This window comes from Mustelus asterias, chromosome 5 (assembly GCF_964213995.1).
Source record: "Mustelus asterias chromosome 5, sMusAst1.hap1.1, whole genome shotgun sequence".
Taxonomy (NCBI): Eukaryota; Metazoa; Chordata; class Chondrichthyes; order Carcharhiniformes; family Triakidae; genus Mustelus; species Mustelus asterias.
Genome location: NC_135805.1, coordinates 51,520,919 through 51,593,007, shown reverse-complemented (window position 1 = coordinate 51,593,007; position 72,089 = coordinate 51,520,919). Strand labels below are relative to the sequence as shown.

At 43.5% G+C, this 72,089-nt stretch overlaps 1 protein-coding gene across 2 annotated transcripts; it reads left to right on the top strand.

Annotated features, from left to right (window-relative positions):
- Positions 1–19,565: 19,565 nt before the first annotated feature.
- Positions 19,566–71,557, top strand: LOC144493529 (interferon gamma receptor 1-like). 2 transcript variants are annotated; one of them, XM_078212581.1, is made up of 8 exons: positions 19,566–19,864; positions 45,713–45,839; positions 45,926–46,104; positions 49,195–49,349; positions 50,620–50,776; positions 59,181–59,471; positions 65,856–65,968; positions 68,113–71,557. In XM_078212581.1, exons 1-8 carry the CDS (start codon positions 19,774–19,776, stop codon positions 68,533–68,535), a joined length of 1,536 nt encoding a protein of 511 aa, XP_078068707.1. In that variant the 5' UTR covers positions 19,566–19,773; the 3' UTR covers positions 68,536–71,557. The 2 variants fall into 2 exon arrangements, with proteins under 2 accessions (XP_078068707.1, XP_078068708.1); XM_078212582.1 differs by lacking the exon at positions 59,181–59,471.
- The last annotated feature ends 532 nt before the right edge of the window (positions 71,558–72,089 follow it).

Here is a 72,089-nt window from a genome sequence, read left to right as displayed (position 1 = left end):
ATGTGATGGGGGTTGTAATTAGGTCAGGAGCTGAGTGATCCTGCCAGATTCCAAACTGAGAGTCCGTGAGCAGGTTATTGCTGAGTAAGTGCCAATTGATAGCATTGTTGATGATCCCTTCCATCACTTTACTGATGATCAAGTAGAATATTAGAGTAGACGGATGAGATGGTAATTGGTTGGGTTGGATATGTCCTGTTTGTTGTGCACAGGACATACCTGGGCAATTTTCCACATTGCCAGCTGGATGCCAGTGTTGTAGCTGTACTAGAACAGTGTGGCTCGGGGTACAGCAGGTTCTGGAACACAAGTCTTCAGTACTATTGCTGGAATATTGTCAGGGCCCATACCCTTTCCAGTATCCAGTGCCGTCAGCGATTTCCTGATATCAATGGAGTGAATTGAATTGGCTGAAGACTGGCATCTGTGATGCTGGGCACCTCCAGAAGAGGCCAAGATAGATCATCCACTGGACACTTCTGGCTGAAGATTGTTGCAAATGCTTCAGCCCTGATGTGCAAGGCACCTGCATCATTGAGGATGGGGATATTTGTGGAGCCTACTCCTCCAGTGAGTTGTTTAATTGTCCACCACCAATCATGGCTGGATCTGGCAGGACAGCAGAGCTTAGATCTGATCCATTGGTTGAGGAATTGCTTCGCTCTATTACTTGCTGCTTATACTGTTTGGAAACCAAATGGTCCTGTGTTATAGCTTCATCAGGTTGACACATCATTTTTAGGTATGCCTGGTGTTGCTCCTGGCATGCCATATGGCACTGTTCATTCAGTGCAGATGCTGGCGTTGGACTGGGGTAAACACAGTAAGAAGTCTCACAACACCAGGTTAAAGTCCAACAGATTTATTTGGTAGCAAGAGCCACTAGCTTTCGGAGCGCTGCTCTTTCATCAGGTGACTCACCTGATGAAGGAGCAGCGCTCCGAAAGCTAGTGGCTCTTGCTACCAAATCAGTCTGTTGGACTTTAACCTGGTGTTGTGAGACTTCTTACACTGTTCATTAAACCAGGGTTGATTGCCTGGCCTGGTGGTAATCGTAGAGAAGGGGATGTGCTGGGCCATGAGCTTACAGATTGTGGTTGAATACAATTCTGCTGCTGTTGATGGCTTATAGCACCTCTCATGGTTGTTTGGAGTTGCTAGATCTGGTCAAAGTCTATACCATTTAGCATGGTGGCAGTGCCACACAACACAATGGGTGATATCCTCAATGTGAAGAGGGCTTCGTCCGTACAAGGACTGAGCAGAGGTCACACCTATCGATACTGTATGGACGGGTGCATCTGTGGCAGACAGGTTGGTGAGAATGAGGTCAAGTATGTTTTTCCCTCTTTTGGTTCCCACACCATCTACTGTAATCCCAGTCTAGCAGCTATTTCTTTTAGGACTTGGCCCCCACCCAGAGTATATTATACGCCTTGCCACCCTCAGTGCTTCCTCCAAGTGGCGTTCAACATGGAGGAGTACTAATTCATCAGCTGGGGGGAGATGATACATGGCAAGCAGCAGGAGGTTTCCTTGCTTCATGGGTTCCAGCGTTGATGTTGAGGACTCCCAGGGCAATTCCCTCCTGATTGTATACTACCTCTGCTGGATCTGTCCTGCCATTCTGCTACTTCCTATCACTAGCAGATGTGATAATGACTCAGTATTATATTTGATTCCTTCCAGGCTTTCCCCTTAAAAATATGGTTAGAGAATAGAGATGGGAGTGGGGAAGTGGCCAGTCAAATATTTCTAGGCTCATGTCCCGATTGGCACATGTTGCACAATCAGATTCACCTCTGTGCCAGTAATATGCATCTTTCTGTCTGCTTTTGTTTTACATCTTGGCTTTAAAGATTTTAATCTGCTGACCTAAACTAAGAAATGGCTTGTTTCTTATTGTAATGGAAAGGGTAATTTTGTGCCCGCTGAAATGCGAAATTGTAATGATTGTTCATCCGTAGAAGTTGTAAATAGTTTACTAAACTTGAAAATATTGGGATATGAGAAATGCTGAGAAAAGGCATTAGCCTCCAGGTGCTCCGATTTCCTCCCACAGTCCAAAGATGTGCGGGTTAGGTTGATTGGCCATGCTAAAATTGCCCCTTAGTGTCCTGAGATGCGTAGGTTAGAGGAATTAGCTGGTAAATGTGTAGGGATATGGGGGTAGGGCCTGGGTGGGATTGTGGTTGGTGCAGACTCGATGGGCCGAATGGCCTCTTTCTGTACTGTAGAGTTTCTATGGTTTTCTATGGTTTTTCTATGGTTTTCTATGGTTTTAAAAGGCTATTCACCAAAACCCCAACCATTCCAGCAAAATGTATATAATTTGGTCTATTTGGGTTCCTCCGGGTGCTCCGGTTTCCTCTCTCAGTCTGAAAGGCGTGCTGGTTAGGTGCATTGGCCATGCTAAATTCTCCCTCAGTGTACCCGAACAGACGCTGGAGTGTGGTGACTAGGGAATTTTCACAGTAACTTCATTGCAGTATTAATGAAAGCCTACTTGTGACACTGATAAATAAATGAAACATTGTAGATTCTGTTCAATTTGTTTAATCTCCTACCAAAGAAGATTAACTTTCGGTAAAACTTCCAAAATAAGTGAGGTTGTAAGTGATGGGGTTGCAGTATAAATTTTATAGGCAGTCCTCAGACCTATGTACCCTCTCCACATCCTTCTGGTAGTATGGCAACCAGAATTGAACACTATATTCCAAGTGCAGCCTAACTAAAGTCCTATAAAACTGAAACATGACTTGCCAATTTTTAAACTCGATGCCCTGGCCGATGAAGGCAAGCATGCCGTATGCCTTCTTGGGAACCTATTCTTTATGGTTTTATATGAACGAGCTGGCATGGCATCGTAAAGTCAAAACAGATGTCGTAAAGTTGAAATTGGGTATCAATTTATAAACATTGAGAAGTGTAATTCGTTGTAACTGGAATAGCATAAAGTTGAGGAGTGCCTGTACTCTGAATTTTGAAAACTCCAGGATGAACCGCAATGAGTTTTTTCAGTTCTGTCATTCTCTCAGTTTTTAAAAATAAAACAATGTTCACTGAATTCCCCTTCTGATTCTAATGGTTCAGAGTAAACACACCAAAGGGGTGATTTTCACTTTGGGTGATAGTGTGAAACATTGAAGTGAAAGGAGATTTGAAGAAACTTGGGAGATCAGTTGAATTGATATCACCCGATTTAAACTACCAGCCAAAGACAAAATTATCTGCTAGCCTTCATTAATTTAACTTAACAAGTAATGCTGTTTAATTTGAAATAGATAACCACACATTAGTCCAGAAAATATGGGTTGAGAATGTGATTTTGCTGTCCATTGTACTAAGATTGCTGGAGTTGCGGTTCATGATGAAGATTGTCAGAGAATAGAGTTGGAACCATTATTCATGTAAATTGAGGTTGTGTCTTTATATGCTCTGTTTGTGAACAGAATTCCCACTCACCTGAAGAAGGGGCTTGCAGCTCCGAAAGCTTGTGTGGCTTTTGTGTGGCTTTTGCTACCAAATAAACCTGTTGGACTTTAACCTGGTGTTGTTAAACTTCTTACTGTGTTTACCCCAGTCCAACGCCGGCATCTCCACATCAGAACTATCAGGAGCATAGACACACAGAGAGATCTGGGAGTACAGGTCCACAGATCCTTAAAAGTGGCAGCACAGGTGGAAAAGGTGGTGAAGAAAGCATATGGCATGCTTGCCTTCATTGGCTGGGGCATCGAGTATAAAAGTTGACAAATTATGCTACAGTTACATAAAACGTTGGTTAGGCCACATTTGGAATACTGTGTCCAATTCTGGTCACCACACTACCAGAAGGACATGGTGGCTTTGGAGGGAATACAGAAAAGGTTTACCAGGATGTTGCCTGGTCTGGAGGGTATTAGTTAAGAGGAGGGATTGAATAAACTGGGATTGTTCTCCCTGGAAAGACAGAGACTGAGGGGCGACCTGATAGAAGTTTATGAAATTATGAGGGCATAGTTAAGGTGAACAGTTGGAAACTTTTTCCCAGGGCAGAAATGACAATCACAAAGCGGCGCAAGTTCATGGTAAGGGAGGAAATGTTCAGTAGAGATGTGCGGGGGAAGTTTTTTTACACGGAGGCTGGTGGGGCCTGGAATACACTGCCAAGTGAGGTGGTTGAGGCAGATATGTTAGTGACGTTTAAGACTTATCTGGATAGGCACATGAACAGGCGGGGAATAGAAGGATTCAGGCAGTTGGTCTACGTAGAATGTGATCAGCGCAGTCTTGGTGGGCCGGAGGGCCTGTTCCTGTGCTGTGTTGTTCTTTGTTGTTCATGTTCATTGACTGTTGACTCTCTGTATATATTCAGCCTCTGATCTTCGGGTAAGCGTTCTTCAAGACACAGTGCAGAATCGGCAAGCAGAAACTGATAGCCAAGTTCCGCACACATGAGGACAGCCTCAATCAGGATCTTGGGTTCATGCCGCACTACCAGTAACCCCCACAATTTGCCTGGGCTTGCAAAATCTCACTTACTGTCCTGGCTTGAGACAATTCACACCTTTTTAATCCGTACTTAACCCTCTCTCCACTCATATTGTCTGCACCTGTAAAGACTTGATTACCTGTTAAGATTCACATTCCAACCATTATCTTGTAATTGAGTCTGTGTCTATATGTGCCTATTTGTGAACCCAACTCCCACTCACTTGATGAAGGAGAAGAGCTCCGAAAGCTCATGCTACCAAATAAACCTGTTGGACTTTAATTTGGTGCTGTGAGACTTCTTACTGTGTCTACCCCAGTCCGACGCCGGCATCTCCACATCTCTATATATATATATGGGTCTGAGGTTTTCTCAGTGCTTCTTTCACCTAGCATTTTCCTATGTGTTCTCAAAGACTACTCTCACACTCAAATGTAGTAACCTCCTGTGAAGCATATTCATTAAGATGCAGGTTTGACGTAAATGAGGAACCATCCCCAGAATGCAGGTGGAGCAGCTGTGCAATACTCTGACAACATCAATAAAACTTACCCTCGCTAACACAGTCAAATGTCCCAAGGTGCTTCACTGGATTGTTATGAAACAAAATTTGCCACAGTTGGAACACGCAAGCAGGTTTAAGAGAGACTATCTTGTTGATTCAATAAATAAAGGTTAACATCTCTGAAGAGCCTTCTCTTACTTCTTTAACAGCTTTGTCCTCCTACAAAGATAACCTAAATGAATCCTTTTGGTCCAATTGCTTAACATGGAAAAAGTAGTAATCCTATATAGTTCTTCCATTTTCATTGACGTTGAGGAGGTAGTGGCATTGTAGTAATATAACTCGGTTAGTAAACCAGCGGCCCAGCCTAATCCTGTGGACACCGGTTCAAATCCCATCTCGGCAGCTGATGCAACTTAAATCACTTAATAAATCTGGAATTAAAAAGTCAATCTCACTAATGGTGATCCTAAAATAATTGTTGGAAAAACCCATCTGCTTCATTTATGTCCTTTGTCCACTCATTAAAACCCATTTGCAGCTTTTTAACTGTTCATGGGATGGAAGTGTGTGAGAAAATGCTGCTGGCCGACAGTATGCCAAGATCCATGAGGAAAGGCATCATTACCCTCATCTACAAGCAGAACCTCTCCGACCCATTTCACTGCTGAGTAGACTATAACATTCTTAGCCAAGGTCATCACCATTGGGTCAAATCTTCTCTGGAGTCAGTGGTCTATCCTGGCCAGGAAGATCTCTGATATCCTTGTGCTAGTCAGGGGTACAGTTTGCAGGATAGTGGAGTGGGCACTTGCCTCATCAGCCTGAACCAGGAGAAGGCCTTTGGCAAGATGGTACTTGCAAATCGAGAGCCCCCCGATTATTCAGAAGCATGCCAAGATAAAGCAGAAAGAGAAAGATTGCTGGCAAAGCCAGCATTTGCTGCCCATTACTAATGCTTCTTGACTAGGAGGGGGTGAGCTGTCTTCTTGAACCGTTGCAGTCCATGTGGTAAAGGTACATTCACAGTGTTGTTAGGAAGTGAGTTCCTGGATTTTGACCCTAGCAACAGTGAATGAATGCCAATATAATGCCCAGTCAGGATGACTTGTGACTTGGAGAGAACTTGCAGGTGGTGATGTTCTCATGCATCTGCTACTCTTGTCCTAGGTGATAGAGGTCGTGGATTCTCGAAGGAGCCTTTACAAGTTGCTGTTGTGCATTTTCTAGATGGTAGATACTGTTGCTACTCTATGCCAGGAGTGGAGGGAATGAATGCTTAATATGATGGATGAAGTACCCATCAAGTGGCTACTTTATGCTGGGTGCTGGCACTGTCATCCTGCATGATGTCAAGCTTGTTGAGTGTTGTGAGAGCATATTCAATCCAGGCAAAGTGGAAGTTATTCCATAAGATTCTTGACTTCAGCCTTGTAGATGGTGGATAGGCTTTGGGGAGCCAGGAATTGACTTAGTTGCCAAATAATTCCCAGTCTCAGAACTGGTCCTGTTGCCAGATTATTTAAATGGCTGATCCACTTCAGTTTCTGGTCAATGGGAACACCCAGCATGTTGATAATGGGGGATTGAATTATGGTAATGCTATTGAATGTCAAGGGTAGATGGTTAGATTCTCTCTTTTTAGAGATGATCATTGCCTGGCACGAACATTACTTGCAACCTATCGGCAAAAGCCTAAATGTTGTCTAGGTCTTTCTGCACGTGGACACAGACTGCTTCAGTATCTGACGAGTTGCAAATGGTACTAAACATTGTACAGGCAATGTCCTCACTTCTGATTTTATGATAGAAGAAGTTATTAATGTCAGTATCAGCAAGTGCATGCTTTGGCAATTACATTGTTAAGTTAATTCCTTATTAAAGACAAGTGATGAGAATTGGTTCAACCTCCAAAAGACTATAAATACACACAGCTGGAATAGGGGAACCATAAGGAGTTTGTATCTCTAGTGAGCTATATGTAGAATACATTTGTTGAAGGTAAAATATAAACTGCTTTATTATTTCACCATCATATACAAGCATTGGTGTTAATAATTGATGAAGCAGCTGAGGATGGTTGGGCCTAGGAAATCCTTCTCACAGTTTACTTTTCCTCCTAAATGTATTTAATTAGCAAACTTTGATACATTATACTCAGTCCACTCATCTAAGCCATTGACATAGATTGTACATAGCTGAGGCCCATGCACCAATCCTTGCAATTCCCCACTAGTAACAGCTTGTCAACCCGAAAGTGACTAATTTATTCATATTCATATGCTGTGTTTTCTGTCCGTTAACAAATGCTGAAACCATGCTAATATATTTCCTCCAATCCCACAAATTCTAATTTTGGAAGAATCTCTATATGGCACTTTATCCAATGCTTTTTTTGAAAATTTAAATACATCCAGTGGTCCTACTGCTAGTTACACTCTGAAAAGATTCCTAACAGGTTTGTCAAGCATAATTTACCTTTCATTATCCATGGTATATATTAGGTATAATAATGAATGTATAGAAAAGGAAGCAGTCTAAGGGAGATTGCTTTAGCATTATCAAGCTTCTCTTTGACGACAATAAAACATTTTTCAGCCTCTTCTCCTCACCATGCCTAGATAGTAATGTTGCTTCCACCAGATGTTGGATAATAATGTTGCTTCCACCAGATGTTGGTTAATTGTGTTGCAGTAAAGATTCTCATTCTTTCAACTTTGCTGGAAAATCTGAACTTCCCATGATATATTTTTAAAGGAAAAAAAAGCAAATACATTTTAACACTAATAGCTGGGAACACTCAGCAGACCAACAGCGTCTGCAGGGAGAGAAACACAGTTAATGTTTCAATCATCTGACCTTTCTTCAGAAATGGATGACACTGAGTCCACTGCACAGAAACTAACCTGTTGGCCCTATTGGTTTATGTGAGTATATAAATGTAAAAGTTTATAAGCACATACAGAGCCAGGGAAACAGGGAGAAGGGGGGGAGAGAAGAGAACAAAAAGGAGAAATGGAGGGTACTTTCTGTGGAGAACGTCACATCAGAAATCTTGTCTGTTCTGCTTTCCTTGCCCCCAGTGTTCAGTATCTCTGTGTAATGCCCACATACATTAATGCCAGGATGAGATGATTTTGAAATCATCTGAAGACAGCTGATCTTTTAGCGTTATGGAAAAGTGCCATGTGAAAAATTCCTGCTTCTCTCAGTGAGACAAGAACATCTGAAATGGCGGTTCCCTCACAACCCCAGAGTTTGGGGTGGTGTCAAAGCCACGGCAGCCAAGATTCAACCCCACCATATTCCCAACCGAGGGAAAACAGGACCCTGGGTGTCTGAATTTAGAATCTGTAAAAAATAGGGTTGTCACCAAGGATTTTGTGCCCAAAATGACAAATCTAATTTGCCCTTCACAGGTGCAAACTGACCTCATGTTTGCTCCATATCTTAAACCAAACGTTTGGCCGCCTGCCTTAAATAGCACTTTTTGTGCATTATGTCCAGTTTTACTTCATAAGCTGCTGTGAAATGCCTCGGGATGTTGGATTACACATTAAACGGGCTATCTAAAGACAAACTGTTGTTGTATTGGCTATTTCATAAAGGTTTTAAAGTTTTAACCTCGAATCTAGAGAGGGTCTAAACTGCTGGTTAGGCAGAGGGGCAAAGAAGGTTCTGAAGAGTGTAACGGGGTGGCACGTGTAAGGAAAATTGTACTGGATATTGTATGAGTTTAGTATGAAATTCAGATTCACTTGTAAGGGAAATTGTACTGGATATTGTATGAGTTTAGTATGGAATTCAGATTCATAGGTTTTAGTGAAATAATAAAGCAGATTTAGATAAGTAGTGAAAATGGATATGTAACCTAAAGTAACTTTGTGTGACCTAATATAATCAAGTGTAGTCGATATGATTAAAGCGGAGGAACTAGAGGAACTAGAGAAGTAATATAGCAATCACTAATTAAGGAAAGCAAACAATAGCCACTTAAGAAAACAAGGAAGACTGCTCGGTGGTTCAACTTAATAGTGGACCATAAACCAGCAGAGAGAATGTTTTCTCTTCTAAACACATTAGTGGACCATAAATTAGCAGAGAGAATGTCTTTTCTTCTAAACGCATTCGGCCTTAGCCTGCAAAACCACGATTATTATACAAACAGAAAAGTTCAGATAAGAGCAAGAGTTATAACCACCATGGTTTAAGAGACAAAGAGATATAACAGGGAGCGACCAATTGCAAAGAAAACAGATAAAGGGTCAACTAAAAATAATGGTGGCCAAAGAAAGATAGGGCTGTAGGGTAAGATAACAACCAAGGACAGGCTGTAAAAGGGAGAGGAGGATCTTGAGATATGAGGCTGAAATGTACATAAAAGAGTGTAAGCCCAAGGGCTCTTTGGATTGATCCGGAGATCCCGACTTTATCGCTTGTACTGAGAAATAAAGTCTATTGCTTGGAAGATCGCTGCTCAGACTCTCTGTTTTAAACCGATGTGAACGAATTGTCGTCCTGGGGAACCACGACAAAATTGGCGCAGCGAGCAGGGTTGGTGAGAGATCGCCCAGAAAAGCATCTGGAAGGAGTGGCGGAGACGGTGGTCCAACCGGAACCGAGAAGTCCCCAGCCGGCCTTCTGTCAACAAGGTAAGCAGACTTGCATGCATGTAAATCCTTGTTGTCAGAAAGGGGTTTTCTCGAGGCCCGGTGCGCCCGGCTCTCTGCTGGTCCTGGATCTCCCCAACCCAAAAAGATATCCTGCACAGGTAAAACCAAATTGTGTAAAATTTTTTGAGAGACTGAGTCTGATCTGAAGAGCAGAATTTTTGCATGCAAAAGCGCGCTGCGAATACTGTATTGTCTGTGAATGGGTAAAAAGTGAGACGGGAAAAAGGCTGAAAGCTAAAGTAATGCAATTAGGTTAAGTCGAGCGGTTTGGAGCGGGTTTTTCAGGTCACGACTTGCCCAGAAGAGAGTAAGTGTGGGAAAACCTGCCAGTCCAAACCTACCCAGGACCTCGGGTAAGGGACGTCAACCGAGAGGGAGAGAGATCAGTGAGAGATCGCTCTCTGACCTAATACAGTAGTCAAAAGCACAGGAGTGGATTTTAAGCACAGGAAAGGGGAGTAGCAGCTAGAATAGAGGAAGTAAAAGACCAATTTGAACAAACTGGTCTGAGGTAACAGCGTGGAGAACAGAAATAAGAGGAGAGTCGGAACATAGGTAGGGTAATAACTAACAACTTGAAAAATTACCCTGACAAAACTGCCTGGTGACAAGATTGAAAATAACTAATCTTTGAAAAATAACAAAAACGAAAGCAACACTGGATTGGAAAAAGATTACACACATAATTAACTTAGAGGAGATAAAGAATGAGTGGCCGTATGTAAATTGGGAAAGAGTAGTCGATAGGAATTGGATAGACGAAATAAAATTGGAAACCCTAGAGAAATTAATAAAGGGATCTGACCGATACAGGATTCTTATACACATAGACGAGCAAGTGAAAACCTACTACCCTCTGGCCCGGGAGAGGAAGATAGTGCCGGGACAGGGGACTACGGGGAAGTGGATATCAGGACCCCGGTTAGAATTACAGATAGTGGCAAAAGAAATCCAAAGGAAAGGTAAACAGGGGACTGAGCACGGAAAAACAATACAGCAAGTAATAATCACTGTGATACCTAACTCTGACGGACTAAGTGACAAAAATTGTGACAGTGATCCAAAAAGACGAGTAATGACGCACCAAGTTAAGACACCAGTGGAGATATTAGGGGATAAGTTCCCAGCCCTTAGGGGAGATATAGAACACGTCTCTAAAAAATGGGCCAAAAGAACAAATAAGACCAATGCACAGTGGCCGGAGGAAGGCACATGGTCCATAGAGAGGTGTGAGGACCAGAAGGGAATGATAAAGAACTATAAGATTAAGGATAAATCGAGCAAAAGAAGGGAAAAGCGAGAAAAGGAGTTAGAGATATTAGCCTGATTCCAACAAGAAGGGAAAGAGAGAAGAGGGGTATGGAGGGGAGGTAGGATGCAGATGCGAGTACAACTTGAGGAAAAAGCAAAATTGGAAGATCCAAACGTAGCCCCACCCCCATACTTAGAGAAACAGAGCTTCACGGGACTGTACCCAGTTATATCAGGCAAAATGAATTTTGAGGGAGAATATGACATAGAACAGATGACGAAGGTGGAGAAGGGACACGGAGAGGGACATTCTAATAGACCCACTGACCAACTCCATGTTCCGGGCTGCAATCCTAGAGGGCTTGCCAGCCCCAGCTAAGACAAGGCTGGAGGAAGTGGTGGGCTTGGACTCAAAAAATTACCGAGAGTTTGTGGATTATGTTGCCCATGCAGTAGAGAGACATCGCAAAGATGAAAAGAATGCAGACAAACAGCTGAAGGAGGTACAACGTAAACTCCTTCAGGCACAGTTGGAGGAGATCAAAAGCAAGGATAAACTGAAGGCAAAAGAGGATCTCGCACCCAGAAAAATAGCACCAATGATGGTGGAGCAAAAGCCAGAGGAAATACCTGCACTAATCAAAGGGGGGAGCGGAGATGGAGGCCAGCCCGTCATAACCTATAACATTTCTGCCTTCCCACTGTCCATGAACCCAGGAGCCTATGGCCTAAATTATCAAAACCCATACGCCCTGCAAAGTCAGACTGACTGGAATAGAAATGGGAAAGGACAGGGAGGTGGTAGGCCACCCTATCAGAATCAGAGAGGACAGGGACAGGTTAATCATCAGACTCCGAGACAGGGACCACTGCCTGGCCCTTCAGGTGTGTGTTGGGGGTGCGGGGAGGCAGGGCACATAAAAAGGAATTGCCCGCGGAATTTCCCCAGACAGGGAGAAAACCAGCAGCAGACAGGCCAACAACTGATCCAAGGATCGCCAAACAGCATCCCGATGTTTCAAGGGCCGGTAAACCATCAGAATTCCCCATAGGGAGGCCCAGAGAACCCCGAAATGGTAGGACAGCACGTACAGATAACAGAAACTGCAGAGCAGGAACCTATAGTTAACGTTAGAGTAGGAGGGATCGAGGTCCCCATGATGATAGACACCGGCGCCACATGTACGTGCATGCAAACGAAATATGCGGATCACTTACCATTGTCAAACCAGTTTGTAAAAACTGTGGGGTTCTCGGGGAAAGTAACATTAGCTCGAATGACGACGCCGGTGCCTGTTACCATTGGAAATAAGACAACCCATGTACCTATTTTAGTATGTGATAAAACTCCTTTAAATCTATTGGGAAGGGATGCAATCCTAGGTTTAGGACTGAAATTAGAATGCACTGAACAAGGAATTGATTTGATGGGAATGTATCCACTTGAAATACCAGGAAAGGAAGGGGTTAATGTATATTGGTTGGGAGATATAGAGGAACAAGTTAAAAAACAGATATGGGAAGTTTGGGGAAAGCTTATAAACACTTGGGTTCCACAAGCCAAATGGCCAAGAACAGAATTACACAGTACAATGATATTTGATGAAGGGCAGGAACCTGAGATACAGGAGAAATGGGAAAGGGAGGCAGGACGAGAACAGGAAATAAAGTCAGGAAGTATTTTAATCGGACTAGAGGGAGTAGCCCTCACCATTGTTAGGAATGAATGGGTTAACAAATGGTTCTCTGTATCTGGGGCGGAGCCACATGTCACATTGAAAGTGAATCCGGGATACAGATCAAAAGACCTAGGACCAATGGTGTTGAGAGCACAAGATTTAGAATTTGTCCAGACAGACAATGTAGATATTTGGACGTCCAGCAATGGACAAATGACGAAAATAATTTTGGATGTTAAGATGCTTGGGAAACAGAAGCAGATAACAATAGGAGTGCAAATTGAGAAACAGGAACTGGAGTGGAGAGAGAGGTTAGAGCAGGATTTGAACTCCCTCCCGCAGGAGTTGTGGTCCAGACAGGACACGGATGTAGGGAGGGTCAAAAACGCTAATCCAGTTGAAGTCAGATTAAAGATAGGACGTCAGGGGCCGTATAGGCCGCAATACCCAATCAAGACAGAAGCAATTGAAGGAATTAGAGGGACAATTAAGGGATTGATAGAAGCAGGGGTATTAAAAGAAACCCGGAGCAGGTGTAATACACCGCTACTACCAGTGAAAAAGGCGGACGGAGAAAAATGGAGATTGGTGCATGACCTAAGGGCAATTAATGAGGTAGTGGAAGATATGCCAGCAGAGGTTCCAAACCCTTATACCTTGATGACAAATATACCACCTGAAAGTAGATGGTTTACTGTAATAGATCTATGTTCGGCATTTTTTAGTGTGCCACTAGCTCAAGAAAGTCAGTATCTCTTTGCATTTACGTACGAGGGGAAACAATACACATACAATAGGATGCCCCAAGGATTTAAACATTCCCCACATGTATTCAATCAGGTGTTGAGAGCAGATTTAGAAGGAATACAGTTGGAAGGAACACTAATACAATATGTGGATGATTTATTATTATGCACAGGAACACAAGAACAGTGCAGGAAGGATAGTTTAAAACTATTGGAAAGACTAGCAGAAGGGGGCCATAAAGTTTCCAGGAAAAAGCTGCAGCTGTGCCAGAAAAAGGTAGAATACTTGGGAAGAGAAATATCAGCAGGACAGAAGGAGATAGCTTCACAGCAAATAGAAGCAGTACTAAAAGTTCCGAAACCACAGACGGTGGGACAAATGATGACATTTTTGGGAATGACAGGATTCAGTTCAGAATGGGTGGAAAGCTATGCCGAAAAAACGCAGGCACTACGAAAGATAATGAAGGAGGCAGGGTGTGACGAATTAAAAGCCAAACTAAAATGGGATAAAGATGCTTCAGACGCATTTGAAAACGTGAAAAGAGAAATGGCACAGGCACCAGCATTGGCCTTACCGACCTATGACAAGCCCTTTGACTTATTTGTGAGTAACAGAGAAGCTGGATTTGCTACAGCAATGTTAATGCAGGAAAATTGCAAGGGTAGACGAAGGCAGGCTGTAGCATATTACAGTACCAAGCTAGACGACGTAGCAATGGGATACCCTCCGTGCTATCAAGGCCTGGCAGCAGCTTGGTGGGCGTACGAAAAGGCAGCCACGGTCACAATGGGATATCCGATAAACATACATGTATACCATAAGGTAGCTGAATTGATTGAGCAAGGAAAATTTGTGCTGACACCTGCTAGGATCCATCATTATCGAATGCTAACCACATTTCTAGATATCACGATAATAAAGTGCAACAGAGTAAATCCAGCTGATTACATGCCATTACCTCATGAAGGAGAAGAACATGAATGCTTAAGAGAAGCAAAAACATTTATGAAACTGAGAAAAGATTTAAGAGCAGAGGGACTAGTGACAGAAGGGAAAAGGATACTGTATGTAGATGGCTCATGTTACAGGGATCACTTAGGAAACCACGCAGGCTATGCCATAGTCGAACAAAGACCAGGAGGACTTGAAGTTATAGAAGCAGAGAAATGTGAACAGCCCTGTTCAGCCCAACTGGCAGAACTTAAAAGCATTGACCAGAGCATGTGAGTTAGCAAACGGGGAAGCAGTGGAAATTTACACTGATTCGGCCTATGCCCACGGGGTCTGCCATCTGTTCGGGGCAATATGGAAGCAAAGGGGATTTATGAAAAGCGGAGGAGGACCAATACAACACGAAGGTCAAATCAGGGCTTTAATAAGGGCCATGATGGGTCCAAGGGAATTAGCCATAATTAAGTGTCAGGCGCATAAAAAGGGAGCAGACAGCATCACACAGGGAAACACCAAAGCCGACAAGGCAGCTAAAGAAGCGTCAGGATGCATTGAGGCTACGATAGCCCCAGTAGAAATAGCAAGGCCGCACCCAGGGCCAGGTACGGGGGATATCGAACCTCAGATCACATTAGAGGATGTAGCACAATTACAGGAGGAAACCTCTGTAGCTGAAAAGACAATGTGGAAAGATAGAGGAGCACTACAGGGACAACAGGACAGGATATGGAGAAATGGGGAGGGATTAGTCATAGCACCCACATCATTACTAACCGTACTAATTAGCGAAGCGCATGGAGTGGACCACTGTGCAAGAGGAGAAGTGGCGAGAAAGATCAAGAAGGAAGGATTCTGGTCACCATACCTGCAAAACTCGATTGACTACATACTAAGTCAGTGTGAGGTGTGTGCTCAGAATAACATCAGGAAGGGCATTACTGCCCCAATAGGGCATATACCCATTCCTGAAGGACCATTTAAACATCTATGCATGGACTATGTGGATATGGGAAAGGTGGTGAGGGGGAAAAGATACATGTTAGTGATTATTGATAGATTCAGCAGATGGATAGAAGCAACGCCATCCAAAGATCAAGGATCTGGAACGGTGATTAACTTCCTGTCAAAAGAAATTATCCCAAGATTTGGCATACCCATGCAATTAAGTTCAGACAATGGATCTGCTTTTATAGGAAGGGCACTGAGAGAGACACTCTCGGCACTCCGAATAAAGCAGAAGTTTGGATGTGTATATCATCCTCAATCCCAAGGAATGGTGGAGAGAGCAAACGGGACCCTTAAGGCTAAAATAAGCAAAATTTGCAGTGAAACAGGGAAAAACTGGATAGATGCTCTGCCATTGGCTCTAATGCAATACAGGAGTCAGGAAAACAGAATCACACATTTGAGCCCACATGAAATGATGACAGGAAGAGTAATGCCGGTACCTAAGATCAGGGGATCAGGAGGTCCTACGCTAGAATGTTTAGATCAAAGCACAAAAGAATATATACAACAATTAACTGTTATACATAGAACTATATTTGAACAGGAGAAAGCCAAGGAGGAGGAGAATCCGGTAACAGAACATCAGATCAAGCCTGGAGATCGAGTATACATCAGAAAGTTCCGGAGACGTTGGAACGAACCGAGACGAGAAGGACCGTTTGAAGTCACCAAAGTGTCTCCCACGGCTTTGCAAGTAGAAGGCAGTACACTGTGGTATCACTTAAACCATTGTACCAGAACGGTACCAGGGGTGAGGGAGAGAAGGGAAATTGAAGAAGTACACAGAGTGGATAGAGGTGATAGCGAGGAAGAAATAGAAATACACGGGGAGAATCGTGGGGAGGAGGAACAGAGCCAAGGAAGAACAAAAAGAATAGAGGATGATGAAAGTAGTTCTGTACATGAGCTGGCTGATGATACAAATGCCCAGCCTGAGCCTATTAGTCAAGGTGCCGAGGGAGGTGAGGACAGGGAAGGGGCCCCATTCCCCACCTGGGACTTGGAAACTATTTCCCTTAGGGACTTCCGTGACCCATAGAAAAGGAGAATGGGATACAGAAGACATAAGGGTGCAGAATCAGGAAGATAGAGTATTAAGACGAACAAAACGTGAACGATTAGTGAGCACAAATACTATTTGGGAGAAAGCGCAGAAAAACAAATGGTGGAAATGGGCTGAGTATACAGGTCAGAAAAACAGTGATGGGAAAGAGTGTGTGGTATGTGCATCAGAGAGACCTAACACCCAAGTAACTGATATACCATGGGGATCAGGAGACTGTGAAACCAGGCAACAAAGCTGGAGAAAGGAAAATTGCCGTGCATATACCACATATATACGGAATTATACAATAGGGAATCGGAACTACTCGTATGAGAAGATAGACTGTTCCGGATCCGCATGTGATAACCTTTGTAAAGGTGAGTCGCCGTTGTGTCAATACCACTGCATCCTGTTTGCTGGGGTAAAAAAGGGCATCTACAACTTGACCCACAGATGTCCAAAGTAGCCAAAAACGGCAGTAGACGCGGTCCCAAAGGAATGGAGTGTAGAGCCCAACTTACAAATCCGAGATTGCTATTGGAGGGAAAGTAGCACAGGAAGTAGTGTGGGAAATTACACAGGAGAGTGTGAAAGGATTTGGAATATAACCGATGCTCTTAATCTGATCCTCTCAGGAGAGGGATGGGCACCCCCTCCTTATGTGTTAGACTATCAAGAAAATCAACTGGCCGATCTCTGGTGGCTTTGTGGCCCGGAGAAAGGGCTATTGGCAAAACTACCACAGAATTGGAAGGGACTATGTGCCCGAGTTATGCTTGCCCAGAGCACTGTGATACTACCGGTGGAAAGAAAAATTAAATCACAAAGAATTAAGAGGGCATATACCCCTGACCCTACGATAAAATTGGACGCAATCGGACAGCCTCGCGGCATCCCGAATGAGTTCAAAGCTAGGAACGAAATAGCTGCAGGGTTTGAATCCCTCTTTGTTTGGATCACACCCAGCAAGAATACTGAGTGGATCAATTACATCTATTATAATCAGCAGAGGTTTATTAATTATACGAATGATGCCCTGGAGGCCTTAGGAGAGCAGTTGGATGCGACCAGCAAAATGGCGTGGCAAAATCGACAGGCGTTAGATTGGCTCCTGGCAGAGAAAGGAGGAGTGTGTGTTATGTTTGGGGATCAGTGCTGCACATTTATCCCTAATAACACTAATCCAGAGGGGTCATTTACACAAGCCATGAATAAGTTAAGAAATCTTAAGAAAGAAGTGAAAGAAAATGCTGGGTTTGGGCATGAGGTATGGAGTTGGCTGGACAGAATATTAGGAAGATGGGGGGCGTGGTTTGCCAAAGCTGGAGCTGTAGCAATCGCAACAATAATCATTCTGGGATTGATATTTTGTTGTTTTTTACCCGCCCTGAGATCCTTCCTTACCAGAATGGCAGCGCGGCAGATGGTGACGCGGGTGCTAAGCAGCTCACGCTCGAGAGAAAAAACAGAGGAATGGGAAAATCTTGAGCCGCCCCCGCTGAGTGGATTCACAATGACCTTGGTCGAAGTTGAAACTCGTCACTCTGTAAAATAACTACAATAGTGGAAGATCACCTTGTGGAAACAACAGCACCTTGCTGAAGTCCGCACGAAACCAGGAGAACTTAGTCTGTACACAGGAATCAGTCTTTTTCCCTTCCCTAGACAAGAGTGGGAAGGTTTTTGGCTGATGACTGTCAGGGGCAGGCAATCTGGAGGAGCAACCCAAAAATCAGAACCGGGATAGACAAATTATGATAAAGTTAGAATAGGGACACTGATCCCTGACCAAAATATTCGGCTCCTCCACATCGCCTGCAAAAAGTGATTAAAATAAAATACAAATGGGATTGAGCGAGGGGATTATTTGAGCTTGGTAATTGGGATGAGGCTAGGGAATAGCCTCAAAGGGGGGACTTGTAAGGGAAATTGTACTGGATATTGTATGAGTTTAGTATGAAATTCAGATTCACTTGTAAGGGAAATTGTACTGGATATTGTATGAGTTTAGTATGGAATTCAGATTCATAGGTTTTAGTGAAATAATAAAGCAGATTTAGATAAGTAGTGAAAATGGATATGTAACCTAAAGTAACTTCGTGTGACCTAATATAATCAAGTGTAGTCGATATGATTAAAGCGGAGGAACTAGAGGAACTAGAGAAGTAATATAGCAATCACTAATTAAGGAAAGCAAACAATAGCCACTTAAGAAAACAAGGAAGACTGCTCGGTGGTTCAACTTAATAGTGGACCATAAACCAGCAGAGAGAATGTTTTCTCTTCTAAACACATTAGTGGACCATAAATTAGCAGAGAGAATGTCTTTTCTTCTAAACGCATTCGGCCTTAGCCTGCAAAACCACGATTATTATACAAACAGAAAAGTTCAGATAAGAGCAAGAGTTATAACCACCATGGTTTAAGAGACAAAGAGATATAACAGGGAGCGACCAATTGCAAAGAAAACAGATAAAGGGTCAACTAAAAATAATGGTGGCCAAAGAAAGATAGGGCTGTAGGGTAAGATAACAACCAAGGACAGGCTGTAAAAGGGAGAGGAGGATCTTGAGATATGAGGCTGAAATGTACATAAAAGAGTGTAAGCCCAAGGGCTCTTTGGATTGATCCGGAGATCCCGACTTTATCGCTTGTACTGAGAAATAAAGTCTATTGCTTGGAAGATCGCTGCTCAGACTCTCTGTTTTAAACCGATGTGAACGAATTGTCGTCCTGGGGAACCACGACACACGCTGGCAGAGTGGTTAGCCACTGCTGCCTCACAGCACCAGGGACCTGGGTTTGATTCCTGGCTTGGGCCACTGCTGGTGCGGAGCCTGCACGTTCTCCGGGTGCTCTGGTTTCCTCCCACAGTCTGAAAGATGTGCTGGTTAGGTGGATTGGCCATGCTAAATTCTCCCTCAGTTTACCCCAACAGGCGCCAGAGTGTGGCGACTAGGGGATTTTCACAGTAAATTCATTGTGGTGTTAATGTGAGCCTACTTGTGACAATAAAAAATTAACTTAAATTCGACCCCAAACATTAACTTGTTTCTCTCTCTCTCTCTCTCCACAGACGCTGCCAAACCTGCTGAGAATTTCCAGCACTTGCAATTTTTATTTCAGGTTTCCAGCATTGGTAGTATTTTGCTTTTACTATGCAAATAGTCATGACGCGATGTGGAAAGTCCACCCATCTGGATCCAGTGCTCTGAATCCCTCCCAAGCACGGGGTGATTTCCTGTTGCGAGAGGGAGTGTTAGCCTGAGGAATAACCTTTAGGAGCGGTGCTGGGCAGAGAGCTGCTGCCAGGGGGAGCGGATCTGGACAGGACATGCTGCTGCTGCCGCCTCGGGGCGGTGGCTGAGGCCGACTCGAGTTAGGGAGCTGTGTGACCCATGAAGCGGCCGAGAGACTGAAGGAGTCCGCAGGTTACAATGTGGCGGAGCAGAACTCCAGTATCGAGCCTGCTCTTATTCTGCGCTTTCTTCCTCTATTGCAGCGACAGAAGCCCACTCCATGCACTGGGTAAGTGTTTCCAAACATAGCGACAGGCTGGGCGGGGGTCCCTGTATTAAAAAAACAACACTGATCTCTCAGCAGAGAAACAAAAACAAAGGCAGACGAATGGAACTGGGAAAGAAAAAGTCCCTGGTGCGAGTTGGGGATTTCCAATTCCTATTTACAGTCTGGGCCTGTCTTGCCAAGGGGTGGGGTGGGGGGGGGAGAGGGCGGATTGGATCTCTGGGTTAAGGCGTTAAAATCCATATTGTCAAAATGATCAGTTCAACTCCACAGGGGGAGATTTTCAAACTGGAAGTCAGGCCAGGCTGTGTGTTGCTTCCCTGCCAGGCCCATGTTGGCCCCGGTCATTGTCTTTGTTCAGGGAGCCACTTCACGTCATGTACAGTAACCTGGCCAGAAACATCCTCCACATCCTCTTTCGGCTGGTTTACCAGCGTTTCTCTGTTCTGGTTAGTTGGTGCATTTTTGTCTTGTCTGGCTGCAGTAATCATTTCCAAATCTTCTCCCCAAATGCTGGAGGATTTCAATGTCTTTTTTTAAATTATTTTTTTAGGACTGCGTCTTACTTTTTTAGAGTTACAGCTTTTCAATAGTAAAAACGTAATATTGCTGGGGGTAACCTCATCAATCTTAGCAGCAATTTCAGAAAATCATAGTCACAAACAAAATATTTTTAAACAGCAATGCTGTTGCCCAAATGACAGCAATAATAAAAAACAAGACTGAGGAATATTACAGCAACATTTTAAAAAGGTATTGTTTTATTAAAATCGTGGATAATCGAGCGTTAGTTTCTCACAAGTATAATGTTAATCAAAGCATTTAACAAGCCATCTAATTGCCATCAAAATGTGTTTGATCAGTAAAGGTCAGGCACTGCACCAGTCCTTCGTGGCATGCAGCTCCTGAGCTGCAGTTTACAGACCCCTCCCTGTTCTTGGGAAAGACATAAAGATATTCGTCGGTATTCACACTGGAGAGGGACAGTGTTGTTGAGGGGAGTACTGAGATGCAGGCTGTTGGACTGGATGGGATTGATGTTCATAAGGAGGAGGTGTTAGCAATTCTGGAAAGGGTAAAAATAGATAAGTCCCCTGGGCCGGATGGGATTTATCCTAGGATTCTCTGGGAGGCTAGAGAGGAGATTGCAGAGACTTTGGCTTTGATCTTTGTGTCGTCATTGTCTACAAGAACAGTGCCAGAAGACTGGAGGATAGCAAATGTTGTCCCCTTGTTCAAGAAGGGGAGTAGGGACAACCCTGGTAATTATAGACCGGTGAGCCTTACTTCTGTTGTGGGCAAAGAGATAGGATTTATAATCACCTGGAAAGGAATAATTTGATTAAGGATAGTCAGCACGGTTTTGTGAAGGGTAGGTCGTGCCTCACAAACCTTATTGAGTTCTTTGAGAAGGTGACCAAAGAGGTGGATGAGGGTAAAGTGATTGATGTGGTGTATATGGATTTCAGCAAAGCGTTTGATAAGATTCCCCATGGTAAGCTTTTACAGAAAATACGGACACATGGGATTGAGGGTGATTTAGTGGTTTGGATCAGGAATTGGCTAGCTGTAAGAAAACAAAGGGTGGTGGTTGATGGGAAATATTCATCCTGGAGTTCAGTTACTAGTGGTGTACCGCAAGGATCTGTTTTGGGGCCACTGCTGTTTGTCATTTTTATTAATACTTGGATGAGGGCGTGGAAGGATGGATTAGTAAATTTGTGGATGACACTAAAGTCGGTGGAGTTGTAGACAGTGCGGAGGGAAGTGGCAGGTTACAGAGGGACATAGATAAGCTGCAGAGCTGGGCTGAGAGGTGGCAAATGGAGTTTAATGCGGAAAAGTGTGAGGTGATTCACTTTGGAAGGAGTAACAGGAATACAGAGTACTGGGCTAATGGTAAGATACTTGGTCGTGTGGATGAACAGAGGGATCTGGGTGTCCATGTGCATAGATCCCTGAAAGTTGGCACCCAGGTTGATAGGGTTGTTAAGAAGGCGTACGGTGTGTTAGCTTTTATTGGTAGAGGGATTGAGTTTCGGAGACAGGAGGTCATGCTGCAACTGTACAAAACTCTGGTGCAGCCGCATTTGGAGTATTGCGTACAGTTCTGGTCGCCGTATTATAGGAAAGATGTGGAAGTGTTGGAAAGGGTGCAGAGGAGATTTACCAGGATGTTGCCTGGTATGGTGGGAAAATCGTATGAGGAAAGGCTGAGGGGCTTGAGGTTGTTTTCGTTAGAGAGAAGGTTAAGAGGTGACTTAATAGAGGCGTACAAGATGATCAGAGGATTAGATAGGGTGGATGGTGAGAGCCTTTTTCCTCGGATGGTGTTGGCTAGCACGAAGGGACATAGCTTTAAATTGAGGGGTGATAGATATAGGACAGATGTTAGAGGTAGGTTCTTTACTCAGAGAGTAGTAAGGGCGTGGAATGCCCTGCCTGCAGCAGTGGTGGACTCGTCAACGTTGAGCGCGTTCAAGTGGTTATTGGATAAACATATGGATGATATTGGAATAGTGTAGATTAGAGGGGCTTTAGATTGGTACCACTGGTCGGCGCAACATCGAGGGCCGAAGGGCCTGTACTGCACTGTAATGTTCTATGTTCTATATAGGCCCAAATCTCCTGGTCTGGATCATTGGAGATAGGAAGTGTATACGTGCAAAGTAGCCAGCACTCTGCGGAAGTTGGAAACAGTGGGCTGATTTCCATTACTCGGGACTCTCTTAGTAAAGTTTCCAGACCACGTAATAGAACAGAGAGTACAGAAAGTGGCAGGAATCTAACCTCAGGCAGAGCAAAAAAGGTGACAAGTATGAGAAGGGAGGTGGTCAGTGCAGGACTGAGGGTGTTGTACCTACGCAGTATACGGAACAAGGTAAATGAGTTTGTTGCGCACATTAAAATTGGCCGGTACGATGTTGTGGGCATCACAGAGACGTGGCTGCAAGGGGATCAGCGCTGGGATCTAAATATCCAAGGATATGTGTCCTATCAGAAGGACAGGCAGATGGGCAAAGGGGACGGGGTTGCATTGTAAATAAGGAATGAAGTTAAATTGATAGCAAGAAGTGATATAGGATCAGAAGGCATTGAATCTCTGTGGGTAGAGTTGAGGAATCACAAAGTTAAAAGACCCTGATGGGAGGTATGTACAGGCCTCCTAGCAGTAGTCAGGATGTGGGGCAGAAAATAAATCAGGAGATAGAAAAGGCATATAAAAGAAGGCAATATTACAATAATCATGGGGGACTTCAATCTGCAGGTGGACTGAGAAAATCAGGTAGGTAGTGGATCCCAAGAAAAGGAATTTGTGGAATGTCTAAGAAGTGTTTTTTTGGAGCAGCTTGTGACAGAGCCTACTAGAGAACAGGCAATTCTGGATTTGGTGATGTGTAATAAGGCAGACTTGATTAGGGAACTTAAGGTGAAAGAACCCTCAGGGAGCAGTGACCACAATATGATAGAATTTATCCTGCAGTTTGAGAGGGAGAAGCTGGAATCAGATGTAACGGTATTACAATTAAATAAAGGTAACTACAAAGACATGAGGGAGGAGCTGGCCAGAGTTGATTGGAAAGGGAGCCGAGCAGGAAAGACTGTGGAACAGCAATGGCAGGAGTTTTTGAGAGTTATTCGGGAGGCACAACGGAAATTCATCCCAAGGAGGAGGAAACATGCTAAGGGGAGGACGAGACATACATGGCTGACGAGGGAAGTCAAGAACAGCATAAAAGCATACGAAGTGGCAAGGATGATTGGGAAGCCTTTAAAAGCGAGAAGGGGGCAACTAAAAAAGCAATACGGGGGGAGAAGATGAAATATGAGTGTAAGCTAGCTGGTAATATAAAAGAAGATGGGAAGAGATTTTTTTCAGTATATAAAGGTAAGAGAGAGACAAAAATAGCCATTGGACCACTGGAAAATGAGGCTGGAGAAGTAATAATAGGAAACCAAGCAATGGCAGAGGAACTGAATTGTTACTTTGCATCAGTCTTCACGGTGGAAGACACCAGTGGGATGCCAGAGCTCCAGGAGAGTCAGGGGGCACAGATGAGTGTAGTGGCCATTACTAAGGAGAAGATTCTGGGGAAACTGAAAGGTCTGAAGGTGGATAAATCACCTGGACCGGATGGACTACACCCCAGGGTTCTAAAAGAGACAGCTGAGGAAATTGTGGAGGCATTGGTGGTGATCTTTCAGGAATCACTGGAGGCAGGGAGGGTGATGTGGTGATACCGGCGTTGGACTGGGGTAAACACAGTAAGAAGTTTAACTTTTGTAGAAACTTGATGTCTGTGTCGATATGCGCGATTTTGTAGAAACTTGATGTCTGTGCCTTTCTTACTGTGGCATGGAGGCTGCCAGAGAACTGGAAAGTAGCAAATGTAACACCACTATTTAAATAGGGAGGGAGGCAGCAGATGGGAAATTATAGACCGGTTAACCTGACTTTGGTCATTGGCAAGATTTTAGAGTCCATTATTAAAGATGAGATCACAGAGTACTTGGGAGTGCATGATAAAATAGCACTGAGTCAGCATGGCTTTGTCAAGGGGAGGTCATGTCTGACAAATCTGTTAGAGTTCTTTGAGGAGGTAACAAGGAAGTTAGATAAAGGAGAACCAGTGGGTGTGATTTATTTAGATTTCCAGAAGGCTTTTGACAAGGTGCCGCATAGGTGACTGTTAAATAACTTAAGTGCCCATGGTGTTAAGGGTAAGATCCTGGCATGGATAGAGGATTGGTTGACTGGCAGAAGGTAGAGAGTGGGGATAAAGGAGTCTTTTTCAGGATGGCAGCCGATGACGAGTGGTGTGCCTCAGGGGTCAGTGCTGGGACCACAACTTTTCACAATATACATTAATGATTTGGAGGAAGGAACTGAAGGCACTGTTGCTAAGTTTGCAAATGATACAAAGATATGTAGAGGGATAGGCAGTATTGAGGAAGTGGGGGGGCTGCAGAAGGACTTGGACAGGTTAAAAGAGTGGGCAAAGAAGTGGCAGATGGAATATAATGTGGAAAAATGTGAGGTTTTGCACTTTGGAAGGAGGAATGGAGGCATAGACTATTTTCTAAATGGGAAAATGCTTAGGAAATCAAACACATTGGGACTTGGGAGTTATTGTTCAAGATTCTCTTAAGGTTAACGTGCAGGTTCAAGTCGGCAGTTAGAAGGCAAATGCAATGTTAGCATTCATGTCAAGAGGGCTAGAATACAAGAGCAGGGATGTACTTCTGAGGCTGTATAAGGCTCTGGTCAGACCCCATTTGGAGCTCTGTGAGCAGTTTTGGGCCCCATATCTAAGGAAGGATGTGCTGGCCTTGGAAAGGGTCCAGAGGAGGTTCACAAGAATGTCCCTGGAATGAAGAACTTGTCGTATGAGGAACGGTTGAGGACTCTGGGTCTGTACTCGGAGTCTAGAAGAATGAGGGGGGATCTTATTGAAACTTAAAGGATACTAGATAGAGTGGACGTGGAGAGGATGTTCCCACTAGTAGGAAAAACTAGAACCAGAGGGCACAACCTCAGGCTAAAGGGACAATCCTTTGAGACAGAGATGAGGAGGAATTTCTTCAGCCAGAGAGTGGTGAATCTGTGGAACTCTTTGCTGCAAAAGGCTGTGGAGGCCAGGTCATTGAGTGTCTTTAAGACAGAGATAGATAAGTTCTTGATTAGTAAGGGGATCAAGGGTTATGGGGAAAAGGCAGGAGAATGGGGATGAGAAAAATATCAGGCATGATTGAAATGTTGGAGCAGGCTCGATGGGCCGAGTGGCCTAATTCAGTTCCAATGTCTTATGGTCTTCTGGTCTGTGAATGTCTCTGACCCTGAGCTCAGAGCGGAGACTTGAGTCAGATACACATAAGTATCCTGGAAATGCTGCACTGTTTAATACCTTGTCAGAAGTTAGCCAGCATTACTCAACTGAGCATCACAACCAACACCCTCCCCATCAATCATCCCTCTGAAGTGGTCCAATGTGCCCCATACCAGCTGATTATCCTCCCTGACTACTCGCCTCCCCCCACCTACCCATTCACTAAATCACCCACTTACTGAAAGACTCAAAACTTTTGAAAGCTTACCTGAACATGGCAACTACTGTTGTGTAAAGGGAGCATGCCTTCCCTTCTCTCTCTGCTTATGCTCAAGGATCCTTGCTGGGGATGATTCCGCTGACCCTTCAATGCTTCAGCTGGGATTAGAAGCTAAGCTACGGCTGAGAAACATAAAGGGTGGGGTTGCACCAATCTTCGTGGGCAGAGTCTACTTGCTTAGCATCAACAGTGTCCAGAAGATTCCGGCTGTTTTATTTTGTGATGCAGTGATGGGGGTATTTGTAACTCCAGACTTTTGAATGAACCTACCTTGCATTAAGTAGATCTTTCTCTACACCCTAGCTATGACTGTAACACTACATTCTGAACTCTCTTGTTTCCTTCTCTATGAATGGTATGCTTTGTCTATATAGTGCGCAAGAAACAATACCTTTCACTGGATGTTAATACGTGATAATAATTAATCAAATCAATTACTTCTGTGTTCCATCCCCTCTTAGGTTCATTCAAAAGGGCGGCACGGTAGCACAGTGGTTAGCACTGCTGCTTCACAGCTCCAGGGACCTGGGTTCGATTCCCGGCTTGGGTCACTGTCTGTGTGGAGTTTGCACATTCTCCTCGTGTCTGCGTGGGTTTCCTCCGGGTGCTCCGGTTTCCTCCTACAGTCCAAAGATGTGTGGGTTAGGTTGATTGGCCATGCTAAAATTGCCCCTTAGTGTCCTGAGATGTGTAGGTTAGAGGGATTAGCGGGTAAATGTGTAGGGATATGGGAGTAGGGCCTGGGTGGGATTGTGGTCGGTGCAGACTTGATGGGCCGAATGGCCTGTTTCTGCACTGTAGGGTTTCTATGATTCTATGACTTCCAGGTGGAAATAGTAAATTGAAAGGATGAGCATTAAGGTATGCCACATAGTCCATAACAAATATTGAATGCTTTTTGAATTCAGGTGAGACAGACATTGCAATTATAGTAGCGGAAGGGTAGATGAATGCAGAACCCAGTTTTGCCACAAGGATAGTTGTACATTTGGTAAAATAAAAGCAAAATAGTGCGGATGCTGGAACCTGAAACAAAAACAGAATGCTGGCAAAGCTCAGCAGGTTTATAGGGAGAGAAAACAGAGTTAATGTTTCAAGTTCATATAATTCTTCAGAGCTGAAGAGAAGGAGAAATGCGTTGGAAGATGTACTGTATAAGAGGGGATGGAACACAGAAGTAATTGATTTGATTAATTATTATCACGTATTAACATCCAGTGAAAGGTATTGTTTCTTGCGCACTATATAGACAAAGCATACCATTCATAGAGAAGGAAACAAGAGAGTTCAGAATGTAGTGTTACAGTCATAGCTAGGGTGTAGAGAAAGATCTACTTAATGCAAGGTAGGTTCATTCAAAAGTCTGATGGCAGCAGGGAAGAAGCTGTTCTTGAGTCAATTGGTACGTGTCCTCAGACTTTTGTATCTTTTACCTGATGGAAGAAGGTGGAAGAGAGAATGTCCGGGTTGTGTGGGGTCCTAAATTTGCCGAGGCAGCAGGAAGTGTAGACAGAGTGAATGGATGGGAGGCTGATTTGAGTGATGGATTGGGCTACATTCACGACCTTTTCTAGTTTCTTGTAGTCTTGGGCAGAGCAGGAGCCATACCAAGCTGTGATACAACCGGAAAGAATGCTTTTTATGGTGCATCTGTAAAAGTTGGTGAGAGTTGCTGAGATGCCAAATTTTCTTAGTCTTCTGAGAAAGTAGCGGCGTTGGTGGGCTTTCTTAACTATAGTGTTGGCATGGGGGGTCCTGAACAGGTTGTTGGTGATCCAGACACCTAAAAACTTGAAGCTCTCAATCATTTCTACTTCATCCCAGTTGATGTAGACAGGGGCATGTTCTCCTTTACGCTTCCTGAAGTTGATGACAATCTCCTTTGTTTTGTTGACATTGAGGGAGAGACTATTGTTGCCGCACCAGTTCACCAGATTCTGTATCTCATTCCTGTACTCTGTCTCATCATTGTTTGAGATCCGACCCACTACGATGGTGTCGTCAGCAAACTTGAAAATCGAGTTGGAGGGGAATTTGGCCACACAGTCATAGGTGCATAAGGAGTATAGTAAGGGGCTGAGAACACAGTCTTGTGGGACACTGGTGTTGAGGATGATCGTGGAGGAGGTGTTGTTGCCTATCCTTACTGATTGTGGTCTGTGGGTTAGAAAGTTCAGGATCCAGGCACAGTGAGAGGAGCCGAGACGCACGGAGTTTGGAAATGAGTTTCCTCGGAATAATGGTGTTGAAGGCTGAGCTGTCGACAATGAATAGGAGTCTGGGATAGGTGCCTTTGTTATCTAGGTGTTCTAGGGTAAAGTGCACGGCCAGGGAGATGGCGCCTGCTATGGACCTGCTGCGGCAGTAAGCGAACTGTGGTGGATCCAGACAGTCCGGGAGGCTGGAATTCATTTGTGGCAGCTAGGAGAGATTGCAACAAAGATGTAGTAGAGAGGGTGAAACTGTTCCCATTGGTGGAAGGATCAAGAACCAGAGGGCACAGACTTAAGGTAATTGGTAAAATGGCAATACTATGAAAATCTTCAGCAAGTAATTAGGATCTGGAATGCACTGCCTGGGAGTAAAATGGAAGTAGGTTCACTCGAGGGATCATTGTTGCAAAAGGAAAAATGTACCATGCGACTGGGAAAAGGTTGGGGAGTGGCTTCTGCAGAGAAGAGCCAGCTCAGATACACTAGGCTAAATAGGGATGGGCAACTAATGCTGGCATTGCCAGCGATACCCACACTCCATGAAGGATGAAATTAAAGAAAATAATGTCCTCCTGTGTTGTGAAAGATTTATTATATAATCATAGAATTCCTTCAGTGCAGAAGAAGGCCATTCAGCCCATTGAGTCTGCACCAACAGTGTATCTCTCCCCTGCCCTATCCGTGTAACCCCGTGTAGTTACCATGGCTAATCCTGGTGCTGTGAGGCAGCAGTGCTGACCACTGTGCTGCCCTTCCCAGCATTACTTTTTATGCCTTTGATTCAAGATGGAATGTTATTTGTTTCAATTATCTTGCTTATTTACTGAGTTAGGCAGAGTGAAAGAATCTTACTCCAAAGCTCTTCTCTGCAGGAGCCACTCCCCAACCTTTTCCCAGCCGCATGGTACATTTTTGCTTTTGCAACAATGACCCCTTGATTGAACCTACTTCCATCTCAGGCAGTGCATTCCAGATCCTAATTACTTGCTGAAGATTTTCATAGTATTGCCATTTTACCAATTACCTTAAGTCTGTGCCCTCTGGTTCTTGATCCTTCCACCAATGGGAACAGTTTCACCCTCTCTACTACATCTTTGTTGCAATCTTTCCTAGCTGCCACAAATGAATTCCAGCCTCCCGGACTGCCTGGATCCACTACAGCCTTGAGACAGTAAGGGGCAATTTAACATGGCCAATCCACCTGGTGCTGTGAAGCAGCAGTGCTAACCACTGTGCTGCCCTTCACAGCATTATTTTTTATGCCTTTGATTCAAGATGGAATGTTATTTGTTTCAATTATCTTGCTTATTTTGTAAAACATATTTTACTGAGTTAGGCATAGTGATAGAATCTTACTCCAAAGTAAATAAATAAATAATGCAACATCAAAATCTCTAAAGAGGCTTCATCAGCAGTACAACTGACACTTTTGTCATACAATAATGTGGAGTACCGGTAAGATGATGTCAATCCTCAAAGGAATGAAAAATACGTTTGCCAGGTTTATTCTCATACTTTCACATATCTATTATTTCCTCATTCTGCTAACCTGATTTCTTCCATAGGATCCAAATATTTTTTCTAGTTCTTCCTCCTACCATCTTGGCTTTAATGAAAAGTCACAGGTCTGAAACACTGAGCTGCGTGTTGGGCTTGGCAAATGCGAGTTGGGTTATTTTCTCCAAATTTAGCCACACATTACATACATACTTTTGACTGCGGGACATTTAGTCAAGCAGGGCCTGGGTTTCCCAACTCCTGAGATAGCATCACAAGAGTTTGGGTGTCAATAATGCCAGAGGACTGCTGGATAGCTGACATCTATCTCCCCTCTTAAAAAGAGATACAACATGCCCAGGGAATTATAGACCTCTCAGCTCAACTTCAGTTGTAGAGAAAGTATTGAAATCCCCACTAAAAAAAAGAAAATAGAGAAAGGTTTAAAAGCCAAAAACAAAACTAAGTAGGCAACATGAAAAATTGTAAAGGCTTACTTGACCAATCTTGTTGAATTCTTTAAGGTCATAGCAGATACAGTAGATGTATAGCACGCAAGAATCAATACTTTTCACTGTATGTTAATACATGTTACAATAATAAATCAAAGAAATAAAAGCCAGAGGAACACAGGAGCAGGCCGTTTAGACCTGTGAGGCTATGCCTTAATTCACTGAGATCATGGCTGATCTACAACATAATTCCATATGCCCATCTTTACCTCAGTTTCTTCATTATCGCCAGTTAACAAAAATCGATCAATCTCGGTTTAAAAATTTACGATTGATTTTAGCATAAATTGTTATTTGTGGAAAACAGTTCCACAATTCTAATTGAAGCATAAGGTCTACTCCCTTGTATTCTAGTCTCTAGGTATAAAGGCCAGAATTCTATTAGCCTTTTTGATTCTTTTCTGAATCTTTTCATGACATTTTAATGATCTGTGTATTTGTGCCTCCACTGTTTATAACTTTTCAACATTTCGTACATTGTTTTAGCCTTTTTTGGTCCAAAGTGATTAATCTCACATTTGCCCATTTGAAATCCATTTGTCACTGTTTGGCCTATTTTTTGCAATTTTTGCTTCTATCTACACAGCTTAAAGTGTCATCTATCTTTGTGTCATCAGCAATTTGAGAAAGATGGCTTCCTATTCCATCACCTAAATCATTAGCAAATGCGCTGATTACATTTTTTAAAATCAGGGAGAGCGCAAACGCAACCCCCAACTACCACACGTTTTGCAGTCGTGGTGCATTGGGTAAGCCTTGTCCTGGGTGAACTATTTAAACATTTTTATTCCATCCAAAAAACCAAATTCAAATTGAATCCAATTCGTGGTCTTCACGAGAGCAACAAACAAGATCCAAGCTGACAAGATGAGGCATTGCATTTCAGCTATGAAGAGAGGCTGCTTCGGCTTTGGTTGCTTTCATTCGAGCAGAAAAGGCTGAGGGGGACCTGATTGAGAGGTACTAAATTATGAGCAACGTTGATGGGAAGAAATCCGTGCCCTTGGTAGAGGGGTTAATTACCAAGGGGTTGGTGGAATCATGAACCCGCTGGCTGAAAGGGTGGCACAGGCAAGAACACTCATAACATTTAAGAAGCATTTAGATGAGGACGTAAAATGCCGTAGCGTACAAGGTTACGGACCAAGTGCTGGAAAATGGGATTTGAATAGATAGGTACTTGATGGCCAGCGCAGATGTAATGGCCAAAGGGCCTCTTTCTGTGCTGCAAAAGTCTGACTTTATGATCCGTTCACACAGAAAATAAAACTCCAGATCCAATTAAAGAAAACTTAAATCCTTAAGGTGGCTATTCATTGGTTAAAAATCAAATATCTATTCAGTAAGCACATCAAATTTAATAACCTCTTAGACCGCCAACAGACCATGTGCACAACTCCCTGCTGAAATAAGTGGTCTGGCAGCTTTTGAAACGAGGCAAAGCCCCCTATTTATCGACTGCAGCTCAGTTTCAACACCACTATTCCTACGAAACACGTCTCCAAACTCCATGGCCTGGGGCTCGGCTCCTCCCTCTGCGACTGGATCCTGAACTTCCTAACCCACAGATCACAATCAGGATAGGCAGCAACACCACCTCCACAAGGCTGTGTCCTCAGCCCCCTGCTATACTCCTTATGATTGTATGGCCAAATTCCCCATAAACTTGATTTTCAAGTTTGCTTGACACCGCCATAGTGGGTCAGATCTCAAACAATGACGAGACAGAGTACAGGAAAGAGATAGAGAATCTGGTAAACTGGTGCAACGACAATAATCTCTCCCTCAATGTCAACAAAACCAAGGAGATAATCATCAACTTCAGAAAGGGTAGCGGAGGGCATGCCCCTATCTACATTTTTAGGTGTCCAGTTCACCAACAACCTGTCCTGGTCCCCCCCATGCCGACACTATATTTAAGAAAGCCCACCAATGCCTCTGCTTTCTCAGAAGACTAAGGAAATTTGGCATGTCCGCTACGATTCTCACCAACTTTTACAGATGGTCTCGTGGAGACATGGTCTCCACGAGAGCGACAAACAAGATCCAAGCTGACAATATGCATTCTTTCTGGATGTATCACAGCTTGGTATGGCTCCTGCTCTGTCCAAGGCTACAAGAAACTACAAAGGGCCGTGAACGAAGCCCCAGTCCATCACTCAAACTAGCCTCCTATCCATTGATACTGTCTACACTTCCTGCTGCCTCGGAAAAGCAGCCAGCATAATTAAGGACCCCACGCACCCCGGACATTCTCTCTTCCACCTTCTTCCATCGGGAAAAAGATACAAAAGTCTGAGGTCACGTACCAACCGACTCAAGAACAGCTTCTTCCCTGCTGCTGTCAAACTTTTGAATGGATTGACCTTGCATTAATTTAATCTTTCTTTACACCCTAGCTATGACTGTAACACTACATTCTGCACTCTCTTCTTTCCTTCTCTATGTACAGTATGCTTTGTATAACATGCAAGAATCAATACTTTTCACTCTATATTAATACATGTGACAATAAATCAAATCGATCAAGGGCTCAACTGTCAACGCAAACCTTTGCAACTGCAGGCCATGGAGCCTATTGAAACTGGAAATGCCAGGCTAGGCTCTCTTTGGTCTGCCGATCATAGTAGTCCAGGAGAGGTGCCTTTTTTCTCTAAGAGCTGCAGACTTTTTAAATCTAATTTAAATGCACGCTGAACATTTAAGTCATTTCATATCATGACAATAGATTTCACAAACACACTTTTCTTCAGATCTGAATGCATCACAAAACTTTTCCAAGTGGGTAAAGAACTTTATACATCTCATACCACTCACGGAGCCAATTTTGGCACAGGAAGCCCCCACAAACGGCTGTGATAAGACCAGATAATATATTTTTTTATAGAAACCTACAGCACAAAACAGGCCCTTCGGCCCCACAAATTGTGCCGAACATATCCCTACCTTTTAGGCCTACCTATAACCCTCCATCCTATTAAGTCCCATGTACTCATCCAGGAGTCTCTTAAAAGTCCCTATTGAGTTTGCCTCCACCACCACTGACGGCAGCCGATTCCACTCGCCCACCACCCTCTGTGTGAAAAACTTCCCCCGAACATTTCGCCTGTACCTACACCCCAGCACCTTAAACCTGTGTCCTCTCGTAGCAGCCATTTTCACCCTGGGTAAAAGCATCTGAGAGTCCACCCGATCTATGCCTCTCAACACCTTATATACCTCTATTAGGTCTCCTCTCATCCTACGTCTCTCCAAGGAGAAAAAACCACCTCCCTCAGCCTATTCTCATAAGGCATGCCACTCAATCCAGACAACATCTTTGTAAATCGCCTCTGCACCCTTTCAATCTTTTCCACATCCTTCCTGTAATGAGGCGACCAGAACTGAGCACAGTACTCCAAGGGGGGTCTGACGAGGGTCTTATATAGCTGCATCATTATCCCCGGACTCCTAAACTCAATCCCTCGATTGATAAAGGCCAGCACACCCATATGCCTTCTTAACCACCTCCTCCACCTGCGGGGCCGATTTTAGAGTCCTATGGACCCGGACCCCAAGGTCCTTCTGATCCTCTACCGTACTAAGAGTCTTTCCCTTTACATTGTACTCCTTCATCCCATTTGACCTGCCAAAATGGACCACTACGCATTTATCTGGGTTGAAGTCCATCTGCCACTTCTCCGCCCAGTCTTGCATCCTATCTATGTCCCTCTGTAACTTCTGACATCCCTCCAGACTATCCACAACCCCACCAACCTTCGTGTCGTCGGCAAACTTACCAACCCATCCCTCCACTTCCTCATCCAGGTCATTTATGAAAATGACAAACAGCAAGGGTCCCAGAACAGATCCCTGGGGCACATCACTGGTGACCGACCTCCATTTAGAAAAAGACCCATCTATACACACTCTCTGCCTCCTTTGGGCAAGCCAGTTCTGGATCCACAGGGCAGCAGCCTCTTGGATCCCATGCCCTTCACTTTTTCTAGAAGCCTTGCATGGGGGACCTTATCGAACGCCTTGCTAAAATCCATATAAACCACATCTACCACTTTCCCTTCGTCACTGTGTTTGGTCACATTTTCGAAGAACTCCACCAGGCTCGTAAGGCACGATCTGCCTTTGGCAAAGCCATGCTGTTGATTTGAGGGATGATACCCAGAATAACGCACTGCACTTTTTAGGTGCGACTGTGGCCTGAACTCCACTTTCCTGCCTGTCCCCCAAACCCTCGATATCCTTGCAAGATGCTAATATATCACCCCCAATGCCATGAACTCTTGACTTGTGCAGTAACCTTATCAAATGCCGTTGGAAAATCCAAATACACTACATCTGCTGGTTCCCCTTTATCCATCGTAAAGCACTCCAATAAATTTGTCAAACACAATTTCCATTTCATCAAACCATTTTGATTTTGCTTGATTGCTATTATAATTTTCTAAATGTCACGCTGCTACCTCCTTATTAATATACTCTAGCATTTTCCCAATGACAGGTGTGAGACTAATTGAGCTGTCATTGTTTTTTATTTATTCGTGGGACATGGGCATTGCTGGCTGGCCAGCATTTATTGCCCATTCCGAGTTGCTCTTGAGAAGGTGGTGGTGAGCTGCGTTCTTGAAACGCTGCAGTCCGCAATGCCATTAGGGAGGGAATTCCAGGATTTTGACCCAGCAACTGTGAAAGAGTGGCAATATATTTCCAAGTCAGGATGGTGAGTGGCTTGTAGGGGAACTTGCAGGTGGTGCTGTTTCCATGTATCTGCTGCCTTTGTCCTTCAGATAGAAATGGTCGTGGGTTTGGAAGGTGCTGTCTAAGGATCTTTGGTGATTTGCTGCAGTGCATCTTGTAGATAGTACACAGTGCTGCTGCTGAGCGTCGGTGGTGGAGGGAGTGGGTGTTTGTGGATGTGGTGCCAATCAAGCGGGCTGCTTTGTCCTGGATGGTGTCAAGCTTCTTGAGTGTTGTTGGAGCTGCACCAATCCAGGCAAGTGGGGAGTATCCCATCGCACTCCTGACTTGTGCCTTGTAGATGGTGGGCTGGCTTTGGGGAGTCAGGGGGTGAGTTACTCGCTGCAGAATTCCTAGCCTCTGGCCTGCTCTTGTAGCCAGTGCGTTTATGTGGCTAGTCCAGTTGAGATTCTGAACAATTGTAATCCAGAGGATGTTGACAGTGGGGGATTTAGTTATGGTAACACTATTGAATATCAAGGAGCAGTGGTTAGAATGTCTCTTATTGGTGGTCATTGCCTGGCATTTGTGTGGCGCGAATGTTATTTGCCACTTGTCAGCCCAAGCCTGGATATTGTCCAGATCTTGTTGCGTTTTAACATGGACTTCAGTACCTGAGGAGTCGCAAATCGTGCTGAATGTTGTGCAATCATCGGCAATCATTCCCACTCCTGACCTTATCTCCTGCTTTCTGTTGCACTCCTTTCTTGAATAGTGGGATGATACTTGAAGCGTTCCCCTCTCCTGGGACCTTTCCAAAATCAAAAGAATTTTGGTAGATTACAAACAATGTATCCGCAATCTCTGCAGCCTCTTTCTTTAAGACCCTAGGATGTGGGCCATTAGTTCCAGGGGACTTATCGACCTTTAGTCTCATTAGTTTTCCTAATACTTTATTCTCTAGTAGTTTTTTAAAGTTGCTATTTTTACTCTGCTTGGAAAGCTTTTTGTCTTCTACTGTGAAGACGGATACAAAATACTTCTCCAAAGTATCTGCAATTTCCTTTTTCCCTCTAATACTTCCCCAGTCTCACTCTCTAAGGAATCAGCCCTTTTTTCTTTTCTATAACTTGTAAAAGTTTTGCTGCCTGTTTTTATATTTCTTGCTAGTTTTCTCTTTTTTTTCCCTCTTATTATTGAAGATTAGGGTCATTTACTTTTACAGCACATGTTACCTGTTGAATGTTGCTTATTAGCAGAGTTGCTTATTAGCAGAGTAAAAAAAGCAACTTTAAAAAACTACTAGAGAATAAAGTATTAGGAAAACTAATGAGACTAAAGGTCGATAAGTCCCCTGGAACTAATGGCCCACGTCCTAAGGTCTTAAAGAAAGAGGCTGCAGAGATTGCGGATACATTGTTTGTAATCTACCAAAATTCTTTTGACTTTGGAAAGGTCCCAGCTGGACCGAAGAAAGGGGATTGAAAGCCACAAAATGCTGCCTTCTGCAGTTGGCACATGGATGCTGTATGAGGGAATAAAATTGCTATATCCTCGCCCAAAGTATCCACCCCATTGGATGTGCAGAATGCTCCTGAAATGTGGTTGCTGGGTCAAAATCCTGGAATTCCATCCCCAACAGCACTGAGAGTGTATCTACACCTCCGGGACTGCAGTGTTTCAAGAAGGCAGCTCACTGCCACCTTCTAAAGGGCAACTAGGCATGGGTAATAAAAACCAGCAACACCCACCTCCTGCAAATTATTTTTAAAAAAATTTAAATATGGTGTGGTTTCCTCGTGGCCTCAGCAGTGGCAAACACTCCCCATCCCTGCCCCGAATGGGAGAATTCTGCCAGCATTTCAGGTCAGTGACCTTACACCAGAAATGATTTTGTGCTCAAGTCTCTAGGATGAGACTTGAACCCACAAGCTTGTGACTCACAGGCAAAAGTATCTGAGTTACAGCTGTCACCAAATGCGTATTACAGTAATGATTGGAAAATAAATGCTTTCTTCCTGTAGGTGTTTTACTGCCATGTTTTCACTTTAACCGTAAAAGATAACAATTTATACAGACATTGTGGTTATTAAAAATTATGACCTACTTAACAAAACTTAAGTAACTAAGAAAAAGAACTAAAACTTAAATGTAGGTATTTTATGTTAGTTATCTCTCACAACAGGAACTGGTTTGACAAAAGTATAATTCTTCAATGAGTATGAGTAGAACTATGAGCAAATTCACTAGCAGGTTTACTAATTCCTAATCTGAGCACTTTGCACATGTATAAATATGCAAAGTTGCTGGTAAAGTGATCAACTCTTTTACTTGGAAGTTTTCAAAACTTTCTGTACACATAGCAGCGTACAGATATTGCAACACGGGGAAATCATAGAAACCCTACAGTGCAGAAGGAGGCCATTCAGCCCATCGAGTCTGCACCGACCACAATCCCACCCAGGTCCTACCCCCACATATTTACCCGCTAATCCCTCTAACCTACGCATCTCAGGCCTCTAGGGGGCAATTTTTAACCTGGCCAATCAACCTAACCCGCACATCTTTGGACTGTGGAAGGAAACCGGAGCACCCGGAGGAAACTCACGCAAACACGAGGAGAATGTGCAAACTCCACACAGCACTTATCAGCACTTAGCTCTGAACAGAGACATGTTGCCAAATCTTTTTGTCTTGCAGTCACCAGGACAATTGCAAGGTTGCCACATTTCAAACAATCACAACAATTTATGCTACAGGCGAAAGGGTGCTGTGCCGTTGGCAAGTCAACTCAGTTGCCCTGGAGAAAGCAACTAAGAACAATTAGCTCCCGAATTTCTGGGTAGTTCAGAAAAAAGACACGAGGCTTGAACGTATTTCTTTCCGTTTGCAAAGAATGGATCCCTACAAGTGAATAAATCTCACTTCGAGCAAACGTTAATGAGTCACGTTATTAGTTAATTAATCTTAATCAAGTGTTAGAGCTATTAACACACTCTGGATTATCTCTCCTGCTTTAACATGCTTTCTCTGGGTCACAAATCTGAGAGAAACAAAGAGCTTATCTATCATCAGGTTCATTTTATTTTTCACTAATTTCCCTTCCATCTCCAGTTCTAACGTAGCTAATAATATTCTCCGAATATAACTCATTCCTCTCCTTGTATTTGTGTTATTTTCTTCCTTGTTCACTAATGAGCGGTCTAAGCGTAACATCTTGCAATCCTGACTTTACCTGAAATGTGAACCTCTATCCTCTCTGTACAAATGTTGCCTGACCTGCTGAACGTTCCCAGCATTTGCTTGTTCAGCTTTCAAGGTCTTAGAAAATAAGGATGAATTTAGCCACGTGTTTGTGTTGGGTTTAGTGTCAATTAAAGTGGTGCCATTTGATCATGAGTAACCTAAAACTTACTATGCGTTCTTTAAAAGGGGACACAATTTTTGCAGTATTGCTCATGGTTTCTGAGGAGGAAGTAGGATTTATTTTCCACTCTTCCCATAAGCAGCAAGGTCAATCTACCATTGTTTACTGTGTTATCTTTAAGAAAACATTTATTGTTAAAGGAGGTAGAATGGCCACATATTTTTGTGTTTAAGCACTTTTATGTTTCATTTAAGCATGTCCGAATTGTTGGCAGTATCATTCTGGGGATGAAGTTCCTTGTAGATGTTACCACACCTGCAGAGATGTGGAGCAGCCCTCAAATGATTCCGATGGAAATCAGCAGTATTCGAGATGGAGAGGATACGGAGTTGAAAGCTCAATTCTGAATCATAGAATGGTTACTGTGCAGGTGGTGGTCGTTCGGCCCATCATGTCCATGCTAGCTCCCTACAAAAGCAACTCAGTTCAGTGAAAAAAGACCCAATTTTTAACTGAAGTATGCCATGCTTGTATCCAGATTTGCTCGCCTCGTCAAAACTAGCCTGGCAGTGTGTGGCTGTTTATTTTTCTGTCATGGGATGCGGATGTCACTGACAAAGCCAACACTTAGTGCTCATCCTCTTTCTTGAACTGCTGCAGCCCTTGTGGCGTAGGTACACCCACGGTGCTCATAGGAAGGGAGTCTAGATATACATGCAGCAAAGATGAAGGATTGGCAATCTTTTTGCAAGTCAGGTTGGTGTGTGACTTAAAAAGGAGCTTGCAGTTGGTATTGTTCCCAAATGCTTGTTTCCTTGGGCATCAAGGCAGCAGAGGTCACTAGCTCTGTCAAAGAGGACTTATTGAGTTGCTGGACTCATCTTGTAGTTGCCTCAGGATGCAATCACAGTGCACCAGTTATGGAAGGAGTAAAGATAATAGATAAGGTGCTAGTCAGGTGGGATGCATTGTCCTGCATGGGGTTGGGCTTTTTTGGCTGTTGTTGGCACTCATCTAAGCAAGTGGAGAGTATTCCATCACAGTTCTGACGTGTGCCCAGTTTTTGGGAAGTCCAAAGATGAGTCATTCACTGCAGAATATCCAGCATCTGACCTGCGCTTGTAGACGGAGTATTTACGTGACTGGTTGGGTTCAGTTTCTGGTCACTGGTAACCTCACCCCCTCGATGTTGATGGTGGAAGATTCACAGGGATTGTGGTGCTGTTTCAATGTCAATGGGAAACTATGGGCTGAATTTTCTTGATTTTTTTTCAGTGTTGTCGTGTTTGGGAAAGTTGCCTTACCAACTTTTCCCTCCTTATTTTTAAACTCTCTGAAATAAAGGGGTGGTCCCACGATGTCATGCAACTTAGGTTTTTAAAGATCAAAAGGGCACCGTGATTTAAATAAAATAAAACCACAAACGCCCCACAGACCCCTCCCTGCTTGGCTATGCCTTAGCTCAGCACCCCCTCTCCCCCCGACCTCTGCCCACCGACAGACTGTGGAGTTTTTTTCAAAATCCCGATGATGTGACATCACACTGGGGGTGGGGATTCCTTTGGTGGAGGAATGATACAGCAGGGAGCTACACTGAGTACATGTTAATGTATTTAAATGGGGTTCACATCATTGCATTGCAGCCACCCTGTTACGTCATTGGTGGGGAGGGACCAGGACAATCAAGAGGGGAAATCCCGCCAGCTTCAGTGAAACTCCCACTCGATTCTCCATCCCGCCCACCAGAACCAGGGCCAGAGAATCTTGTTGGAGTTGTTTATTGCCTGACGTTTGTGTGATATGAATGTTGTGTATCAGCTCAAGTCTGCTGCATTCAGGCACATCATCATCTGAGGAGTTGCAATTTTTCTTATTCGTCCATGGGATGTGGGCATTGCCTGCAAGACCAGCATTTGTTGCACATCCCTAATTGGCCTAGAATTGAGTGGCTTGCTAGGCCATTGCAGAGCGCACTTAAGATTCAAACACTTTGCTGTGGGTCTGGAATCGCATGTAAACGAGACCAGGCAATGTTGGCAGATTTCCTTCACTATGGACGTTGGTGAAACAGATGGGTTTTACCACAATCGATGATAGTTGTCACGGTCACCATTACTGATTTCAATTCCAGAATTTGTGGTAGAATTTGAACCAATGTCCCCTGAACATTATTACTCGTCCAGTGACATTACCACTCAACCTTCACCTCCCACCTCTTATGGAACAAGTGGTTAGCACTGCTGCCTCACAGCGCCAGAGACCCGGGTTCGATTCCAGCCTCGGGTCACTGTCTGTGTGAAGTTTGCACATTCTCCGTGTGTCTGCGTGGGTTTTCTCTGCGTGCTCCGGCTTTCTCCCACAGTCCAAAGATGTGCAGGTTAGGTTGATTGGCCATGCCAAATTGACCCTCGTGTCAGGGAATTAGCAGGGTAAGTATGTGAAGTTACGGGAATAGGGCCTGGGTGGGATTGTGGTCGGTGCAGACTTGATGGGCCGAATGGCCACCTCCTGCACTGTAGGGATTCTGACAAAACACACTGCAATCAGCAGTCAGCCCTAATTCTGGCCTTTTATCATAGAAGAAAGGTAATTGATGGAACAGGTAAAGATGGTTGGGCCTCGGATACTACCCTGCGGAACTCCCGCAGCGATGATTGGTGATCACAATGATCTTTATGCTGGGTATGATTCTTGCCAGTGACAGGTTTCCCCCCCCCACCTCCCCCCGATTCCCAACTGATTTCAAATATGAGATTCCAGTTGGTGAATAAGTACCACTTGATGATGGTGCTTTTCTGATGATTGAGGCCAGACTGAAGGGGGCAATAATTGGCCAGATTGCATTTGTCCTGCATCCTGGAATCATATGCAAATATGGGCAGGTGAAAGCCCAGGGACCCATGTAAATCGTTCCCATCAATTTTGTGCGCTTCTCAAGACCCATCTCACTGTCGAAGAAAAGGCACAAATACACCCATTCTCATTGCTGGTTCCAGTTTTACGCATATACTCAAAATGAAAGACATTCCAGAAAAAAAACGTGTTATCTGTTTTTACAAATTACAAATCAATGTTACTCCTGGTTCAAGTACAGAATGGCAGGAGTGGACCATTTCCACCAGTCAGTGGATATATGCCTGATCTGTATCCTAACTTCACCTAACAACTTTGGCTCCTTACCCTTTAATATCCTAGCCAGCAAAAATCTATTGATGTCAAATTTAAAATTAGTAATTGGGCCAGCATCTACTGCTTTTACTGGCACAGAGTTTCACACTTACTTTACCCTCTTTGAATGTCTCAGCTCTGATTTTAAGATTATGACCCCTTGTCCTAGACTCCAATACCAGTGAAAAAGGTTTCTTTGAAAGGAATTGGTAAGATTCAGTCTGGAAAAATGCGCACTCAAACCATCCCTTAACCTTTATACTCCAGATACAAGCGCAGTTTATCTAATTTCTCCTTATAACATAACCTGATAAAGTGATGATGAATCTTCACTGCACACCCACTCGTTCCAGTATACCATGTCTAAAACTGTATGCAATGCCCTAGCTGTGGCCCCAATGGGGCTTATAGTTGTCACAAAGATCCTCCTTTTCATATTCTCATCCTCTTGTTATAAAGGCTAAGATTCCATTAATCTTATTGATTGGCTTTTGGATCTAACCACTTTATGTTTATGATCTGTGCACATGGAGCCCTGAAACTTTATGGGGTGCCACTGTTCCGAGCTTTTCAATGACCCTTTGTCATTATTATTATAATTATAAAATAATTTACCTTACTGCATTACTCAGCACTAGGAGAGGCAAAGGCACACCGAAAGCTGGTAATAAAGGAATGGATAGGGTGATTGGTTGGTATTTGTATGCAATTTGCCATGGTTTGATTCATTGATTTGGAATGTTTATTTTGTGATAGCTTTTATTTTTGCGTTGATGCTAAGCAGCAATGGTCACGGTCAGTGATGGGGGTGGGGGAGGAGATGGAATGTGGGATTGTTGGTGAATGGAAAATTACTGTGATGTTTGTATAAGTGCAGTATAAGGGAATAGCTATTTTGGATTGAGATGGGAAATTTCTTCACTAAAGAGGGCTCTGAACTTATTGAATTCTTTACCCAAGGAGCTGTGGATTCTCAGTCAATGATTATATTCCGGGCCGAGTGTGATAAGATTTTGGCAGGGTGGCACAGTGGTTAGCACTGCTGCCTCACAGCAGCAGGGATCCGGGTTCGATTCCCAGATTGGGTCACTGTGCGGAGTCTGCACGCTCTCCCCATGTCTGCATGGGTTTCCTCCGGGTGCTCCTGTTCCCTCCCACAGTTCGAAAGGCGTGCTGGTTAGGTGCATTGCCCATGCTAAATTCTCCCTCAGCATACCCGAACAGGCGCCGGAGTGTGGCGACTAAGGGATTTTCAACAGTAACTTCATTGCAGTGTTAATGTAAGCCTACTTGTGACACTAATAAATAAAGCTTTAAACTCCAAGGGAAATGAGCAATATGGATATTGGGTAGGAAAATGGAGTTGAGGTTTAGTAAGATCAGCCATGATCTTATTAAATGGCAAAGACATGATGGGTGGAATCTTACTAAGATTTTTCTCTAAGTGTCAGACTCGGACAGAAAACTGACGTGTAGCTCTCTAGCTGGACAGACCAGATTTCTCTCCTGATCTTGAGCTTCTCTGACTGTATTAAAAGAGTGGGCGGGGTTGACTCCATCACTCTGAAGGGACGGTACCTGATGGAACCAGCAAGGCCGACTCCAGAGAGATTGGGGCCCCATGTTTAAAGGATGCCCAAATGAGAACGAAAAATAAACCACCTCTTTGCTCTCCCCCCCCCCCCCGCCCCCCCGCCCACTCCACCATGGCGTTTGTGTCGGCATTCGGCCCCCCCCCCAGGTCCCTCGCTGTTCCCTGTGTCTGCCAGGTCCCTCTCACTGCTGCTCTCCCCCACACCCCCATATTACAAAATTGGATCCCCCTCCCCATTGGGCTCCCACCCCTGGCACATGCCAACCTGGCGGTGCCAACCTGTACTTGGAGACAGTGCTAGGACACTGCCTGAGCACCTCCCTCTCCCCCCAGGGGATAACCTTTGCACCCCCGAAGGGATCCCCTTGTCTGAATCTAAATTTTTTTGAAAAGCTATTGTTTGCAAACCTCGCCGTGTGATGTCACATTGGCGAGGTTTGAATATTCGATGAGGCGGGGAATCATGTGGTCGGGATGCTGGATAATGACATTAAAATTATGCTAACCCATTAAAATGACGTCCTCTCCCTTTTGTGAGCGAAAACCCAGTGACGTCACCATCGAAAGGTGTGGAAAATCTGGAATCACAGTAGCTGGAATTTTACCACCTTGCCCGCCCCAGAATCAGGGCGGGTGAGGCTCGCAGAACAGCATCCTCCGTTGGCCTCGGGTGGGATCTTACGAGCCTCGGGCAGGCGAGGCGGTAAAATTGCGGCAACAATCTTTCCAGAGAGAATCCACGTATCCTGAGTCTCCCCGGATTTTCTGCCCGCATCGCTTTTCTTTCAGGTGACGAATGCAGGCTTAAAATCTCTCTTCCCCCTTCCCCACCTCGCTCCAGTCTGCCACACACAATAGCCAAAGCAGACCATTGAGGTACAGAAACAATGCTTTCATTGCCCAGACTACTCTGAAGGAGCCTTGACATGTTCAGCAGAGTGCATACCAGGATTTAAAACACTCTGCTGCACGCACAACCTCCTCACCATGGGGGCACAGCTCTTACCGCCAGCTAGATGACGACAGCAGGGCAATTGACAGAAAGAGGGGGAGGGACAGGACAAAGGGGAAAGAAGAATTAGTGCAAGGAAATTAAGATTTCTTTCTGGCTGCAAACAGGAAAGTGCTAGACGCAGCAACAGGTCATACACACCCTGGAGCTATCCTTACCAAAATGATATCAAAGAACAAAGAACAATACAGCACAGGAACAGGCCCTTCGGCCCTCCAAGCCCGCGCCGCTCCCCGGTCCAGGATTGAATCCTGAATCCAGGATCCCCGCCCAATTTTCCAGCCTATCTACATACCAATATCCTATCCACCGAGCTGTCCCTCACAGCTACGATGCTTTGTTCATTACAACCTATTAACTTACCCCCACCCCCCCATTCCAGACCATGTGATCTCCAGGGAGAGGCGAAAACCCAGAGTGAAAAACCCCAGGGCCAATATGGGGAAAAAAAATCTGGGAAATTCCTCTCCGACCCCCTGAGGCGATCGAAACGAGTCCAGGAGATCACAATGGCCCCGATCGGAAAATGCTTCCCAACCCTAGTCATTTCCACTTCCACGAACACCATATGAATTCCCTGCCCCCGAGACAGGTTCCCAACTATCCGCAGTCTCACTCTGTACTGGCACCAGCAAGATGATCATAGAATGAAGCCTTGAAACGAGAAACCAGGAACAATTAGCCCGCGCCGCTCCCTGGTCCAAACTAGACCACTCTTTTGTATCCCTCCATTCCCACTCCGTTCATATAGCTGTCTAGATAAGTCTTAAACGTTCCCAGTGTGTCCGCCTCCACCACCTTGCCCGGCAACACATTCCAGGCCCCCACGACCCTCTGTGTAAAATATGTCCTTCTGATATCTGTGTTAAACCTCCCCCCCTTCACCTTGAACCTATGACCCCTCGTGAACGTCACCACCGACCCGGGGAAAAGCTTCCCACCGTTCACCCTATCTATGCCTTTCATAATTTTATACACCTCTATTAAGTCTCCCCTCATCCTCCGTCTTTCCAAGGAGAACAACCCCAGTTTCCCCAATCTCTCCTCATAACCAAGCCCCTCCATACCAGGCAACATCCTGGTAAACCTCCTCTGTACTCTCTCCAAAGCCTCCACGTCCTTCTGGCAGTGTGGCGACCAGAACTGGACGCAGTATTCCAAATGCGGCCGAACCAACGTTCTATACATCTGCAACATCAGACCCCAACTTTTATACTCTATGCCCCGTCCTATAAAGGCAAGCATGCCATATGCCTTCTTCACCACCTTCTCCACCTGTGACGTCACCTTCAAAGATCTGTGGACTTGCACACCCAGGTCCCTCTGCGTCTCTACACCCTTTATGGTTCTTCCATTTATCGTGTAGCTCCTCCCTACATTATTCCCACCAAAATGCATCACTTCGCATTTATCAGGATTGAACTCCATCTGCCATTTCCTTGCCCAAATTTCCAGTCTATCTATATCCTTCTGTAGCCTCTGACAATGTTCCTCACTATCTGCAAGTCCTGCCAGTTTTGTGTCGTCCGCAAACTTACTGATCACCCCAGATGCATCTAGCGCCAGAAATGTCTGTGCATGTGACACAAACACCCTTCCGGTGGAAAGTTGGCACTGTGCCTAAATCCTGGGAGCTACAGAACTGAATTTTTCAGCCTTTGTTCTTATTCAAAGCAAGTAATTTTTTCAAAATTATTTTTGACCAGGGCATTCTGAACTCCATCCTCCGGAGAACCTCTCTATAGTGTCCCATGATTTCTGCACGGTTTTGAAATGGGATGTCCCTCCTACATCAAGATCGTCATTGTTTAACGTACAAATTCTTGACTACAGGTAAGTTTCTATTTTACTTGTCATATGTATTTTAATTCAGAGGATTAAAGTGCGCTATGAATTAACAAAAACTCTTTGTTTTACAGGTCTGGAAAATGGAAGCCTTTCTCGCCTTGTTCAAATATTTCCATGCATCAGTGTGATCTCAGTGAGGTTTTTATACCTGTAATATATGAGAATGGTTATTGTGCCAAAGTTAATGCAGTTGCGGGGTGGCAAAAGTCATATTTTTCTCACAGTTACCGATTCACTTTTGGCAATAATGGTAAGTGAGAATTTTTTTTAAAACTTAAATCTTTTAACCTGAATTTGCTACCGTGGCTAAGTGTGGGTTTCTTTTGAGATAATGCTATGTATATTCATTTCAGCAAAAATGTATTTTTAAGTTCCAAAACACAATGCCAGGAAGAACATAAAAAATAGGAGCAGGAGTAGGCCATCTAGCCCCTCGAGCCTGCCCCGCCATTCAGTAAGATCATGGCTGATCTGATAGTGGTTTAGTTCCACTTACCCGCCCGCTCCCCATAACCCTTAATTCCCTTATTGATCAGAAATCTATCCACCTGTGACTTAAACATATTTAACAAGGTAGCCTCCACTGCTTCAATGGGCAGAGAATTCCAGAGATTCACTACCCTCTGAGAGAAGTTGTTCCTCCTCAACTCTGTTCTAAACTGACTCCCCCTTATTTTGAGGCTGTGTCCTCTAGTTCTTGTTTCCTTTCTAAGTGGAAAGAATCTCTCTGCCTCTACCCTGTCTAGCCCCTTCATTATCTTATATGTCTCTATAAGATCTCCCCTCAGCCTTCTAAACTCCAACGAGTACAGACCCAATCTACTCAATCTCTCCTCATAAGCTAACCCCCTCATCTCCGGTGATCAACCTGGTGAACCTTTTCTGTACTCCCTCCAAGGCCAATACATCCTTCCGCAATTAAGGGGACCACAATTGCACACACTACTCTAGTTGTTGCCTCACCAGTACCTTGTACAATTGCAGCAAGACCTCCCTGCTTTTATACTCCATCCCCTTCACGATAAAGGCCAACATTCCATTTGCCTTCTTGATCACCTGCAAACTGAGTTTTTGCGATTCATGCACAAGGACCCCCAAGTCCCTCTGCGCAGTAGCATGTTGTAATTTTTCACCATTTAAATAATAGTCCATTTTACTATTATTCCTTCCAAAGTGTATAACCTCACACTTGTCAACGTTATACTCCATCTGCCAGATCCTCGCCCACTCGCTCAGCCTATCCAAATCTCTCTGCAGACTTTCCGCATCCTCCACGCAATTCGCTTTCCCACTCATCTTTGTATCATCTGCAAACTTTGTTATCCTACACCCGGTCCCCTCCTCCAGATCGTCTATGTATATGGTAAACAGTTGAGGCCCCAGCACCGATTCCTGCGGCACGCCACTAGTCACCAACTGCCAACCAGAAAAGCACCCATTTATTCCAACTCTCTGCTTCCTGTTAGATAGCCAATCCTCAATCCACGCTAACACTTTACCCCCAACTCCGTGTACCCTAATCTTCTGCAGCAACCTTTTGTGAGGCACCTTATCAAACGCCTTCTGGAAATCCAAAAACACCACATCCACCGGTTCCCCTCTGTCAACCACACTCGTTACATCTTCATAAAAATCCAGTAAATTCGTCAAACACGACTTTCCCTTCATGAATCCATGCTGCGTCTGCTTGATCAAACCATTTTTTTCCAGGTGTCCTGCTATTTCTTCTTTAATGATGGATTCCAGCAATTTCCCAACTACGGACGTTAAGATAACCGGCCTGTAGTTACCCGCCTTTTGTCTACCTCCTTTTTTAAACAGTGGCGTCACATTAACTGTTGTCCAATCAGCCAGCACTTCCCCAGAGTCCAGTGAATTTTGATAAATTACAACCAACGCATCCACTATTACTTCTGCCATTTCTTTCAGTACCCTGGGATGCATTCCATCCGGGCCCTGGGACTTGTCTACCTTTAGTCCCATTAGTCTACCAAGCACTACCTCTTTAGTAATAGTAATCGTTTTAAGGACCTCACCCTCTACAGTCCCATGACCGTCAATTTTCGGTAAGCTATTTGTGTCCTTTACCGTGAAGACCGACACAAAAAACTTGTTTAAGGCCTCGGCCATTTCCTTGTTTCCCATTATTAAATCCCCCTTCTCGTCTTCTAAGGGTCCAACATTTACTTTAGCTACTCTTTTCCTTTTTATATATTTGTAAAAACTTTTACTATCAGTTTTTATATTTTGTGCTGGTTTAGTTTCATAATCTATCTTTCCTTTCTTTATCACTTTCTTAGTAGGAAGGGTTGTTAGCTTTGAATGCTTTAAAAAAAAAAATCCCTTTCCATTCTCAATGTTTATAATTAATCTTGTGTTCTGTACTTTTTTTTCCTTAAGCTATTTATAAAACAGTGATCTATTGAGCTATTCCACATTTAGCAATCCAAATGTGTTCCTAAACAAAACATGCTAAATAAAAAGTACTTACCCTGTAATGAGGACAGATAACATTCTGGACCCATAATTTTTACATTAAAAACCTGTTGACTGCCTTGAACCTAAATGGCCCAAAAATCCTCTTATTAACTCTTCTGCTTGTTTCCCTGGCCCTCCCACTCACCATTTCCATCCCCAAGCATCCTGTCCGCCATGTACTCTGCTACTCCTTCTCAATCCACAATCATTTTCTTTTATGCTAGATATTACTTGAATGGAGGGTTCCCCCCCCCCCGATTCCCGTCGCCTTGAGTTTTCCAAGGGCTCCTTTGTGCTTGTGGTGAACTGTTATGTTATCATGCCACATAAACATTGCAATTAGGGCGTAGACAAGATGTGTTAAAGGGCAATAACCATCTCCATCAAGACAGGAGCACATAGACAAGCCCCAAATCTTATACTAATTGGTAACAAAAATCTTGCTCACTGAAACTATGGACTGGTTGTTAAAGAGAATAGAAAATTCCACTTTCAGATAGGAATACATTTCCAAGGAAGGATTAGAACTTGCAAGGGCCAGAGTAAAGAGAAATTTAGCTGCATATTTCTTGTTTATACCCGAGTGATCTTCCACTGCTGAAATTCTTCCAAAAATCTGACTTCATTTATGTTGTTCATTTACTTTAACCCTTAAAATGTGTTGACTAATGAAGTCGCAATTCAATTTGAATTTGGGAGACTTCTACAAAATCACCCAAACCTTTAACACAGTTATCCTAGCCCTCAAAACACCGTGTAATTGTCTCATTGTTCTTGTAAAACATGTTGTGATACTTGTTTAGTATTTATTAAATATATCATGAGGATGTGTTTATAATTATAAATTTGATGTCTCATACAGCCACTTTAGGTCCTCCTACTGTACACCTTACGGCTGATAAGGATGAATTAGCAGTGGAACTAAATTACACAGTCCCTTCCCCAAAAAACGAGATACACAAGATTTTGACCTATTTATCGTATAATATTTACCTCAGGAATCCTGAAACCTCTGAGGTAAGTTTGTTAATGCTAGTTTTTTTCTTCCCCAATATTGCTACAAAAATATAGTTTTCTTCAAAATAGCTCTTGTGTATTGGATGGATGTGTATATATTATTTTAATGTGCTTTTAGGGAAGAAAATCCATTGATCTAACTTGGTCTGGTCTATAAAGTGACTCCAACCTTGCATCAACATGGTTGATTTAAATGCCTTTTAGCAAACCACTCAAAATAAAAAAATCATGCTTGATGAATCTATTGGAATTCTTTGAGGATGTAACTAGTAGAGTTGACCAAGGAGAACCAGTGGCTGTAGTCCACTTAGACTTTCAGAAGGCTTTTGACAAGGTCACACATAGCAGACTGCTGTGTAAAGTTAAAGCGCATGGGGTTGTGGTTAGTCTCTTGAGATGGTTGGAAAGCTGGTTTGCAGACAGGAAGTAAAGAATTCATAGAACCCCTACAGCGCAGAAGGAGGCCATCCAGCCCATCGAGCCTGCACCGACACCCAGACCCTATTCCCATAATCCCACGTTTTTACCCTGCTAGTTCTCCTGACACTAAGGGGCAATTTAGCAAGGCCAGTCCACCTAACCTGCACGTCTTTGGACTGTGGGAGGAGACCGTAGCACCAGGAGGAAACCCATGCAGATACAGGGAGAATGTGCAAACTCCACACAGACAGTCACCCAAGGCTGGAATTGAACGTGGATCCCTGGCGCTGTGAGACAGCAGTCCTAACCACTGTGCCACTATGCTGACATAATCCACTAGTTAGCGTAAATGGGCCTTTTTCTGATTGGCAGGCAATGACTATTGGGGTTCCGCAGGGACCTGCGCTAGGATCCCAACTGTTCACAATATATATTAATGATTTGGAAGAGGGAACTAAATGCATTTTTTCCAAATTTGCCGATGATACAAAGTTGGGTGAGAGGGTGAGCTGTGAGGAGGATGCAGAGATGCCTCAGCATGATCTGGACATGCTGAATGAGTGGGCATATGCATGGCAGATGCAGTATAATGTGGATAAATGAATCCATACACTTGTTGAAAATTGCTGGAAAATCTCAGCAGGTCTGCCAGTATCTGTGGGAAAAGAACAGACCTGTACAAAGAGTCTTTCTAGCTCTTATGTAGCTAGAGTCATGCAATTTAAAATTAAGTGGCCACACCCGGTAGCTTATTTATAGTACACTAGGTTCAGTACTAGTAAATCGGAAGCTCTTGCCAGAAAGATACTTTACTATTTGACTGTCTGATCATGTATTTCATTTGTTACAGATACAGGAAGTGTGCGAAAATCAAGATCCGATTTTGACAATGAAAGTGCCAGTGGGAGTCATTTGCGTATCTGCTGAAGTACATATCGACATCTTAAAACTAAAGGGAAATAGATCACAAGAAACCTGTTTGCTAATTCAGTTAAATGATTCATCAGGTAATCCTTCTGATCTCAAATGGTTACTTACTCAAATCCACAAAGTACATCTTCCCTAATATGTGCGATTATAGAAATTGGCAGATGCTGCACTGCGAAAACTTGCTGTAAACAATTTACGGGATTTGTCAAATATATCAAACTGCAGCAAATGAAATTGTTGTATTGAATGGGCCCTATTTTACCATTTTGATTCTAAGTGCTGAGCAGACTTGAAACTGGGAATGTTTCAGATCCGACTTTTAGACCCGTTCTCAGGCACCCCCATACGCACTTTGCCTGAAAAAATAGCAGCAATTCCGAAACGCGCTGCACAAGTCTGTGGGCGGGGCTTAATGCGCCCGAAACCCTGCAGCTCCGATTGGTGCCCCCAACTGCGCACGCGCAGAAAATAATAATAGAGTGCGACTCCTTTGCCACATCGCTCCCGGGCCGGATAATGCCTCCCCCTGGCCCTCACAGACATTGCCCCGCCCCCACAACATTACTGACCCCCTTATTTCCTCACCCCTTCCATCACCCAGACCAATCGCAGGCCCCCCCCACCCCCCCCTTCCCCCACTGATCACGGGCAGAGTGGAAGCAGACCCTCCCTTCCCCCTCACTGATCTCCAGCAGAGTGGCAGTGGACCCCCGTTCCCCCTCACTGATCACAGACAGAGCGGCAGCAGACCCCCCCCCACCGATCTCATTAGAGAGCCGTCGGACACTTGGCACTTACCTTGTCACTAACTGGAGCGCCCGAATCGGACTTTTGTGGAGCATGTCTGTTTTGTGCCGATTCTGGATGGGCAAACACGGTGGTAAAGGGGGAAGTGCCGGTAAGGTTGGGCGTGCAGCCCATTAAATCAATTTAAATGCATACAAAAGCATTTGGCCGTCATGCCTGTTTCGGGCGCGGTCCCAATCGCATCCATTTTCGAGCCTTGGTAAAGGGGGAACCGGCGCGGAGGCAAGCACGGATCCCGCTACTCGCCTCACGCCCGACTTTACCAAGTTTTCGCGGGGTGTGGTCACGCAACTTGATGGTAAAATCTGGCCCAATTTCTCTCTCCAATTAGTTCTATTCAACAGTGCTGGTATTCTTGAATAGTGTTGGTACTTTACAAGAAATAGATGTAACTCTAGGGACTAAAGGGATCAAAGGATATGGGGGAAAGCGGGAACAGGCCATTGATTTGAATGATCATAATGAAAGGCGGAGCCAACTCAAAGGGCCGATTGGCCTGCTGCTTTTATTTTCTTTGTTTACTCAAGTAACTGTTCCTGCCTCTTGTTCTTGTAATATTACGACTAAGTTGATATTTTAATAATCAAATTTAATTGTTGCTGCTTGTTGTCTGTTGTTCCGATAAGCCTGCCAGAAGCCTCTCTGTGCCAGAAGTCACTTTTCATTGAGTCTTCTCAATAGCTTTTACAAAGATTCGTGTTCGTATGCTGATTGTAACTCTTAAAATGTTGTAGCTTTGTCATGTTCCGTGTCATTGATATCAAGGGGCAGCTGTGGTGATTCAAGCAGAGTTAGTTTTTAATGGAATTTGATCAAATTTACTTCAAATTAGGTTTACATCTTAAACATATATGCCACACATGTTGTCGTTCACTTACAATGCTTGACGTATGGCAAACTCCTTAATTATGGCATTTAAATCTGAAAGCAGGAAATGCTCCAATTTAGAATACTAACTTTTGGGACAGAAGAAGCAAGGCCAATTTTGATGGTATCAGGCAGGAACTTTCAAAAGTTAATTGGGGGAGTCTGTGGGAAGGCAAAGGGACGTCTGGTGAGTGGCATGCTTTCAAAAGTGTGTTAACCAGGGTTTAGGGTAAGCCCATTCCTCTTAGAGTGAAGGGCAAGGCTGGCAGAAGTCGGGAACCCTGGATGACTTGGGATATTGAGACCCTGGTCAAGATGAAGCAAGAGGCACATGACATGCATAGGCAGCTGGGATCAAGTGAATCTCTTGAAGAGTATAGGGGGTGTAGGAGTAGAGTTAAGAGAGAAATCAGGAGGGCAAAAAGGGGACACAAAATTGTTTTGGCAGATAAGGCAAAGGAGAATCCAGAGAACTTCGACAAATACATAAAGGGCAAAAGAGCAACAAGGGAGAGAGTAGGGCCTCTTAAGGATCAACAAGGTATCTATGTGCGGATCCACAAGAGATGGGTGAGAGCCTAAATGAATATTTCTCATCAGTATTTACTGTTGAGAAAAGCATGGATGTTAGGGAACTTGGGGAATTAAATATTGATGTCTTGAGGAGTGAACATATTACAGAGAAGGAGGTGCTGGAAGTCTTAAAGCACATCAAGGTAGATAAATCTGCGGGACCTGATGAGGTATATCCCAGGACATTGTTGGAGGCTCGGGAGGAAATTGCGGGTCCCCTCGCCGAGATATTTGAATCATCGATAGTCACGGGCGAGGTGCCTGAAGATTGGAGAGTGGCAAATGTTGTGCCTTTGTTTAAAAAGGGGTGCAGGGAAAAGCCTGGGAACTACAGGCCAGTTAGCCTCACATCTGTGGTGTAAATTGTTGGAAGGTATTTTGAGAGACAGGATCTACAGGCATTTAGAGATGCAAGGACTGATTTAGGGACAGTCAGCATGGCTTTGTGAGTGGCAAATCATGTCTCACAAATTTGATTGAATTTTTTGAAGGGGTAACCAAGAAGGTAGATGAAGGCAGTGCAGTTGATGTTGTCTACATGGACTTTAGCAAGGCCTTTGACAAGGTACCACATGGTAGGTTGTTGCATAAAGTTAAATCTCACGGGATCCAGGGTGAGGTGTCTAAATGGATACAAAATTGACTTCTTGACAGAAGCCAGAGGGTGGTTGTAGAGAGTTGTTTTTCAAACTGGAGGCCTGTGACCAGCGGTGTGCCTCAGGGATCAGTGCTGGGCCCATTGTAATTTGTCATTTATATTAATGATTTGGATGAGAATATAGGGGGCATGGTTAATAAGTTTGCAGATGACACCAAGATTGGTGGCATGGTGGACAGTGAGGAGGGTTATCTCCAATTACAGCGGGATCTTGATCAATTGGGCCAGTGGGCTGACGAATGGCAGATGGAGTTTAATTTAGACAAATGCGAGGTAATGTATTTTGTAGATTGAACCAGAGCAGGACTTACTCAGTTAATGGTAGGACGTTGGGGAGAGTTACAGAACAAAGAGTCTAGGGGTGCATGTTCATAGCTCCTTGAAAGTGGAGTCATAGATGGACAGAGTGGTGAAGAAGGCATTCGGCATGCTTGGTTTCATTGGTCAGAACATTGAATACAGGAGTTGGGACGTCTTGTTGAAGTTGTACAAGACATTGGTAAGGCCACACTTGGAATACTGTGTACAGTTCTGGTCACCCTATTATAGAAAGGATATTATTAAACTAGAAAGAGTGCAAAAAAGATTTACTAGGATGCTACCGGGACTTGATGGATTGAGTTATAAGGAGAGGCTGAATAGACTGGGACTTTTTTCTCTGGAGCATAGGAGGCTGAGGGGTGGCTTTATAGAGGTCTATAAAATAATGAGGGCCATAGACAAGGTAGATAGTCAATATCTTTTCCCAAAGGTAGGGGAGTCTAAAACTAGAGGGCATAGGTTTAAGGTGAGAGGAGAGAGATACAAAAGTGTCCAGAGGGGCAATTTTTTCAGAGTGGTGAGTGTCTGGAACAAGCTGCCAGAGGTAGTAGTCGAGGCGGGTACAATTTTATCTTTTACAAAGCATTTAGATAGTTACATGGGTATGATGCGTATGGAGGGATATAGGTCAAATGCAGGCAATTGGGATTAGTTTATGGGTTTTTAAAAAGAAAGAGCGGCGTGGACAAGTTGGGCCGAAGGGCCTGTTTCCATGCTGTAAACCTCTATCTACTCAAAATCAATGTATGGAATAGACTTCCAGGGTGGAATTTTCTGGCTCCCCCAGGGCCAGAAAATGTGGCGGCAATTTAAATGTGCTTTGACTGCGGCGGGTCGGGAAGGTCCTGCCAGCTAATTGGATGTTGGAATTTAAAAGCTTTCTCGCACTAAGAGGATGCGGTAAGATAGTGAATGGCAATTTCAGAGACATCAAAATCACCCTGCATTATTACCAACCTTTTTCTATCTCATGACAGCGGTTGGTTAATTTCCAAGTAAATTATCTCAGCATATTGTCGCAAATTCCATTATTGTTTCGAAAATATTGCTAATCTTAGCAGCTAATTATTTGGCTAGCCAATCGAGAAAATGCAGAAAAATTCAATTCTGTACAAATGATTGTGACAATTCCCGCCAGAAATCTTTGTGTGGACCGAAGCAACCCAGCAAATTGGCCAGTTTATACTGGCACTGATGGATTCAAGCTGTGAGTGGATCACCCCAGGCAGAATTTCTGTGCAAGCAATGCTCTGTGCCCTCCTGCCAGCACTTTCACTTCCACCCATCATCTGCAGAGGGATGTGGTTATCTTGTCTCAGCAGGGGAAGCCGCACCATCATTGCGAGTTGTAAATGCCAGATTCGCTCGTCATAGCATGAAGTGGAATTTAGAGCACCAGAAATATGGCATTCCTTCTCTACCTCCTCCCCCCCCCCCGCCATTTTATCCAACCCTGTTCTTTTATGCCTTTCTCGTGGAAGCCTGCAGCGTAGGACTGGTTGGCAGACGCTGGTATGTTAACAGACAACCGTGACCTAAAGTAGTACGACCTTGACTTAAGCTTCCTCCAAAGGAAGCCATAACTTAAATATGTGCCTAGGTTTCCCTTTAACTTGATCTTCTCTTCCTGCCACCCCTTAATACCTCGTTCCTGTCGCCTTGATGCAGGCTTGAGTTGAGGTTTCTTTTCAACTGCTCCAAACTTTTAGGAATGTTGTTCCTTCTTTATCAAATTATCCTTATCCTTTTGAAGTTTAACTTGTAGAATCATGGAATGATTGGCTCATTGCGCCTGTGGGGTTTTTTGAGCTTCCTAAAATGCACTAGTAACAGCGAGACAATAGCACAGTGGCAGTTGAGGGGGTCGAAGCAATCTTGTGGACTAAACTGCAACAATAAAGGATATTTGTCAACAACGGGCTTCTATTCCACGTGTGGAGTTGGTGTGCGATCGCAAAAAGATATTTCTGTATGTGTGCGCCAGATTCCTTGGAAGCTGTCTGTGTTTTGCTAACTAAATTTAAAGAGGGGGTTTAAGTCTACAAGAATTTTGTTTGAATTGGAACTCAGCAATAGGTTAGCAATTAAGAATTGTATCTTGTCATGTTTATGTACTGTTCAATTGTTAAAAATTCAGCGAATTAATTTATTATTGTTAAACTGTGTTGCTAGAAAGTTCTGTTTGCTAAAAGCTCCCCAGTGTGTCAGTAGAATCGTGTCCGGAGTGAAACAACTTACCCTCACACTAATGCCAAGGTAGAAAAATGTTGGGGTGTGGTCCAGCTTCTTTAATATACCTTGGGGTTTCTGATCTGGTACCCTAATGACAGCTGCCTGTTTGCTGCTTCCGTTCCTGAGATTTCAGCATTCCTTTGTTTTTTTACAGATATCCTCTTCCATTTGGGTCTTTAGTCTTCAATTTATCCACAGTTTATGCAGTGTGTTTCCAAATCTCCATTTTTTTTAACCCGAGAGGTTGGACTTAGCCTTTGCATCTTCAGCATCCTCTGAGTTACAGCCACTTTGCTTCTGACTTCTACTTGTCTTTTACTAACAAAGCGCCCTGCACAGTGCTGACGGCCATGACACAAAACAATTGCCCCCAAACTGTATCCTTTTCCTTGTCCATTTCCACATTTCTAGTTCAAATTCCTGTTTGACTTTTCTGCTAAAGCTTGGAGTTTGCATTTTATTCTGCTTAGCTACATCTGGCTTGCAATTCAGTTCCACGTGCTCCTCTGGTTTTCTGCCATTGTGTCCAAGACGAAGTGTGTTTGATATTGACTATTGGATTGCTGGCTGGCGATACGCAGTGAGGTTTTTGGAGTTCCTTCACCCTTTCCCATTCTGCAACTTGTGGTGCTTCAATGTACTTTATCTCAGAAAGTTTTTCATTTACCTTCAACTTGGGGTTTCCACCCATAAACCCTTCTCCCTGCGAGACCCTTTTGCAAGAGTCAGTTAACTTCTTCCAGCAGCCGGTTTGTGACTATTTCTGTATGGTGACGATACCCAGTAATCTCCATGGAGACCTTTCCATTGGAACCTTGTTGGTTTCACGGAGCGGAATGGTAACTCGTCGCTGGTGTAGCTGTTCTCCGGGAGTCTTTTGAATTTCCACAGCTGATGGTGTCAAAAGCAGGTGGAGAAGGTAGTCAAGAAGGCATATGGTATGCTTGCCTTCATCAGCCGGGGCATTGAGTTTAAAAATTGGCAAGCCATGTTACAGCTTTATAGTACCTTAGTTAGGCCGCACTTGGAATATAGTATTCAATTCTGCTCGCCACACTACCAGAAAGATGTGGAGGCTTTGGAGAGGGTACAGAAAAGATTTACCACAATGTTGCCTGGTATGGAGGGCATTAGCTATGAGGAGAGGTTGGAGAAACTTGGTTTGTTTTCATTGGAATGACAGAGATTGAAGGGCGACCTGATAGAAGTCTACAAGATTATGTGGGGCATGGACAGAGTGGATAGTCAGAAGCTTTTTCCCAGGGTGGAAGAGTCAATTACTAGGGGGCATAGGTTTAAGGTGCGAGGGGCAAGGTTTCAGGTGCGAGAGGCAAGGTTTAAAGGAGATGCACGAGGCAAGTTTTTTTACACAGAGGGTGGTAGGTGCCTGGAACTCGCTGCTGGGGGAAGTGGTGGAAGCAGATACGATTGTGAGTTTTAAGGGGCATCTGGACAAATACATGAATAGGAATTTGATAGAGGGATATGGTCCCCAGAAAGGTAGGGTAGGTTTTTGTTCAGTTGGGCAACAAGGTTGGTGCAAGCTTGAGGGGCCAAAGGGCCTGTTCCTGTGCTGTAATTTTCTTTGTTCTTTGAGAGGTCGCACGACACCAGGTTATAGTCCAACAGGTTTATTTGAAATCAAGCTTTCGGAGCTGTTAGTGTCAGGCTATCATCTCTCTGCCTACATATTCTGTGCCTGCGCACCTCGCTCCACTTCATCTGATGAAGGAGCAGCGCTCTGAAAGCTTGTGATTTCAAATAAACCTGTTGGACTATAACCTGGTATCGTGTGACCTCTCATCTTGTTCACCCCAGTCAAACACTGGCATCTCCACGTGATGGTGTCATCAGAGTTCTGTTAATGCGCTCAGACAGTTAGCTTGGAGTCTCTTCTGCTTCCCTGGATGTACTCTTGTTTGCACACCATCTGTGCGAGGCTGTGATTTTAACCTTCTTGCCCAGCTTTGCCTTGCACTCCAGTGGGCCCTTGGAAACTCTACCTCCTGCTAGCCATCTTCTTCATCCTTTCCCAGGCAAATATTTGAAAAATCTCAATCTAAACACACACAAGCTGATTTTGGGGGGACTTGCAACATTCAGGATATACCCCCACCCAACACACGAGGTTACATAAAGACTGCAGTAGGGATCTGAATGCAGTTCACCCACAGATCCTTGTATTGGCATGGATGCCAATAGAACAATAGGGGCGGCATGGTAGCACAGTGGTTAGCACTGCTGCCTCAGCGCGCCAGGGATCCAGGTTCGATTCTTGGCTTGGGTCACTGTCTGTGTGACGTTTGCACATTCTCTCCGTGTCTGCATGGGTTTCCTCCAGGTGCTCCAGTTTCCTCCCATAGTCCAAAGATATGCAGGTTAGGTGCATTGGCCATGCTAAAATTCTCCCTCAGTGTACCCGAACAGGCGCCGGAGTGTGGCGACTAGGGGATTTTCACAGTAACTTCATTGCAGTGTAAGTCTACTTGTGACTAATAAATACATTTTTTAAAACTTTACTTTTAAATGCTGAAGGTCATAGCTTGCTAGTGGCATTACTCGATTCGAACCCTGTTGCATACACCCAGCCCACTTGCCCAGACTCCCTCGTACATTTGCTTTAATTCCCCGATGGGATGTGAAGAAATGCAAAGAAAGAGAAGGATGAGTCAAAGTACATGAATGAGAGCTATGCCATCATAGAGGAGGCGGGATAAAGCAGGATGAGGGGATTGATGTAGTGCATGAGAGTAGAATGTAGTTGAATGTGCCATTATGCCTTGACCTTTCCTGACCGTGTTAGGCCATTAAATTACATCCTGCAGTATTCTAGAAGTTCTCTTTTTCTGCTCCTGCTGAGCTGGGTGTCCTTTTGGAAGTTGAGAAGGAAGATACGAGTCAACCTCAGTGAGCAATAACAAAGAAAGTATCATGCTGGCAAAGAATGAATTTCACGTGGCCAATACTTGACTAACCATGTGAAGGCAAGCATCATTCATGAATGCCATGCAATATTTTGACAGATTCAAGGAGGTTGCCTTGGTCACCAACCCCAAGGAGAGAGGACCATATTATTCCCCTGAATGAAAAGCTGAATTGCCCTTTTAAAGAAGAAGACACAGAATTTGATGGGTACCCGGAGGATGGGTACCCGGAGGATGGGTACCCGGAGGATGGGTACCCAGAGCTTGATTACTCGGAGGATGATTACCTGGAGGATGGACAGCATCCAGTGAATTCGGAGAATATCATGGATGAGTTGGAATCTGAAGCTGTTACCAAATTACAACAAGGTAACACTGATCCCTCCAAAGGTATGTATACCCTATTGGGCTATGTGCTTAGTATATTAGTATATTAACTAATACAAAGCAAAGAGTGGGGGTAAATGGGTGTTTTTCTGGTTGGCAATCAGTGACTAGTGGTGTGCCTCAGGGATCAGTGTTGGGACCGCAATTGTTTACGATTTACATAGATGATTTGGAGTTGGGGACCAAGTGTAGTGTGTCAAAATTTGCAGATGACACAAAGATGAGTGGCAGAGCAAAGTGTGCAGAGGATGCTGAAAGTCTGCAAAGGGATATAGATAGTCTTAAGTGGGCGAGGGTCTGGCAGATGGAGTACAATGTTGGTAAATGTGAGGTCATCCATTTTGGGAGGAATAACAGCAAAATGGACTATTATTTAAATGGTAAAAAATTGCAGCATGCTGCTGTGCAGAGACACCTGGGTGTCCTTGTGCAAGAATCTCGGGGAGTTGGTTTGCAGGTGCAGCAGGTAATTAAGAAGGCAAATGGAATTTTGTCCTTCATTGCTAGAGGGATGGAGTTTAAAAACAGCGAGGTTATGTTGTAGCTGTATAAGGTGCTGGTGAGACCATACCTGGAGTACTGTGTACAGTTTTGGTCTCCTTACTTGGGAAAGGATATGCTGGCACTGGAGGGGGTGCAGAGGAGATTCACTAGGTTGATTCCAGAGTTGAGAGGGTTGACTTATGAGGAGAGACTGAGTAGACTGGGGCTATGCTCATTGGAATTCAGAAGAATGAGGGGAGATCTTATAGAAACACATTAGATTATGAAGGGAATAGATAAGGTAGAAACAGGGAAGTTGTTTCCACTGGCAGGTGAAACTAGAACTAGGGGGCATGGCCTCAAAATAAGGGGAAGCAGATTTAGGACTGAGTTGAGGAGGAACTTCTTCACACAAAGGGTTGTGAATCTGTGGAATTCCCTGCCCAGTGAAGCAGTTGAAGCTACCTCATTGAATGTTTTTAAGGCAAGGCATAGATAAATTTTTGAACAGTAAAGGAATTAAGGGTTATGGTGAGTGGGCGGGTAAGTGGAGCTGAAACCACAAAAAGATCAGCCATGATCTTATTGAATGGCGGAGCAGGCTCGAGGGGCCAGATAGCCGACTCCTGCTTCTAGTTCTTGTGTTCTATGTTGCCTGATCAAAGCTTGTATTTTGTTTCTTGCACAGATAGCTCTAGTCTTGATGCCTCGCAGCTAAACTGTAGCTGCTGAAGTAACTGTATGAGAGGAGGTTTTCCTTTCTTCATTGTTTAATGAAATTCTGAATCATGCTTCACTTAAGCTTATGATTTTGTTACAAATAGCGAACAAATTAAATTGTGTAAAGGATCAAAATACCAAGTTCAGTACAACCAGTTAGTGTACGTTTATGTTGTACTAATTCCCATCCGTGGCAGTTTTTTAATTCTTCCTTTCTCTCAAATGTTCCATCTGATGCAGGTCCAGTCCATTTTTTAAAAAAGACTGCCGATTCTGCCCATCTTATATGAGGGCAGCCAAACTTACATTCTCGATAAGGGTTTGGAAGACAATAAAAAGCCTGCCTTGCCTCTACATATGTAACTGTGATATATGGCGAGCTGGTTTCTTGCCGGGAGGGAAAGCATCCTCTAAACTTTGAGATAACATCGTTCTTGGTTGCGCTGCACCTTCATTCCCCTCCCTCTGTGCCATCCACTCTGAGCCACTTGCTTTTTAAAGATTGTTCAATGTTCCCCAGCGGTTATAGAAACCCTTAACAGAATGGACCCTCTTTCTGAGAGTTTGCTTCATCCACCCCCACCGCAGAAGATACCTCTCATCCTTCCTCCCCTTTGAGATGAGCAGAAGAACTAAGACACTCCCAACGCCCTGTTAACCATCTGAGCTCCACTGTGGTCAAATGCTGCACAGGTTACATCTCTTCCAGTGCTCAATCTCAGCTGCTGTACTTGAAAACCTTTAGAGCAGTCCTCCAGTTCTCCTGCTGCTTTTGTGTTTGCATTGTTTATGCTGACTTCAGCATGAGTTGCTTGTAAGCCTGAGAAGTAACGTCTCTTTTCGGGGGGGTGGGGGGGGATCTTTAAATAACTTTCTCACACCTTTTGCTTGCAACTGAGTCATCTATCAGGCGCTAAAAATAATTCTAAGCAAAGAGTAAATACTCCGTGCAAATTGATAACATTTGAAGGAGTAGCAGAGGCAATGGGATCAGTGTAGACAGCACAAAAACTACAGAGAATTTCACTAAATATACAATAAGGTAGAAAAATGACAGATGAAGTTTAAAATATTTTATGCAAGAAGATTTGAGTAGTGTATATTCTGTAAGTGGTACTAAAATAGCTAATGATGAAGTTGAAAAATACCTAGGAGTACTCATAGACTGAGCATTCATCGTGCATAATTCATGCCAAGTAACGGTCAACAAAACCAATGATCCTGAGCTGTGATGCTAATCCCACATCCTTATCAGCATAAGCACTGTCTGCTTCCACTTGTATCACATTACCTGTCTATGCCCCTGCCCCAACCCCCCTCCTGCTGAAACCCTCATCCATGCCTTTGCTACCTCCAGACTTGATTATTCCAATACATATCTGGCCAGCTTTCCATTTTCTACCCCCGCGAAACTTGAGCTCATCGGAAACTCTGCTACTCATGATCTAAACCTCACCCAGCACTGCTCACCTATTTTTATGTTTGCTGATCTCCACTGGTCCGCAGCCTGGCAATGCTTCGCTACTAAAACACTCAAATTTGTTTTCAAAGTCCTTCATGATCACCTCTCTTCATTATTTCTCTAACCCCCTCCAGCCATACAAGCATCCAAGAACAATGTGTTCATCCAATTCTAGCCTCTTGTGAATCTTCCACTTTGTGTTTCTCCGTGGTAATGCTTTCAGCCATCCAGTCGTCATCTCTGTAATTCCCTCCCTAAAGTTTTCCATTTTTGTCTCCTTTGATGAAGATTTTAGTCACCTCTCCTAACATGGTATCTCCTTCCTTGGCTCACTGCCAATTTTTGTCTTGCTGCACTCCTGTGAAGCACTTTAACTGTTTTATTCATTAAAAATACTGTATAAATGCAAGTTGTTGGTGATTTTTGGATAAGGTTGTCTAAACTAAGAGAAACAAATTCCATTTTATAACTCATTACAGAACTGTTGTGACTAGAATGGAACAATATATAATGAGTAATTAAGTAGGTCTCAATTGATCAGAGTAAGTATGGATTTGTCAAGCATAGATCATCTGACTTATGTTATATTTTTAGTAGATAGGGAACTGTCTAAGGTATATGGATTTTTGACCGTTTTTCCACACAACAGATTCATGGCAAAAAGAATGTAATTGGGAGTAACTTTGTCACGCATGTTTGCAAGAGACAGAGTGAAAATGATTTGCTCTCTGAAATTATGCAATCAGTGGTTGGGGCGGCACAGTGGTTAGCACTGCTGCCTCACAGCACCAGGGACCTGGGTTCAATTCCGGCCCCGGGTCACTGTCTGTGTGGAGTTTGCACATTCTCCCGATGTCTGCGTGGGTTTCCTCCGGGTGCTCTGGTTTCCTCCCACAGTCCAAAGATATGCGGGCTAGCTTGATTTCGCCATGCTAAATTTACCCTAGTGTCAGGGGATTAGCAGGGTAAATATGTGGGGTAACGGGAATAGGGCCTGGGTGGGATTGTGGTCAGTGCTGACTCGATGGGCCAAATGGCGGCCTCCTGCACTGTAGGGACCCTATGATTCTCAAAGATCTCTAGTGGGACATTTAGCTTTTCATCATATATATTAGTGACTTAGATGAAGGAATAAAGAGTTGTTTATCCAAGTTTGCAGATGACACTGAGTTAGGAGGCACAGAAAGTCATGTTCTAGGGGGCAACGATTGTGATTGTACAAAACTATAGTCAATGGTGTGAGGTCATCCATGTTGGATCTAAAAAAAGACAAAGGAGAAACATTTCCTCATAGTGAGGAGGAACTAACTAATTTTGGTGTCCATGAACATACCACTAAAGGTCAGTGCGCATTTGAAAACAGACAAGAGAGGTATCACTATAGTCTTTATATCCCAAGATGTTTGGAATGCAAAAGCATAATGATTTGGCTGTACACAGTTTCGGCGTGATCCCATCTAAAGGCTGACCTTCAGTTCTGACCATGGAACCTCAAGATATATTAAATATGGGCAGCACAGTGCACAGTGGTTAGCACTGCTGCCTCAGTGCTTGGGACCCAGGTTCGATTCCCGGCTTCAGAGCAGAGCTTATACATTTTCCCCGTGTCTGCGTGGGTTTCCTCCGGGTGCTCTGGCTTTCTCCCACAATCAGAAAGATTGTTGGTTGGGTGCATTGGCCATGCTAAGTTCTTCCTTGATGTACCCAAACAGGGCTGGAGTGTGACTTGGGGATTTTCACAGTAACTTCATTGCAGTGTTAATGTAAGCCTACTTGTGGCACTAATAAATAAACTTAAAGACTTGAAAGATATATTGTCCAGATTCGTCAGAATTATGCTGGGCTTAAAGCGTGACATTACAAGGACTTTGTATCAACTTAAATTGATTTCCTTGCAATTTGGAAGATAGAGTATTTGAATTGAGGTAAAGTTAAAGTTTTATTTATTAGTCACAAGTAAGGCTTACATTAGCACTGCAATGAAGTTACTGTGAAATTCCCCTAGTCGCCACACTCCGGCACCTGTTCGGGTCAATGCACCTAACCAGCACATCTTCTTTAGACGTGGGAGGAAACCTGAGCACCCGGACGAAACCCACGCAGACACAGGGAGAACGTTCAGACTCCGCACAGACAGTCACCCAAGCTGGGAAACGAACCCGAGTCCCTGGCACTGTGAGGCAACAGTGCTAACCACTGTGCCGTCCCACTTAAATGATTAAGGGATTTAGTTTATTAGGAGATAGCAAGTAACTATTTGTGCTGGTGGAGAGAATCCTAGGTCATTTAACAGTTAAGTCAGGAAGCTGTTTTTCACATGAGCAATTGTCTGTGCAGGCTTGGAGGGCCGAAGGGCCTGTTCCTGTGCTGTAATTTTCTTTGTTCTTTAAATTGTTGAAAGCTGAAACTCGGTTCCTAAACTGACTGAATGCAAGTTCATTTCAATTTTTTTTAAGGCTGAGATGAGGTGAGGTGAATAGAATATTTTATCAAAGTTATTGAGATATGGAACAAAGGTGAAAAATGGAGTTAAGAGTAAGAATGGCCATGATCGAATTTGTTCCAAAAATGGCTCACTTCATGATTCATATGTTTTCAGAGTATAACTTTTAGTTAGGAGATTGAACTGTTAAAAGTAAGATGAATGGAAACCCATGGTGAGAAGCTGGTAAACAAAACCTGAAGTAATTACCTTTCAAAGGGTGGCCTGTGTTTATTTAGTAAAGTCACTGTTGGAAATAAGAAAGCACTGAACAATGGGTGTAGATGAAATGTCTGCAGTTCTCTATATGAGGGTTTTAAATCATTATATATAATTTCCAAGGCTAAAGTAAAGTTGTGAAGCCAGTAAACAAGGGATAGCCTCAAAGTGTCCCCTGTATCCATATACTTTTCAGATCAAATATCAGCTTTGGGAATTGAAGTTAATTAGTTGGAATCTCTACCCGGGACATCCTAAGGGGGGCAGATTGCAAGGAGATACTCTTTTTTTAACTGTAGGTTTTCTCACAGGGTACTGGCAGTTTTCTGTCTGGAGCTGGAACAGCTTGGAAATAGACAGAGAGAGAAAGCTGCCAATCGTTGATACTGTGTAGAAGCTGAGACCAAAGGTGTTTTCTGATTTTGGAGTCACCGAGTAAGAAAGCAGTGAGGCCCCTTGCTTGATCTGGGGTGCTCACAATCACAAGGTGCTCAAGGAGAATTGGAGGGTCACATAGCCAGATATCAATGGAAGTACCCCAAGAAATCTCATATCTGGGAGATTAGCAAGAACACTTTTTTTGAAACATGAAATCTTGCTGCATAATTATTTCAGTTAATAACTGGGAGTTAAAATCTATTTTTCAAAGTAAATGTCTCCCTCAAGATTGTAAATTGAACAGGGGCAAGGGGCTGAATGGCTGCTATAATTTCTATAATACTGAAAATTTTCCTCATTTGTTTTCGGTTGGTTCATATTAGAAACGTTTTGCAAACATTTCATGATCGTATGACACTGGAAACTCCATCTTCTGTTTGATGAAATTGGCATCTGATGCCTCCAAGGGAATGTTTTCCCATTGGAAGCCAATAATTAAATGTAGTTTGGATTATAGAAGATGGCAGTTGAGTGTTGGATGTGAATATTTCATTTTATTTTGTTACATTGTGCACTTTGTAAAATTGTTTGTGACACATTGGTTATGATATTGATTAACATGTAATCATTCTTTGCTTGTTAGTCCTTGCATTAACAATATCGGGAGGAATTTTGGCTGTCCTTTTCGTGGGGCTGCTTGCAACAGTATTAATCTGTTATTTTGTGAAGAAGAAGCGAGCCTTACCCAAGGTTTTGGTGAGTTCACAATATTTTATGCTGGGGCGAGAACCAACTTGATTACCTTTAAACATGAGTAAAGCCAAACTAACAGGAACAGAATATCATACACTGTGAATTTGCCAATTCAGATTTTATTGACTATTGTACAGTGTCATTGTACATGCCTTTAAATGTTCAGATATTATTAGTACCGTATCCGTATTCTAGGACAGGCTATCTCAGAGCAGGAAGATTGCTGATGACAGAACAGTAATTTTAGTTTATATATAGACAGCAAGGTTAAGAAGATTGTAAACAATTTTTAAAATTGGTTGTGATTGTCGAGGTGAGAAAGAAAGCTGCAGGATTCGGGAAGATATCAATGGACTAGTTAAGTGGGCAGAAAAGTGGCAAAATTTAAATCAATCCAGCAAAGTGTGAAGTGATGCATTTGTGGCGAACAAACAAGGCAAGGGAACACACAATAAATGGTAGGCTACCGTGAGGTGTGCCAAAATGGAGGGATCGTAATGTGCATGTCTACAAATCCTTGAAGTTTAAAAGGACAGGCAGATCGAGTAGTTAACAAGACATGCTTTCCTTTTTTAGCTGAGTCATCTATCCTATAACAGCAGGAAGGTTATGCTAGAATTGTATAAAAGACTAGTTCAGTCACAGCTGGAGTACTGCTTGCAGTTCTAGTCACCACATTACAGTAAGAATGTGATAACACTAGAGAGGGTACAAAGGAGATTTGTAAGAAAGCAATACAGAAGCAACTCATTTAAAATGCTGGAATTAATGAACAAATTTTACATAGAAGGGCGAAGGCTAAACTCAGCTAATATTCTGGGGACCTGGGTTCGAATCCCATCCCGGCAGATGGCAGAACTTGAATTCAATAAAAGATATCTGGAATTAAGAATCTACTGATGACCATTAAACCATTGTCAATTGTCGGAAAACCCACTGAGTTCACTAATCTCCTACAGGAAAGGAAATATGTCGTCCTTACCTGGTCTGGCCTACATGTGACTCCAGATCCACAGCAATGTGGTTGACTCTCAACTGCCTTCCCAAGGGCAACTAGGGATGGGCAATAAATGCTTGCCAGCCAGCGATGCCCATGTCCCATGAATGAATAAAAAAATACTCCGGTTTGCCATCAATCTGAAATATAAATGTTGGGAATATTCAGCAGTAGTGGAAGATGTAATGAAAGATCATCAGCCTGAAACAGTCATTCTCTTTCTCTTCCTATAGATGCTATAATATTTGTTGATTATTTCCACTTTGTTTCAGATTTCTGGGAGTGTTGCTAGGAATGGAGAACTTTTAACTATGAGGAAAGATTGGATAGACTGGGATTGTTTTCTTTGGAACAGAGAGCTGGTTGCGGCGGTGGGGGGCTGCTGTTTGGATTTTGTTGCGTAAAAGTTAAAGAGAGGCCTAGATAGACTGGGAGTGGATGAGAAGGACCTATAACCGAGTTTAGAATTAAAGTAATTGGCAGAAGGATTAGAAAGAAGTTGAGAAATGGTTCCAGCGTGTGCGTGATCCCTGAAAAGGATGATGGCGACAGGAACTCTCATCATATTTAAAAAGTGATTGGATGTGCATTTGAAATGCAGCATCCTACAAGGTGACCCAGCTGAGAGCTAGAAAGTAGAATTAAGCCGGCGAACTCTTTCAGTTGGGCGCACACACAATGGGGTGAAATGATCTCCCCTGCTGTGAATTTTCCCTGTTTCTGTTTAAACTAGGATGGAGTGTTTGGAGGAAGACTAAAAATGTGAGGCTAAGTTAATGGAGATCAGAAAAATAAATGAAGAAAATTGTGTGGGAAAACAAGAGCATTATGAATAGAGTAGTAAAATCAAACAAGATAGTTTGCACATGGGGAAAGAATGAAGTAAAGGTAGGGGAAACTTAACAAAAAATACTGTTTACTTCGTTAAAAATGCCACAGAGAAAGTTAATGCGTGTACTAAAATACATAGTTTGGTAAATTACAGTAGGTGAATGGCCAATTTGTGTTGTAACTTGTATACCTTTGCAAAAAAGGTTTTTTAATGTATAAGCATTTTATTTCATAAGTACAATGTACTTTAAATGGAGAAGATGAATCTGACACTTGTTACCCAACTCATTTAAATTTAATGTTGTGATTGAATTTCTAGGCTCATCACATTGTGGGCAGAAAACGATATAGCAATATAAACTCCATGAAACCCGAGGAAAGCAACCTAAGTGTACTGACAACATTGGAGACAGTGCCTAATGTTTGTGAAGTTGACCAGAAGGATGAGACACAAGTGAAAATGATCAAAGATTCTTCAGACCTCGTTGATGCTGACCCAGTTACTGTTGATGTAGATGACAGTGAACCAGTAAATTCTGACTTGAAGGACCCATATGCGGCTAAGATTGATGTCAGTGGCACAGACCAGAAGAGCATTAGTGAGGACAATTTTGAAGAAGGCAACAGTGATCTGGAGAAAACTGACGATTTGTGCAAGACTAACTCTGACTTTGAGAAACAAATCTGTGCTAATAACTGGGGTTATGACAAACCGCAAGTTCTACTAATTTTAAATAATTGAACAGTTCTAGAGAACTAATATATGCTCTCTTTCTGGATCCCCTCCAAGCCCCACATAGTCTAGACTTGGAAATATATCGCTGTGCTTCACTGCCATTGGATCAAAATCCCGCAAATCCTCCCTAACAGCACTGTGTGGGGGAGGGCGGGGTGGGGGGGGGGGGGGGTACCTACACCTTGGGGGGAGTGCAGTAGTTCAAGAAGGTGTCTTACTACCACCTTCTTGAGGGCAATTGGGAGTAGACAGTAAATGCTGGCCTAGCCAGCGAAGCCCACATTCCAAGAACAAATACATTTTAAAACTCCTCCTGTGATGGAATCTGGCATCTTGCTACTTAGTACTAAGCATTATCCTTGCTGAACTCGTTGGAAAGCTCTTTTGTAACCAGACCAGTGTGGTGATTGCCCGTCAGAGGTTCCAACATAACTGTTCCAAAGTATCTGCGATGAACATTTTAAAGCTTGCCAGTTCTTGAGTGGCTGTCAGTTGTGTCAGCCACTCAAGAAAGAAATGACAGAAACACTAGCCTGGCAGTTGTGGCTGAACATTCACAAAGAGTTCAGTGTAATTGAAAGCTCTGTTCTGTTTTACTGTTCCGGGAGTTGGGGGAACGTATTCCAGCTAACACCGTGCTGGACTTGGCACAATGACCACGTTCTCAACTCTGAGACAGAAAGTGTTGGACACAATTCCTACTCCAGGGATTTGAGCACATAACCTAAACTGACACTTCATTGGCAGATTGAAGGTAGAGTTGAGATGTTGGGATGTAAATTAATCTTGGATAATAGCACAGAATCAGAAACCAGTTTAGGTCAGTTTAAAAAAAGTTAGAAAGTACAATTTGGTAGAGTTCAAAATGCCATGGCTCATTGTGCATTGCTTCCCAAGACAACTTTATGCCTCCTTAACCTAGGCCCCTTTTGTCTCATCGGGAGGACATAAAAGATCCCCTGGCATTATTCTAAGAAGAACAGGAAAGTTTTCCTGACTAAGATTTATCTCTGAGCCAATTAAACATATATAAAGTGCTGGAAATACTCAGTAGGTCTGACAGCATCTGTGAGGAGCGAAAGAGTTAAGCTTTCAGATTGCTAATCTTTTCGGCAATTATATGGCCAGTCCTTGTTCATTAATATTGGCGCATCTGCGCTCTCTTCTAAGTCTAATATCTTTGCTGAGGTTCAATGCCCAAAACTAAGCACCATATTCCATATAGAGTCTGACCGAATCTCTGTTTTCAGAACAAATCTGAAAACAGTGCATAGCATTGCCTTTTTAAGCAATACCTCAAGGAACATGCAGTTTCAAACAATACTGTTTATTATGCCGTTGAGATTTTTTTAAAATTAAGCACATGAGCAGCGTCTCAAATCTGAATTCCTATTTTATGTTTTGGGAATATCTCGATCTCGACTCAAATAAATACTTTGAGAATATCCTGCATTAAAAAAAGCTTGAATGCACTGCTGAGTTGACTCTCAAGTATATTCTGAAATGGAAGGCAGTTAGGGACGTGTAATAAATGCCAGCCTAGCCAGTGACACCCATGACCCATTAAATGAATAAAAAAAAGTTGTTTATGAAACTGCTGCCAATTAACATCTAGCCTGCTCACATGACGTTGCCTGCCAAGTTAAATAGTTAGGTATTAACTAGGAGATAACTATTAAAATATTAGCAAACCAATACTTGATATACCAATAAAGTTGCCAAATCTCACCAATCTTCTGGGACATGAGGAAGAACATCTTTACGCCAAGGGTGGTGGATGTTTGGAATTCGCTGCCCGAGTTGATGGTGGAGGCAGAGACCCTAAACTCTTTTTTGAAAAGTACCTGGATCTGCTCCTTAAGTGCTGTAAGCTATAGGGCTATGGGTTGCAGGATGTATGATTGGAAAGGGCACCCGGGTTGGCAAGGACAAGATGGGATGAATAGCCTCCTTCTGTGCTGTAGCTTTTCTATGGTTCTAAACTTCTTTTTGTACTCTGTTAATTCACATACATATTGACTTCATGAAGTGTGTCCCTAACTTTGGCAAATCCATGCTTTCCTAGTGTTCTGTTGTAATGCTGCTGCACATTGTAGACATATTTGGATGGGAAGGATGGAGGAATACATGTTTTCCATTGAGGATTGTGACTTTGAGAAGTCTACAGTTCTTGGTCTTGGCACTGGAAGAGACAAAATTTACAACCTGCAGAAAGTACAGATGCCAATATTTCTCAGCAGACTGGACTTGATTCAATGTTTGATCATCTGCAGGTAAACCAGACTGTAATAATATCTCTGGGGGAAAAAAGCTTCTTAAAACTTCAAAACTAGGTGTAGCACAATCTTTGGCATTGTGACCTTTTTTGAGATATATTCAATAAGAAAATTGGGTTGTAAGATTGGAGAAATAATTTCATACTTACAGAGAAGGGAAGATGTGTAACAGGAACACAGTTGGACATGAGAGAAAAATTTATTGAACGAGAGATTTGAATTAAATTCTTTCAGCAGGGCAAATACTACAAACAGCTTTTGGAGTAATTAGCTGGAAATGTCTCTCCTTCAGCCTAGCACTTTAAACTGGATTGTTGGTTTACAATGAGCACTTCATGTAGCTCATAAGACAGCATACCTGCTGATTTGTGGCAGCACTGCAAGAGATCTGTTAGTTCAAGATGCTTTGAAAACATAATTTTTGTTTTAAATGTCCTTCTGTTCATTAACTATCTATGATCTGTGTGGAAGGGTGTAACATGTTGCAACATGTACAGTTCTGTGATTACTATTTTGATAGAAGTTGTGGCGATACTACAAATGTATGAAATTGAGTATCAGAAAGAGACATGCTGGTCGATCAAACCTGTCCTACAGCTAATGCTGAAACGTGATAACTGCAAAGGCATGGTTGCGAACAAATTAAATCAAATTTAAAATGATTTAATATTAATACTGAATATGGGCTACAATTGTGAAGTTTGTGAAGTCTGAATTAATTTATTCAGTGAAACCTGAACAGCTCAACTTCATTTAATCATCTTGTGTTTTTATTTATGGCGTGACTTTTCTTTTGAATGTGTCAGCTATGGTTATGGTAGTCCTCTTCCTCTCTGAATCAGCAGGTTGTGTGTTCAAACCACAATCCAAAGACTTGACCATAGCTTCCCGCTTAACAATTTATCACCATACTGTGGGAATGCAGCACTGTGTGAAGGTGCTAATTTCTGGATAAGGCATTAAACTAAGTTCATGCTTGTCCTCTCAGGTGGACTTGAACAATCCTGTGGCATTATTTCAAAGAAGAACAGGAGCTTGTCATAGAGGTTTCCAGCATGGAAACAGGACCTTTGTCCAAACCGCCCAGTTTTTACCACTAAGCTAGTCCCAATTGCTCGCATTTGGCCCATATCCCTCTATACCCACCTTACCCATGTAACTATCTAAATGCTTTTTAAAAGACAAAATTGTACTCGTCTCTGGCAGCTTGTTCCAGACACTCGCCACACTCTGGGTGAAAAAATTGCCCCTCTGGACCCTTTTGTATCTCTCTCCTCTCACCTT

Coding starts and splice junctions, on each gene's coding strand:
- LOC144493529 (XM_078212581.1), top strand. CDS start 19,774: ATGTGGCGGAGCAGAACTCCAGTATCGAGCCTGCTCTTATTCTGCGCT. Junction 19,865..45,712: donor AAGCCCACTCCATGCACTGG/GTAAGTGTTTCC, acceptor ATTTTTGACCAG/GGCATTCTGAACTCCATCCT. Junction 65,969..68,112: donor GAGCCTTACCCAAGGTTTTG/GTGAGTTCACAA, acceptor TTGAATTTCTAG/GCTCATCACATTGTGGGCAG.